Below are 57,781 nucleotides of genomic sequence, written 5' to 3'. Positions count from 1 at the left end.
ACTGATTTGATTGCTAAGGAACATCAAATAGTGAGCCCTGCATCCTTTAAGCTGTTTCCATTTGGCATGTGAAAAATGATGCTAAAGTTGTTTTGGCTAAATGGGGCAGAAACAAGCCAGGTTCAAACATGCGAAGCATAGCGCAAGCTCGGTATTTGAATTTAAGCCATTTTGAGCTGCTCTTGAACAGCTGATGATCTATGAAATTCAAGCAAAACTAAAATCCTTAAAAATCTTTACATTCATACCTTGAGCTAAAAATACTCTTTATATTGTGATGATAATTTATGATATAAAATAATTTTATTCATAAATAATAATTAAATTATATATGATATATATTAATATATATCAAATATCTAGTCTCTTTTGTTCCAAGTTTAATCTAATTGAGCACAAGCAAGTCTATCTTATCCTAGGTTGCCTTGTTTAGCAATTAAACGAGCCATATTTGAGCCAAATTTCTAACTGAAACACAACTTGCTCATTAAAAAGATGGTTGGTTCGACGACCCTAATAGCCTACTAGCCAGTTGGACCATTTTATTTGCCATCATATCTTTAACTACTCATTAATTAAATACAACACACGCATAGGAATCATTTTTATGATATGACCTATCTCTAATTGGGATATTAAGAAACGAATAATACCCGCTCTATCTCAAGAAGTTGTATATAGTTTCATCCATATGAAAGGCCAAAACCTTTCCAAATTTATAAAATTAAAACTGTGTTCCGATTTTCAAAAAGAGCTAATTTTCACATGTTGGAGATAGCCATCATTTGGACCAAGTAAGTACTCCAAACAAGTGCATTAAGTGACAAAAAATACTTCATAAAGAATTAATTGCCATATATTTATTCTTGTAGATAAGCATCTAGCATACAGTTTTTATGCAATCCATTTGTTGTTCGTTCATTGAAATTAAACATACGACCTTGTTCCTTTAAAATGTCTTTCTTGCTGCATCTTTTTTTTTTTTCTTTTTTTTTGTTCCTTTAAGTCTACGTAGTGCACAACTAATATGGGGCTAAAAAATATTCCTGCATGAGTCATTGCGAACTAGGTAATTATTGTGAAATTAGGTAATTCTCGCTCCCTTAACTCTCAAAAGAAAAAAACACCTTAACACTGGCACTTAAATTTAATTAAATGATGCTACTATAATCATTAAACAACCATAGCAGGGGTCTATTATGAGTACCATAAAATTATAATGGATTGTTATTAATGATATCAGTCTTTAGGCACCTTGTCAACAAAAGAAAAACAAAAACTGTTCAAGCAATGGTTACGTATTCTTGACTTTGTGAAAAAGGCTGTCAAAAATCCTCAGCTTGACTGGTGATGGAAAGTTTCGTTTAAGCATGCTTGTTTAGCCGCAAAAGGTCCGATACGGCTAATGGTTTTTCGTAAATTCCCTGGTTTATATGTTTCCGGCCCAAGCAAAAGTTGCAATTGATTTCAGGAGGCGTGAAATAGAAGCACTCTGACCGCAAGCGCGCGTCGAAAGTAGGACTTGACTAAGAGCAACCACTTCAGTACAGAGGAGAAATGTTCGTTGCTGTGGCAGCGATTTAATTTAGGATCTTACATTAAGATCTCCCACTGAACTAATTCTTCATTTTTTTTTTTTTCACTTTGAGTAAACACTTCAGTAATTCTTGAGGAAAGATACACTTTCTAATTGAGTATTGCACTCTACCGGGCTTTTTATTCAATCATTTATTCATTGCATATCTCTTGTATAATCTTTGAAAATATCGTCAATTTGGTCGAAGACTGCTTGAACTGAAGCACCGAGAAAAAAATGTAGCAACCTAGGTAATTATTATGAAATTAGGTAATTCTTGCTCCCTTAACTATCAAAAGAAAAGGAAATACCTTAACACTAACACTTAAATTTAATTAAATGATGCTACTATAATCATAAAACAACCATAGCCGGGGTCTGTTATGACTACCATAAAATTGTAATGGATTGTTATTAATCAGCCTTCAGGCACCTTCTCAACAAAAGAAAAACAAAAACTGTTCAAGCAATGGTTACGTATTCTTGACTTTCTGAAAAAGGAAGTCAACAATCCTCAGCTTGACTGGTGAGGGAAAGTTTCCTTTAAGTCCGATACGGCTAATGGTTTTTCCGTAAATTCCCTGGTTTATACGTTTCCGGCCCAAGCAAAAGTTGCAATTGATTTCGGGAGACGTGAAATAGAAGAACTCTGACCGCAAGCGCGCGTCCAAAGTAGGAATTGACTATAAGAGGAAGAGCAAGTTCACTACAAAGAAGAAATGTTCGTTGCTGGGGCAGCGATTTAACTTAGGATCTTACATTAAGATTTCCCACTGAACTAATTCTTCTTCTCTTTTTTTATACTTTGAGTAAACACTTCGGTATTCTTGAAGAAAGATACACTTGCTGATTGAGTATTTCACTCTACCAGGCTTTTTATTCAATCATTTATTTATTGCATATCTCATATATAATCTTTTAAAATATTGTTTGGTCGACGACTGCTTGGACTGAACCAACGATAAAAAAATGTAGCAATGGAACCATGGTGGAGTCTAAAACCCTAGATAGCGACACTTTGGAGGACGACGGTCTCCATGGTGAGGCCTGGTCCGAATCCATAGAGCACTCCCCAGTCGAGCCCCTCTCCGGTGGTCCCTTTCCCTTCCTTCGCCGACCGCTTCCTCATCTCGTCCAGTATGAAGAACACGCAAGCGCTGGACATGTTCCCGTACTCGCTAAGCACGTGCCGCGTCGCCCGGAGCTTCTCCGGCTTCAGCTTCAGTTTGGACTCGAAGGCGTCAAGTATGGCCGGGCCACCAGGGTGCGCAATCCAGAACAAGGAATTCCAGTCAGAGATACCCAGCGGCTCGAACGCCTCCTCCAGGCTCTTCTCGATGTTCTTGGAGATAATGGTGGGGACCTGGTTGAGGAGGTGGAAGGTGAGGCCCACTTCCCTGAGGTGGCCTTCGATGGCCCCCTCGCTGTCCGGCAGTACCAGCTGAGCCGCCGAAGCCATTCGAAAGAGCGGCCTCTCGACACCTTGGATCGGATCCGCTCCGACGATGAGTGCCGCTGCACCGTCGGCGAAGAGGGCCTGGCCCACGAGGTTGTCGAAGTGGACGTCGTCGGTGCCTCGGAAGGTGACGACGGTGATCTCGGAGCACACGACAAGCACGCGAGCACCCTTGTTGTTCTCGGCGAGGTCCTTGGCGATGCGGAGCACGGTCCCGCCGGCGAAGCAGCCCTGGTGGTAGAGCATGACTCGCTTGACGGACGGGTTGAGGCCGAGGAGCCTGATGAGCTGGTAGTCGGCCCCGGGCATGTCGACGCCGCTGGTGGAGCAGACGACGAGGTGAGTGATGTTTGACTTGGGGCGGCCCCACTCCTTGATGGCCTTGACGGCTGCTTCCTTCCCCAGCTTCGGCACCTCCTCCACCAGGATGTCCTGCCGGGCATCCAGAGAGGGCGCCATGTAGGCGCACATGTTCGGGTTCTGCTTCAGGACATCCTCGGTGAGGTACATGTACCGCTTCTTGATCATGGATTTCTCACCTGCAACGCGACGCAGCAAACTAACGTCAAAAAAAAAACGAGCGACTTGCATGTGTATCTCTCATTCATGAGTTTGGATGATAATATCGATCATCTAATTGTCGCATGCCTGAGAGAGTTTGGATACGTATGCATGCATGATCTGGATAAAAATGTGTTGCGGACAGCTCCCTCCATATTCTTTGTTTTTTTATAATTGGAAGAAAGATGGGAACACGATCGGATATCATGATTCATGCATGCATGCTCACTAGGTGTCATGAGATAGAGCGAACGTGCCAAAGTGGTTTCTAAGTACTATACCAAAAAAGTATACGAGGAACCAAGGAATGCAACAATTAATTAAGCTCTTACATATGCGCTTGAACTTCTCTTTGAGCTCGTGCTTGTGCTCATTGTTGGTGATTCGGAAGTAGAAGTCCGCGTAGGTGCTCTGGTCGACGGCATGAGGAGGGTTGGCGGTTCCAATTGCCATGATCGTGGCCGGGCCGTCAGCCCTCTGTGCCTTGCGAATGGACTCGATGCTGGCCATTCTAAGTGGAAGGGAGATGGAGAGATGGGCAGCGGCTGCTGAAGGTTTAATTGTTTAGGGTAGAGCGCCGGGGTGTGTGGAGGAGCATGCTCTTCGCTCCCATATATATAGCCCCTCTGGGCTCTGGGTGGAATTATAAAATGAGGGCCGGAACCCCCTCTTTTCTGGGCGTTGATCTCGCCACGGCACGTCCTGTCCCACCTACCCAAAAGGTGGCCCGTGCTATTCACCAACCTCTGCCTCCTTTTGCTCTGTGTACGTCGGATGACGGGGCCACCTTTTTGGTAGCTGGCACAGGAGGGCGGCGTATGGGCTAGGGATGCGGGGTTTGCTGGCTGTAACGCTCGTTGACTACTACTAGGTTGGTTAGAAGAGCTTGAATGATAAAATTAAATGAGTACTTGTTTCTTTAATTGTTTAGCACTAACACGTAAGCAACGCTGCTGGGTAAAATTTAATTAACTAATTTAACATAGTATAAATTATGATGGTATGCAAAAGCAATAGATGCATTGACAATTAAATTCTGCACAAAATTCTGTTATGCTGGTCCGAAATAACTGTTTCATAAAAAAACTGCTATTATAACTACAAAAGTTATTTTTCTTTGTAAAAATATATCTACGGTTATCTTTTAACCGGATCTTGCCGTCAGCAAGGCTTGTCAGCAAGCTTGCTGCACTTACTTTTCCATAGAGAGTGATATAGAATAATATGAGATGCATAGCTTCTTTTTTTATAGGCGTAAAATTTTTATTCTACTTTAGTTGGACTCTTCAAAGTCCTAAATTAAGTGGAGAACTATCTTTAAATTTTGTTTTGTCTCGATCAGCTCAAAAATATGAATACAATTGAAATTAGTCTTATGACATGCCACGTGTGAGCTCATGCTTGAAAGATGAGGTTTAATTAGCTACATCACATGCCCTTCCACTTCTGTGTCAAAGTCATTTTTCTCATCTCGGTCTAGGAAAAAATGGTCCACCTCATCTCGCTCATTTTTTTAGATCATAGCTCACGTATTTAGTTCATCAAGATTTTAGGTGATAGCCCTAACATTTTGATAGGCAATTTGGGCGGATTTATTTAGAATCCAAAATGGTTGATAGTTTGTACGATGAAATATTTTGCATCTCGTCAAGTCAGAAATGTGATCAAGCATATAGATCTTCGGTTGATCTGAGCCATTAAAATCTTTTTGTTCTAAGAACTATTGGGGTCCACTTCTTGTATCGAGAGCCGTTAAGGTCGGCCCTTTGCCTTAAAGGCCATTGTAATCGGATTTTGGACCTAAGAGCAGTTGAGGTTGACTCTTTGACCTGAGAGCCATTTATGTCGGCTCTTTCACCTAAGAGCTATTATTTAGGTCGGCTCTTGGATCTTTGTCCTTGGGTCCAGCATTTCGAGCCTTAAGCTTGGGGGTCGGCTTTTTGTAAGCTGTTATTGTCCTCCTGGAGTTTAACTTGTTAGGTTGCTCCTTTAAGTCACCTTGCAGGAGTTCTTGTCGAATGAAATCGACTTATTCTTGCCTTTATCCCCTAGTCAGCTAGAGCAGCTATTAAGTCTAGATGGATCTAGAACTTTCTGCACAACCGAAGTCGTCTTCATGCTTGGATATATCCAAATTTTTCAACACATAAAAATTAAATTAAATTTTCTTTGATACTTACTGTCGAGTAAACTGTCCAAATGCTTGTAAAATATCTGTCCAAATGCTTGAAGTTGTGTTGCTGAGGTTGTGATCCTATTGAGGTTGGCTTGAGAGTTGTTTTGGCTCAAGGTTGAGGTCCTCATGGTGTGCCAAATTTGATCCAACCTAGTCTAGGCCAAGATATCCTCCTCGTCTAGCTTTGCTCGCGAATAGTTAGGTTGAGTGTGCCACTTTCGATCCAAATTAGCATGGGCTAGGATTTTCATTTAGGCAGTCATTGGGTTGGATCCCATGGGTGTCGCCTCGGCCTATCCCGAGCTAGGTTTTTTCTTCTCAGCTCGCTTTGCTCGTGACCGATCCAGTTGGGCATGCCACTTTGATCCGACCTACCTGACTAGGATTTCCTCCTTAGGGTGACTTTTTCGAGGATTTATGAGGATGGACATGCCACTTTGATCTAACCTTTCCTGGGCTAGGATTTCTTCCTTCGACTGGGTTTCCTCGCGACTAGTTAACTTGGGCATGCCACTTTGATCCAATCTAGCTTGGCTAAGATTTCCTCTCTTAGCTAGTTTTATGCTCGGTTAGCTAGGCCGGGTAGTACCTTCGAGCCAAGTTGAAGCTAGGATTTTTTTTATCTCAGCTGGTATTATGTCATCACTTGCGATCCAAGTCTCGTCTAAGCTAGGATTTTTCATCCCTGGTGGTCCTTGGGATGGATCCCATAGGTGCCATCTCCGCCTAATCTGAGCTGGGATTATTCATCCCAGCGATCCGTGGGACGAATTCCATGGCAGCACTATGAGCTGCGAAAACTAGATAACTTGCATTTAAAACTATATAAAACATTTAGATCAATGAATATTTAATTCATACATGGCATATGTGCAAATACTTATTTGAGGCTTGCAGGATATATTGTGGTTCAATTCGACTGCCATCACCTTGTTGTCCCTGCTTGGGTTTCAAACCTAAGTCATCGAGCTCGACAGATTTGGCCGTTTTGCACACCAATGGAACTAGTTGATGTGTTGGATCTATCCAAAGTGATAAAAATAGGCAAAGAGGCATCAAATTTATTCATAATTGCAAGTCTGCAATGATGAACAAAGAAAGTAGATGCAAAACATCAATTATAGAGACAAAATTAGTAGGACAACCATTGGTCAAAAATGGAAAGAGTACAACTGAGAGCATAAGGAACTAGTCTGAACTAGTCCAAAATCAGTTCAAAAGTAGGTGAACTAGGCCGTCAAAGAAATTAAACCAATTCAGACCGATCTGGTGAGGAGGGAGCAACGGATGAAGATGCCACTATCAGCCAAGTTGGTGACTTGGACGGCAAGAAGCAGTGCTAAAGGAAACGACGATCCTTAGGAACGGGCGTAGACGAGAAATAGGCTGCAGGGGAATCCTCTTGATCGAACTTGCATGTTCAGTTGTCATTATGATAATGGGACCTCTTGCCAGGGATGAGCATATGGCGGCACAGAAACTCTCAGTGAAGAAGGACGATGACACAGGATCTCTCAACGGAGAGAGACAAGTGTGGGATCTCCCGGCAAGGAAGGACAGTGGAATGAGATCTCTCAATAGAGAGGTATGATGGGGCAACAACGGTAATGGTGATAGCTTTCCAATGGTAGTGATTACACTTGAACTTAGGGATGAGGAAGGGCTTTAACTTGGCTAACATGGGCATGAGCTTTTATTTCTCAGACGCTGCGATCATAAGGGTGAGGACCTTAGGATCGACGGCGAGGTGCTGGATAGGGACGATGGAATAGAGGCAATGATGCGGCTCATTGGAATAGAGGCAATGCGGGAGAGATGTTGCGGAAGAGAGAGTTTTAAAGTACCAAGGAGCATTGAAATCGAGACTCATAGTCATGAGCCTTGTGCGCACGATGCTCGCATCATGGGCAATATGGAGGGGCGACCCGTGAGCCAGGAATTTGCCATATCTTCTAGTCTGGTCGAGATCAAATTTACTTGTTTCAGATGAGATCCACATCCAAAATATTTTAAAAGCCTACATCATAAGCCCGAGTCATATATGTATAGTCTGGTTGTCTGGGTCATCTGTGGCTCTCTAAGTGCCAGCGCCAAGTCCGAGTACTAGTTTGCTGTCTTTGGCCGTAAGATGGTAGTCGGATGGGTCAAGCCTAGGGTCGGCAAACTGAGCCAGACTTAAAGGGGTGGAGGACTAATGGACTGAACTCGATATTATGAGAAGGAGAATGGGAATGTGCATACGAACTTATCCTACAGAATATGTAATTTATATTATAGCTTTGGACCCAAATAAAGGTAAAGGGCAATACCAATATTGGCACGTCTAATGGAGATGGAGAGCCGGCTCTGCGCGCCCAACCCTAGCCGATGGTTTTCTTGATTCTTGATTTAGATTTAAGGCCCTTCGCTACGAAAGCCAAAATCCAGACAAAGAAACGGCATCCAATCCTTCTTGCTGCTGCTGCTCCTCCAACACGCTCCTCGCGGTGGATTTAGTATCTGTTGCATTACGATTGGATGTTTGTAAATGACGTCCGCGTCCCAGTCAGAAAACCCCCAACAGCAGCAGCAGCAGCTGCTCGATCACCAGCTGCATCCGGGCGGAAGCGCCACCGCGTCGCCCGTCTCTGCTCCGCCGCCGCCCAGCGGGAAGCTCTCCTTTGAGGAGATCTCCAAGTACTTCTCCCTCCCCATCGCGGAGGCCGCGTCTAACCTCGGTACTTCTTTCTTCCTATTTTCCATCATGATTTCCGTTGCAAGAATTCAATTTTGGGGTGGTGTTTTTTGGTTTGATATGTTCGAGCAAAGATCTCTTCTTTTGACGTTGCGAGGCTTGGATTCTTCTCGTATTGACATGTAATGTTCTGATCATGTCTTTTTTTTGTCTTCGTGAAGTTCTGGAATTGGTTTCCTTGATTCTTTGGCATATGGAAGATCTCATCTTCTGAGGTGGAGAAACTTGGATTTTTCTTCTATTGGCATGTAATGGCTTGCTTATGTCCTTTTTTGTCTTCAAGAAATTCTCGGATCGGTTTTCTTGATTCTTTGGCGGATCATTAGCTTCAAATTTCCTTCTTTTTGTGGGTGATGGCTTGAGGCATTTCTTGAACTAAAAATTGAAGGTGTACAACTTGATTTCGCCCCCAATTTTTTGTTCCCTCTTTTTTTGCTTTCATTATCATTGTTGTGAGAGTGCTTCATTGTTCTTTTGCCGGAGGAAAGCGGAAAATTTGTCCTTGGCAATGTTAAAGAAGGATTCTTGTTTTTATTAGACCCAATTAAATATATGAGAGTTCTATTTAAATCATAGGAAAGATTGTTCATGATGATAACTGATTGTGGTGTTCAAAAGCATGTTCTTTAATCAGAGTAGTGAGATGCCAATTTTGTAAAGAGAACATCGTGAAAGGCTGAAAGCATCCCGGTATTCATTGGATGACATGTTAAGGTGCAAATATGATTCAGATCCTAACTGTTACTAAGATCCATTGGCCTATTTAGCTTAGTCCTAAGAGTTAAACTTAAGAGGTTGTTTTTCACCATAGGGATACAATCTCATATATTTCCCCATTACTTAAGAGGTTGTTTCAGGGCATAGGATGATTCGTGCATTCTTTAAGTCTTGTTTGTTCTTTTTATATGATATGGTTTTTCAGTTGGATGAGTTATAGAAAGGAATGAAACATATTAAACAAATGAAAATTTATTCTCATTGCTTCTAGGTTAATGCCCAGAAATGAATTGGAAAGGAAAAGCAGGAATACTAGGCACAGCCATGTCAGAGCTAAGAAGATTTCAGATTAATCTTTTGCTTCCTTCTTTGAGTGCCCGATTTGATCTACATCATTTTTCTTTTGTTTAAAAACTGCTATTTTTAGGTTTCCTTATTTTTAATATGTACGTTCCTAATTTTTTTAATGCTCCTTAGTCTTGCTTCGTATCATTTTCTAGGATCACAATTCGTTCCTGCTCCTGCATTGTGCAACTCTAATTGAGACAAGCTTTCATTAGATTTGTGGGTTTTTGAAGCTTTGCTATCCAATCTTTTTTCAGAACAAACCTGACCACAAATCAATAACTGAAGAAGAAAGGAGGCAATCTTTGGGCATTGTGGTTTTCATATATTTTGGAAATCAGTTTGAGTCTTTTGACATATTGAGGAATGATTTGAATGCATATACAAGTTGAAAATAGGATATTTAGTAAGTTTTAAATCAGACTAGCTTCATAACTTATATAAATTAACTCAAACTATTAAAAAGGGAGCAGAAGTTGAAGAGGAGATGCATTTCTTGCTTGATGTTTGCATAGGAACTGAGGCTTTATTTATTCCCCAATAGTAGCACACCACAAATTTGCAATTTGCCTTATATGTATGTAAATAAGTGCAAAAATAAGCCTCAACCCAACTCCCAAAACCTGTAAAACCTAATTGACGGTGATATGGATCGTCAGATGACTGATGGAGATATGCAATTGAAAGAAGACATGGGAATGCAAATTGTACCTCTGGGGTCTGGACAACAAGTTTGAACCACTCAAAATCCCTTTCTGTTGGTGGAAGATTGATGTTAAATATCTTACATGAGGGAGTGGTCATCTTAGTAGGAATACTACCACGCACAAGAACTCAGTAGGAGGAGAAAAGGAATCCTCATTCTATGGTCAATCAGGTGGATTCTCAAGTCATATGGTAGTGCGGAGCCTCAGTTTGATTTTCTAAGCTGCCTCAGTTTGACTTTCTAAGCTACCTCACTTACAGCACCCATTATGGTAGTTATATAATTGAAATAACTAGTCATAGTTATATTCGAAACCTTCTGGCATTGAAGCCAAGGAAGCAATCCTTCAATTACAATTCAGAATTGTAGAACACTGCCAATTGTTAGTGCATGTTTAAAACCTTAGTGGCATATCATGCCGAATGTAGAAACATCCACATAGTCATGAAAAGATGTAAAAAAGAGATAATTTATAATAAATTACATAGAGACTTTTTATATGATTTAAATTGCTATTTATTGCAGTTCCAATAATCACAGTTATCGTTGTCTTGATCAATAATGATATCCACGTTAGATGCTGGTTTTTAGATAGGAAAGTATACTCAGGGTTAGGTGTCTATGATGTGGTACTATTGTATGCCCTTTGAGAAATATGCTGAATTCAAAATACAAGGACAGATGTTATAAAAAAAAAAAGGGTTCTTAAGGTTACTGCATATCACATTGACTGTAGGTAGAAGAAGCAGAAGTGGATGGGAGAAGGAGAATGAGGTGGTGTTGTAGAGGACGGAGTGAAGAGGCAGGGAGGGATAGGAGGAAGGTTGGGGTGGAGGGGAAGGAGATGTGGAAGGCAAGACATTGACTGGAAACCGATAGGATGCTCCTAGATAGAGCCAAAGGTGTAGAAGGCCAAACAAAATGATCTCTACAAGTTTTTGGCAGAGGAAGGATCCAATTTAAAGTCAGATGGAATTCAAAGGGGGTGCCATTTGTTGGACAATAAAATAAAATAGAGAATAGAAGGAATTGTCTCTACTTTGTGACTGAAACTTGATATGGTCAAAATGTGTCTTCCACTCAAATATTGCTTGTGAATATCGTAATTTAGAAGAGCGAAAAAATATTCATAAGTTTCTAGTGCCAAATTGAAACCACTGAAATTTGTTGTCGCTGGATCAAAAATTTAAATATGCTATTCTGTTAATTGGCAATTTTCCTTGCGTCTCTTGAAGCTTGCTGGACTTGTTTAGTAAGTAATTATCAATAAGATGTTGAATTTCGATCATATTCCAAGTAGTTTCTCATCAAGAGAATGAAACACTAAATTGACTCAATTGCTTTTTTGAATTTTTTTACTCTTAGTTCTTAAAATGTGTGAAGATGGATAGCACATGATGTAGCCCAGACCCACCAAGTCACTGATTGAATTTTAATTTGATTCATTTCGAAATTTGCAGCAAAAAGACAGGCATTATATTAATAACAAATTAGTGTGTAGAACAACTTTCTCCACCTCAATACAACACCCCCCCCCCCCAACCCCCAAAACAAAATCTCTTGTTTTCCCTGTCTCATCCTCTTTGTACTAACTCTTTTTATTTATATCGAAAACATATCCATTTTAATCAATTTATCCTCATTAACATTAGGTGCTTGCCTAGTCTACTAGGCCTGCCATTGAGCCACTGCATTTTTGAGGTTGTATAGGCAACATTACAAGTATAATAGAATATTCATATATATATTTGTTTACTAGCTTGTAAAATGGATGCTGATTTAACTTTATGAGGGAAGCCTAATTTGATATATATAGTGCAATTAGAGTTTGTAGAAGGTTGGATTTACTTTGCTGTCTGAAAGAAGATAGTTGATGGAACAGGAGTACTTTTTTTGTTTCTGTTGATTTATTCCATAATTCTGTTGTTGTTCCATCCCAACCTCGAGTAGTTGGGACAATTGCTTTCTGGTTATGTTTATGTTTATTTGTCCATAAACAAACTTAGTGTCTATCTGAAAATATTGGCATGAAGTTGTGCATTGTTTCAAGGTTCATCTACTATTCAACTGCGGATTTTTTTTGTGAGAGTTTCTCTTTCCAAAATGTTGTAATTCAACTGTAGATCCCAAAATGATGGGAAGGAAGCTTGTTGTGTTATGTTAAATGATATCTCTGTGTTATATATTATGCAGTTTGAATAATTCGCTTTTTGCAGGTGTTTGTACTAGTGCATTGAAGAGGATATGTCGTGAAAATGGTATTATAAGGTGGCCATATCGTAAGGTGTGTCAATACATAAGATGTATTTTATTTGTATCCAGTACTGCACTATTTCTTGTTTAGGAACATCATCCCATGCCGATTGTGGGTTACAAATGCATAGAAATTTTTTAAGTATTTTCCATCTTCTATGGCCATAATTGTAAAATGGACTTCTTTTAAAATGCTATGTTTTTGTAAATAACATGAAAATAAACTTTCTTAGTTATTTTATATTACTTACTAGCTGGAATGTTTACCTAAGATGCCCCCTCTCTGGAGTCTTGCTTTCTAAGAACTTTCTCTGTTCCTTTCTTTTTCCTTTTCGGAATGCTTTTCTTTCCCTATCCCATACCCGTATGCCCTCATGGTTTAGTAGCTAAGAGGTATGTCATATGTGTGCATCATACAAAATTACATATGTAGACACATGCACATGTACATAACTTGATAGACAACAGTGAGAGAGAGATGTGCTTTAGGTAGAACTTCTATTTATGATGCGATATTCTCGGGCAAGCTTGACAATTGAATTCTTTTCTATTCAACCAATGCTGATTTATCTAACTTTTCCTAGAAGATTCATCGTACTTTCTACATAAATTAGAGACATTTTGATGCTTAACAAAGTCTAATCGGTCCTGGATGAACCCTGATTCTGATGCAAGACATATATTGCTTAGAAGTAAACGATACATCGTCTAGAAACTTAGAATACTTGATACAAATAATTTCTTCATACATTCCATCTATAATTTTTATTTCCTTTGATTCCTTTTAACCATTTCAACACCCTATATAATTTATAAGGATACACACATAAACTTTTGTGTATACATTTGGTCATAACGAAATTGGTAAATATTTGAGATCATTGTTAATATCTTGAATGAAATCAGAATCAAAGTGGGAGTCAGATCAAGATTAGAGGTAAGATCAAAAACCTTGTATAATTCAGTTCATGATCATATGAGTGGGTCTCATCATGCTAAAGAGGGACAGATCACCTTTCTCATTATGTTCTTTTGATTTTGTTCCACTTCTTTGAAAAAAGTGATCATTCAAACTGATAAAATAAAAGGAACACTAGGGTTACGCATATACCATCTGTTCCAACAATAGGACTCTATTTGCTGTTAGATCAGCTAAAAGGCACATAAGATGCGACAAAGATTTTAATGAAATTGATCCACTTAATCTGAAATTTTAGCTGCTACTGATGAGCATCTTCAGCATGATCTCAAACCAAATTTCAGTTAGACCAAATGAGCATCGACTTGCTTATTAACATAATAGTAGAGAAAAGCTTTCTAGAAAAAGATTCTCGATGATTTCTTGCTCTTTCCTTTATGGTAAATCTTTTTATAGCTCCCACTCCTAAAGCTCTCTTTGGCATATGACAGTCATGTCATCAGCTGTTGCAGCTCTATTGGTTCTTGAGAGCCATGTTTGATGGTGTACAATGTTCCTTTTTAAAAAAAACTTTTTTATGGTATTGCAACTTATAAACTTCATGTTCTTTAGTTTCTTGCTGGGAAGACTGTGGAAGATATCAGAAAGGATGCTGAAAGAGAGAGAACTAAAGAGCTAGCTGAGTTGCCAAAGATAGCAAACCAAAGAACTGATGTTTCAAAAGTGATGCCTTCAATGTCGGTTGGTTCATCATCAACAACCTTGTGAGCAAAGTTGCCTTACTGTTTTAGTGCAAAAAAATCCTTCATTTTTATTTGTATCTGATGATGCTTTACATAGTGCAACATATTTTTGTCTGTACATGGCTGCTTTGTCAAGTTAGTATCTTTTATTCATTTCGTGCTCGTCCCGACAGTTCTTAGAATGATACACATTACAATGTAGCACACTGGTTCATTATTGAAAATTTTCCTATCTATTAAAAATATATTTTTCTGAAAATATATGAATCACGAGGAGATCTTTCTTCCGAAACAATAAAGAGAACTAAAAGAATGCTGTTTCTTTTCTTTGTCATATTGATGCTAAAAAGTTTTGCACCAATCATGGATAACTAAATATGCTCTACTAGTAGGGGCTAAATTTATCTCCCACCATTTTATTTTATTTCCCTAAGTTCTTATGCTTAGTACTTTATCCCCCTAATTAAATTATATTGAAGGGTAGCAACATTGTTTAACAACCTTTTAGAATTATATTAACTGATCCCATATCAACTGTTATGATCAAGAGTTTAGATAAATGGACAATCTCTCATTTTAATAATTTGTTTGGTCAAGTCATTAAAGATGGCCAGAAGGATTAGAAAAGAATATTTAGAGAGAGTAAGAAAAGTATTTCCTTTTGTTCTAAGAAAACTAAAATAGGCAAACAAAGGGCAAATTTTCAATTAGTTTAAGTGCTTCATATTACTTCTCCAATTTCTTGTGTACTAACCATCATAGAACTCATTTTTTCTAAAACTAGGTGCTTTCAAACTATTAGATGTTATTCTTATTTTACTGCAGTGAAACCCACTTTCTGTATACTCAATATGTATTAGCTACATGTGACTGTAACTTGTAATAATAAATCTGACAATATAGCTATGTGATGAAAGTGTTGTAGCAAGCAACTGCAGTATGTAGATGGTCAGAGGACTGCATACAATTAGTAGAGTGTTGGTACCTAGATGAATTATATTGAAAAAATATATTAAAATAGGATTATATGTACATATGACTAAAAAATTTGCAATATGTTAGAAAAATCAAAGGAAATAAAAGGTAAATTAAAGAAACAGTTAACTTTATTTTGTGGATTTACTTTAATCTACAAAATGACATGTTAGCCAGTAAAATTATATTTTTCGAAACAAATTATATAAATGATCATCCAAAAAGTATTCTCAATTATTTCAAGTAATTTAATGCAACAAATAACTTTATAAATGGTGAATATGATGTTGGAAATAAACAGCTAAATCAGAACCTATTGAAACTTGTAGCTTGGAATTTGGGCACCAGTGAGAAAGACAAGGGTGTTCCAACTTGCCCATTTGACATGAAACTTTGATCCATTTTAAGGTATAGTCTAATAGGCATACCGAAAATCATGTGATTTGGAAACTGTTAGCCTATTAATTAAGTGGTCAAATAATAGGTATTGTTTCATATGAATTTTTTTAGTTTTTGACCACTTGATATATAGGATAGGGATCTTCAAATTATATGATTTTTAGTGTGTAAGCAGTTTAGAGGTAGTAGACCAAATTTTATCACAGTTTGCTATATCAGTTGGTATCGTACCATACCGGACGTACCATACGGTACCAATACCGAACTGGTATGCAATTTTGTACCGTACCGATACTTGGTCTGCTTTGCCTATGCGGATCGTACCTACACCGATACCGAGATGGCAAACCTTGAATCCAATGGCTTGACTTAGTGAGGTCGGACCCCTATCATCCAATTCAAAAAAAGATGTAAATCTATAAGAGTTACACTAGATGTGACTAGAACTTAACCCATTATATTTTATATTATATAAATTTATCATGATAATGCATTTGCTACTATTATGATTTTATAATATTAATAGTAGTATACATACTAACATGTACTTATACCTTAAAATATTGGTTATAAATGTATATAGCATATTTTTTAATATTGTTATTATTATATTACTAATATAATTTTCTGTTATAACAATTTTCTCCATTGCAATGATAAAATATAATATGTGAAGTAATATATCAAATAATACCCTTATTAATAGTAATGGTAAAATTAATAAGGGTATTATGGTAAAATAATACCCTTATTAATAGTAATGGTAAAATATAATATATATTAAGATCCGTATATCATTATATAAAATTATGAAACTGTATGGTACTAATCCTTATTGCTTTGGTGTAACAACCGTCACTTGAAAACTTTTGTAGTTCAACCTACAATCTCTTTTGCTGTATAGGCCAAAATGCTGTAGTTGAGTCAGTAGTTATGGTTACATGTTGGATGTTGAACTATGTCAAATTACATGATAGATCAGTAAATTAAATTGCAACAAATTCAGTTATATGAAACCAAGAAGGATCTTAGTTGAGAGCAATGAAATGAAAAGAAATAAAGATTGTAAAAAAGAAACACTTTCTAGGATAACAGCTAGAAAAGCTGGATCATTAAGAGAATCCATTAAGAAGTCAGTTGGTCCATTTGGTTCGCAGCTCGTTAGCTGATATGCTTCTGCAGATGAATACACCAGATCACTCGTCTGCATCAAGAAATTGATATGTTTTAGCTTGGCAATCCTTATGCTTCACCTTATCATTTGCCTTTTCTCTTTTTTTTTATTACAATAACATCTAAAGTATCATACCTCTGTGGGTTCATGGTGGACCGTGGTGCTTTCTTGTTGGTGCACTGCAATGTACAGATTGATGTGAGCCACTTCTGTTAGTTGAAGATGTACAGGTTTTTTTTTCTTCTTTTGTTGAAAAATGTGTGGTTGTTTGTTGCTGTTGATTTATTTGTGAAGATTAGATGGCTCAGATGATGTGTGGTTCTTTCCTCTTGCCTAATCCTGTCTTGTTTTAAATTTAGTGGCAATCAAGTTCAGAACAGAGCACCAAGTGTCACACAAGGAGCATTAAAATTGCAGCAAGGAGTTCCCATGCCAGGACATGTTCTGCAATCACAAGGAAATAAGTTTTCACAAACTACTTGGCCCAATATGATCCAGTATAGAGGCATTCCTACCTTCATGGATGAATTCAAATATGGATTTCCAGCAAATGGCTTGTCATCTGTTTGTGTCAGATGGTGGGGAAGTGGCAGCAAGGAAGATACTGAAAGGACGTTGCCAGAAGAATCCGGAACCATAGAGGAGGAGAATAAAGAACCCCATGGGTTGTCAATTGAAACCTCCAGGCAGATATTGAAAGATGATCACCCTGACCATAGTACAGAGGACATTGCTGCTATAACCGAGGCATCTGCTTCCTTGTGTTCTCTGAGAAGAAAAGCTGTAGAATGTGGCTGTGAAACACTGAAGGGTGGAATTTCTAAGGGCTACACAAGTTGCAAGTTGGGCAAGAGACAGAGATTAGCATTACTCCAAGTATTCAAATCATCATTACCAGATCAATGGATATCTTCTTGATCTAAGGGCTGTCCCCTAATTCATTATTCCCGACTTCCTAAGGTAAGGCCTTTACTCTTAATTCATTATTGGCATGTTTTTGTTAATGTGGGATCAAAGACACTCCTTAAGTACTCACGCTTGATATGGGATCCGTCGCATGCTCTTCTCCTTTAAGCTTTGACATCCTTACCAAGGAAGGGTGGTCCAATGAGAAATAGAAACACTATAACAGGCTGGAGGTCAATCCTAGAAAAGTTTATGTTGCAGTGTCCCCTAGACCACATGGATCATGGGTTGGTTCAGCTTTAATATCATTTATAATGACTTGGGACCTTACCCAAGAAGGCTAGTCATAAAGGTACTTGTTGGGTCCTTCACCTTGCTTAACTACCCAAGACCACCCTAACACACCAATGTGGGAACCCATGCCTATACGAGTCCCCGCACATGCAACATCCCTCAAATGGGGTCTTAGACTTTAGGTCATCTTCATCAAAAGAATACCTAACAAAAGAAGCATTTATTTTCTTCACACCTTTTAATGAATGGTTAGCTTTTTCGTTTCATTATCACAGTGAATCTTAAGTACATGCCATGCACTTAGTCTGTCATGCTTCTCCTTAACCTAGGACACCACATGACCTTGTTCTAGATCTAAAATCTGGTATAACCGGTGAGTCCTTATAGTCCCCAGTAAATTTAGAAGAAACTAGAAATTATGAAAGCCTAGGAGTTACTACATCGTGACCCAGCAAGATTTAGTAGGCTAACCATCACCCTGGGACGCAACAAAACTAGTGCTTAAGTGCGCATAGGATCTCTATTACCCAACAAGATCTAGCAGGCTAACCACAACCTGGAGACAGAAGAAAACTAGAAAATTAGTCTGAAGTGCCAATGTGATCAACAAAACTCCTTTTTGAGTATGACACTGTGGCATGATGCTAAGCAAGAAATTCCAAAATTTCCTAGCCAGTCCATCATGTGATTAATGGGCATTCCATTGCATAATGGGAGTTTAACTTTGATAAATATTCGCTAATTAACAAATCCATAGATATGCCCCCCCCCCCCCCCCCCCCCCCCCCCCCCCCCCCCCCCCCGCCGGGTGGAAAAAAAGCTTGCACTCACACACATTTCAGTAAAATTTTAAAGGGTTAACTATTTTCACTTGAAAACAAACTCTCACACATGTTTCAGATGTTAAGGCTAAAGTTGCATCAGGCCATCAACTATGCCATCTCCCTAACTTCCTTCTTCTCAAGCTAGTCTGAGTGTTACTTGAATTTAAATACATAGATATGGTATTCGAACTCACAAAGGATTGTCACATCTTCTGCGCTATAAATTAAGACTTGGGGTTCAAAGAAAAGTTTATCTGTCTCCATCTTGCTATAAATATTCTGATGCTTCATTTTCCTGATCTGTGTAAACTAATCCTTTTGTGCAGAGAAAGAAAAACTTTCATGTATCTCTCATCAATTTGGCATTATCGACCTTGATTTAGTTTTTGTTACATCATGGCACAGTCTTGCTAATCATCCTAGTTAACTAACTTGTTTCTGAAGTTTCTTTTAGTTGCCAGTACTGGATTTTTCTGATTAAAGGTTGTCCTGAATATAACTTGTGTCTGCAGGCTTATTTGTCCTACTCATGCCATAAGAATAGAAGCTTCATCTGTGTGAGCAAGTAATATAATGGGTTTGACTGCTCAGGCACCAAAAGGACCTGATACATGCTATTATTGCATCCTCACTTAGCTATCATAACAAGCATATGACCTCATTTTCATGCTTCTGGTTGATCAGTTTTGTCATATCTGAGCTGTTTACGCCCCATATCCTGGCTAAGGAATGACAAACGATATTCATTCTGCCAGCTGAGTGCCTTGTCTTCTGCTTAAGAACTTCTCAAGCCAATATGTGTAGTATTACTCCCATGGAAGTGTGGGTTATGTGGAAATTCATGAGCTTCAAATCAAGACCCGATAATCATAGGAAAAATCACATTATGATCTGCCATGTGGTGCTGCATTATTTTGTTGTGTAAATGATGAGAGAAACAGCATTGCCTTAAAACCAGAATTCACTTTATCCAGTCTATTAAGACCTTTCCATGCTTTGATGGCTTTAGCATATGGTATATCGATCCGTGTCTGAAAGTTTTATAAACTAGCATTATACTACCTTGATTCTGGAGTCTGACCCCTATCTAGTTGTCATTTTGATATGACGCCATTGATTAAAGTTAGGATTTATCGTATCAAGATAATATAATAATCCATAAATTGATTTTTCTCTTATTTTCTGAATATATGTTTACTATTTAGTTGATGAAGTTATTGTTAAAATGCCTTTAACTACCATGCCGGATATTAAAAGAAGCAGAGAAAAATAGCATGACATACATTTTCCAGGAGGAGAAAGGCACATTTGGTTTTAATATATTGTTTCATAAATTACCCTTGCAAACAATTTTCTAATTTATAATGCATCAACCATCACTCAGATTGGACTTATGATCATCTTTAATTAGCAGTAAAATAGAAAGAGGTTTGCTGTTAGTATTTTCTGAACATTTGTAGCACTCTCTGGAGAGAGTGTTCAGAAATTTGTAGATTAAATTCACTCATTCACATAAAAATATGCATATAATCAGATAAACTGCTAATTCATACATCTTTACTATAAACATATTAGAAAGAGCTATAGTCAAAATACGCATGGACGTTAGCGCCATTTTCTCTTGCTAAAGATTGGCATGTACTGACTCTTATAGTTCTGGAATTTTTTATTCGGTTGTTACCTCATTGACTTGGGTAGGAGGCAAGCTCAAGAAAGACTTCTAGGGCAAATCCTTTCTGCAGAAGAGGTTTTGCTAGGGTGGTTCTGCTCGCCTCCAATGTAAAAAGCATTTCCTTCTGTGATTTTTAATGGTCTTTGGATGTTGTTGTGTACGATATTTTTGAAAGCTGAGATTGTTTTACAATATTTCTTTCATTTCATATTACAAGTAGTTTTACTGTATTACTTTCTAGTTTTAGTTTCATCTCCAATTTATCTGTTTTAATGTTTTTGGTTGGTTTGAGAGATATGAGCAAATCATATCATCTGTCTCCTATTTAACATCAAGTAACTCCTATAAAGGATCCATCTTCTTTTTCATTTATCGGATGTGTCACAAGGCATTTGTCGCGAGTTTGTTCAATTACATTTTGCCATCAGTTGACTTCTTAAACTCATGATGGCTAGTGATCAAAGATATTTCTATGACGCATACTAACTTCAACCATTGTGTAGGAGAATATCAGGTTAGGTTTTAAATAATGGATAGGATCCTACCATAGAACAAGCAGTTCATATCATTTGGAAGCTCGTGCTTGTATGTAGCATTCCAACCACTTATTAAGTGTTTACTTGCAAGTACATGATAGTTCATAGAAGATTGTTCACCGTTTAACTCAGTTATGCTTACGTTGTTGATATTAAACTTCTCATATTGGGAGTAACGTTGTTGTGGGTGCTGTACATAAGTATTTTATGATATCTAGGGATGAACGTACCTCTTCTATAGTTGTTGGCGTGGGTTGATCTAGAGTAGTGACTGTGAACGTCTACAAGATTTATAATGAACATAATTAACAGTTGAAAGAAAATGAAACTAGATCTCACATAAGATTTGCTGGGCAATCATTTTGGTTTCTACTGGAAGTTACTGTTAGAACATTGCTGTAGTAACATGTTCTAGGGATGTGATGTTCTGCATCTTTAAAGGCATATTTGGTTGGAGGGATTTAGACTTTGGGATAAGAATAGAAATGTGTGACTCTCATTCCAGCCGTTTCGTTTAGAGCGGGGAGGGGTGATATGTTTTAAATTATCTATTCCATTTCGATTCCGGTTATGGGCCAAATACGTCAGGGATATATCTATTCTGATTTCCATTTCGGTTACGAACCAAACATGCCTGTAGTTCAAATGGCAATCTTAGTTCTGACATCGAGTTTCATCGATGAACTTCTTTGTCTTAAATCACCTGTTTTCTCTGAGCTGAGCAGAGGTCATACAAGAATGACTGGTTCAAGAGCCCTACAGTTTACTCCGCACAGCTGCCCCCATATCACTTTGTAATGATGCAGCAGAGATCTCATCCTGATCCATATGCTCGAAACAGAGGCCTATAGTTCCCCACTGCTTAATATAATTGGCCGGTAACCTTACTTGAATTATCTAGAGGACAATCTGCTGACATGGTCTCGGCATTTAAATCGAGAGTTTGTGTACCATATACTGATATTATCATATTAAAAAAAGATATGATAAGATGATAATAAAGTAAGGAGTCATTCAGTAAAAATATTAAAATAGATGAATCAAGCTGCACTGAACGTGAGCTCGGCTCGAGTCCTCTGTGCCAGTTCTCAATCCTCATCAGGCCAAGAACATGGCTAGCTAGAGCATGGACAGCACTGTCCACGGATCCAGTCAAATTAGTGGAATCATGGGTGCAATTTTATTCCACTTGCCATCTGAACACTGCCAGGCAATTGTCAGATTTAAAATTTGTCGAGACAAAATCAACGTTCTGGTAAAGAAAAGGCGATGACATGTCCATGCATTCTATTAAGCATGGTTGTGGGCATGCTAATCAATCAACGACATCCCCATGGCTTTCATGAACATTTGACATCATTGCCACATTCACTGGCCAATTTCGGAGAGAAACTGTATCCCAGGAAGCATATGCTCTCTTTAGTCCATTATTACGTGAATAAACTATAATTCGTGAATGAAAATAAGGCATGCAAAAGTAAACGAGCAAAGGAGAAAATGCCAGAAGAGATGATCACAATGTGCAATATTCATTGATCCGATTATATATTTCTCTGATAGCAAGACAGCAACAACTTCTTCTTCGATCATTAGAAACAATCGATACAAATGAATGACACTGCTGCTGGAATGTACTGGTTTAAGGGGGCTGCTGTCATCTTGGTTTTGCGTTAGTCATAAGCACAGCTACCAAAACCTGCAAGAGGTGACATGAAGACAAGATTAAATTTGATTTATTTTGCTGGAAGTCAGTTTGAGTGGTCAGCTGGTGTGCAAGTAAAAAAGGACTCTGCCAGAGAAATCCGATATAGTCGGTCTGGTAATTTACTTGGATCAGTCGTTGTGACAAGCCCTGAATTCTTAAAGTGACAATTCCAGTTGTTCCTGCCCCTGCATTGGTAGTACAGGTTCATGGCTATGGAAGCATGGGACATGAGGTTATCTGGGTAGAAGCATGGGCAGCCTCTTTGCAGTATACTGCAGTCCACCTGAGAGCACGCATAATTGATGTTTGCTAGCAGAGTGGCATCATCGGATGAAGGCTTTGCAACGCACCAAGTTGTCTGCAAGAGGATGAAAGCTTACAAATCAATCTTGTCACTTTTTGTTCCTCCTCTTCTGTTTACGGGTAGAATGCTTGCATGATAACAATATCAGAGCATGTATGTAAGCTTTTATATGATAATTATAATTACCTGTCCTTGCACCAACTGTACTGTTTCCCCTGTTAAAGAATGTCAGAGGCAGAGAATTACGAAGATGCTTAACAGATTGAAAGCTTGAAGGAACTAGATTTTTGAAAAGAAGGAAACGAAAAGAAAAAAAATGATGGATTATAAGATCAACAAGAATATAACTTTGTTTCCTGAATATAAGAACAGCGAATAATCTAATTAGCATCCTGTAGAAACCCAAAAGTATCTACATCAGAAGAAAGCCTAAAGATGGGCGTTCAACAAAAGAAGAGTAAGTGAGCAGCCAGCCATTTGCGAGCCCAGTCATAAGAATCAAAAGGCAATCAATTTCAGTTATATATTTACGCGAGAGCCAATTTACTTCCTCACACCAATCTTCCACATTGATGTTTGCTCAAAGAAAGAAAAAAGGAAGAAAGAAAAAATCACACCAATGGCGCCATGTTTTTGCATGCTAGATTTCTAGGGAGAATAAGAATTCCAACAGTAAAGTAATTACCTGCAAGCAGGAGCAGTGGAAGAGAGAAAAGTAGGAGAGAGGGAGATGCTTCAACTTTTCTTGCCATTGCTCTGCGTTCAAGAGGAGGACTAAAGATTGTGGCGCTCAGTACTGAAGTGAGAGCAAAGGGGCCCTTTTAAGGTAAGGGGGAGGAGGGCAGCCGCGAGCGCAACGGCTATATTCTCGGCCGCGCCTTGGCTTTGACAAATTGTGGGTCACTGGAAAGAGCCCGCGCTTGATGGAAAAAGGAAGCCACCACGTGGCTGACGTCGTGGAGTGCCGACTTTTTCTTATGCATCCTTGCGTGTGAGTCTTGTATACACGAGGTAAATGTGCATACGAGAAAATTGATCCGGGCCTGTGACGTGTGCTTAGTCTAACATTATTTATTTGTCGGGAAGATTTTGGATGCTTATATAGGAAGCTAAAAAAAATCTTCTGATTAATTTTTTTAAACAAGGTCCTAAATTGTAACAAATAGTATCAGAACGAACTCGGCCCTAGCCTAGATGAACTAAAGAACACTACGAGCTGATTATGGTGCTTGTGATTAGATTTAAATAAATTTGAATCCTTAGCTTGATAAGAAAGTCACAGTTTGAATGGAGGGAGTATGTGAGGACTTGTGAGGGTGTGTGTTTAGTCCCATATCGGTTATTCGCCGAGAAGATTTGGATACTTATATAAGAGTAACAAGCCTAAAAAATATCTTCAACTAGCTATTTTGGGTGAGGTCCTAAATTGTTATGGTAGATATATTGGACCCACCTTTTTGGATCAATATAAGGATTGTTTAGGGCTCTTCCCATTCCCATGTCATTCGGGAGCCAGGTATCAACTCTAAGGAGCATATCAGTTGATCATGAAGAAAGCTCTTATGAGGAGCTTTTTAGCAGCAGCGGACGATGGCAATGATCATGAAGGAAGAGGGAATGATCTTTTTAATAGCTTGATAATTATGTTCTTTTTTTTGTTAAATATTTTTTGATAAGACCATTTGTTTACGCATCTCTAATACAGCACATAGAATCAAGGTTTGTTTAGGCATTCCTACAAAATTGAACTGAAAATCTCGTAGGATTTATTGTTTGGACCATTCATGTAAGCATGACTCGGTATAAACCAAAGACCATCCAACCCAAATCGTGCAAGAAAAAAGATATTATAAAAAAAATATGGGTTAGGTTTGGACAGACTCGTAGAAAGTGCAAGATGGATGGACCAATAAGTCCAATTTCTACGGAATTTTCAACCCAATCCTATAATAATATCCAAACAAGTCCTCAATAAGCACAATATTCCGAAACGTTGTATAAATGGAGGAACTAGAACCCAGATCACCGTGCCTACATGGTTTGCAACATAATTTTGTTGTTTTTAACTAGCCAGTGGAAAAATAAAGAAAATTCCTTGGCCCAACAACCCCCTACCCACAACGGCAACTAGCGTCACTATTAATTCTGTGCAGAGCTTACACACCAAGAGTGGATGAGATAATACAAACTAGAAAATACTTCATTGCACCACTCCATTTCCTACTTAAATCTCCACATTTTAATATTGAACAGCACAGGATCTCATTCAAAAAGACTAGTCGAAAGGTATGACTCAAATTCCTTGGCTTTGTATAAGTATCCAAGATCTACTTAGGTGCATATATGGTCCTCACATACTTTTTTCGTTTAAACTCTTAGTGTTCTCGCTAGTCTAAAGGTCCAAATCTAATCACAAGCATCACAATCGGCCTGTGGTCAATCCCAATAGCCTGCGCTACAATATTTTTTAGTCTACATAGGTCATGGGTCGAGTCTGCTTTAATATCATTTGTAATAATTCAAAATCTCATCTAAAAAGACGAACTGAAACGTGTTATTTGAGTTCCTTGGCCCTTTATAAGTATCCAAGATTTACTCAGTGCATAGCTAATATAAAATTAAAGACAAACCTGCATGGTCCTCATACATGTCATTCATGAGACCAATATGTATGGCGCCAATCTCGGTCTGCCATTAGGAATTGGTGCTTGCAGCAGGGAATAGACTGGTAGACGGAAGTAGCACTCTCGGAACCATGTAAGACAAATAAGGAAGGATGAAAAAAAAAAAAAACCCAGACACTAGGAAACATGGTTGATTCAATTTAAGTAGAACCTTTTTAATCAACCAATACGGCAATGGGTACACCTCACTCCTAGAATGTACAAGGCATATATAATGTGTGTCACCCTGCTTCCTTCTCTCGATCTAGTGTTCACATCACATGAGCTGTAAGTCCACCCTCATTCTTTGTTGTCCACTGCAGGAGATTACACCAGAGATGCCTGGGTTGGCCTGAATCATTGTCCTTAACTAGAACTAAACATTTTTCACGTTACATAGGGTACCCTTTTCTTTCATCCTCCGAGAAAGAAAAAAGCTGACAAAATTTGCTAGCCAAAGTAGAATCCATCTTAATCTTTTCTCGTTACTTTGCATAAAGAAAGATTCGTCTCTTTTTTCAGCACCACCTGAACTCCTTTTTATCTTTTTACAGCATCTCTTTTTACACCTGAAACATCGACGACCTTCTTATCAAAAATAATATATATATATCGACGTACCCGGGATGCGCACAAAAATGAACGTGCCATGCTGATAAAGGGAGCAACAGTTGCTATGATGGTTGAAGATTTTTCACTGTTTTATATAACTTGAGATTAATATAACTTCACTTTTGACACTTCTTTGCAGAGAACAAAAAATTTAGCAAAAAGGTCATACAGAAATATCATCATTCATGTGGTTGAGGAAACCGTGTCCCTTGTTGGAAGTAGCACAAGTTCAGCAGGAAATTAATTTAACCAGGCTAAAGGAATTAGACTTGGCTTAGCTAAGCTGGTCCAAACACTACTCGGCCATAATTCGATAATGGCCTTCCTGATACAAGATCAGCTTGATCACATGGCATCGGGGGCACCGCAGGTTAGCTCGATGGTCTCGAAGAGGCCGCACAAAAACTAGGCGCCAATTATCATAATGCCTCGGATCAAAATCCATAACTTTTCAAAATAACAAGAACAAAAGGGATGATGAGGGGGTAGTCAATGTCCTGCCAACTGAAACAACTCAATTTGAGAGAAATTAAGCTGTTCAAATAACCAACTATTGGTTCAGCCAGTTAAAAGAACTCTTCCTTCCAATGCATGACTAAACTAACACCACCATTCAGGGGCGGGGACATAATAAAAAGAGTCTAACTGAACAAGGACAAAATATAGTTCAAGGAACATGCAAAATAAACATACATGTACAGGTTTCTGCTAGAATTATACTCACCAAGCACAAATATATTTGTTCATGCGACCAAGTAATTTCAGGAAAATTTGCTTATTCAAACATTACATCCATGTACCTGCACACGGGAAGATGACAGAATTTTAAATGGTCTACTTCACCTCCTTCTGATCTGGTTTTGCACCACAAGGACGCTGCTTTAAACAAAGTAGAATGTCTTGACAGCATGGTGAACATGCCTTGAATAAACTGGGAAATTCTAATCCCCAAATCTTTCTCTATCATGAGGAGAAGAAAAATCAATATTAGGACCTAATGGGATGATCCCGTATGTATTTATGGTAGGATGGCTTCCATAGTAGTGCTTCTTTATGTGTTCCATGTTGACCGTGCTGCTCATGCCTGGGATTTGGTATATGTCTTTGGTGTAATTGAACAGATTTGGATATTCACGCAAGAGCTGTTTGTTGCACTTGAAATGAACAGCATAAACCTGCACGCAAATGGTTTAAAACTCAAGACCAGATAATCTAGCAAAGAGAAGTTTTCGATTGTTCTTACAAATTTTCCATGGTATTACCTAGATATAATCAAGTATCTATTGTACAACAGTTCATAGCTCAGATCAAGTATTGCATGTTGCATCTAACAGAATGATTTTGTTTTTTCTATTCCAGATATCAATAACTGAAAGGTAGTGAAGAGGAATTGTGCGAGTTTCAGTCAATTCATACAAACAACATTCAGATCATCTCATGAACCATAAAACGAAAAATGTAAGACATTAGAGAATCTGACTGGAGTTTACATTGATCTTGAGTCAAGTTGATCAAGTGGTGATATACCGGAAAGTTTTTATCAGCAGAAAGAACACTAATGGAAGTGAAAAGCAGGTTTGCAGAAGTTAAATGTAAAAATTGTATATGTTATATATCATGTATGTATGTAGATTATGTGTCTTAACTAAAGACTTCACTTGCTGTAGTAGAAAGGCTGAAGAGGCTCTCAGAAGATACACCTGGGAGAAAAATGTCTTCAGTGTTCTGCATATTAGGTACCTGATGCAAGAGCCTAATTCAAACTAGTTGGAACATTATCTGAATCATGAATTATGAGTCAATAATAGAGAAGACTAGCCACAAGACAAGCCAATAGTTTAATATAGGTATGCTTTATATTTAAGAGTTGTAAGAGGACTTGCTAGCCATGAAACCACCAGGGCCTAACGATAATTATTCTGTCCATGAGATGCGGGCTATTTTGTGATGTTGTCTATGCAACGACTAGAACATCCCATATGTAAGAGGGAAATGTAAGCTGAAGTTCCTATTCGAGTGAATGTAAAAAGGCAGAGCAAGAGAAAAGAACAAGGAATCAGAATAAGACATACACATATTGGTCATATTACAATCTGTACTTGTATCTGTCAGTTATTTCTCATGTATCAGGATATCCTTAATGCTAGTAATACCACATGTATGCCTTGTATTGTACTTGACTATTGGCCCAATTTCTAAATTCCTGGATTTCATGTTTCTTGCTATTGATTGTCCCCATTCTTCATTGCACATACAAGTTAATTTTACATCGTTTGATCAAATTATCTTTACAGTTGAGAACTGTTCATGCGTGGGTCCGAACTTTGTGTTATCACCTACTTCCAACACATTGCGTTGAGCAGTCCATTTAGTTACATCAAGATAACTCAACAAATGTCACAATTCAACTAGATCAGCAAAGTACATGCTCATCTCATCTAGGGATTTGTTCTGGTTAAACTGTGATCAAGAGTGATCCCTCAAAAGCAAACCAACCGAAAAATGCTTTGTAATGGGGGTTAGCCAGCAGGACTGACTAAATAAGCTTGTCATATAATCTTCCTAATTCAGATTCTTAGTCCACAGAAATTACGTGCTACTTGGATATGAATTTCTCTCTAGCTACAAAATCGACATACTAGCATAGCCCCATGTTTTGACAAATATTTAGTCTATGATAATTGATAGGATAATATTTTCAGGATTCATACCTCATCAAACCTTATGAGAGTGACAAACAGGCGAATATCGGCTTCAGTCAATGCATTCCCACAAATATAGCGTTGCTTACTCAGAATCTCCTCACATTTGTCCAAGGCTTGATACAACTTTGCCGCCGCCTACATGAAATGGAAAGCAGCAATAGAGTCCTATTGAGATGACAAACGTTTATACTTGCAAACACTTTTAAAGTGGGTTCGATTAAAACTTTCATGAAATAGATAAATGCAATCACCTCATCATAAGGACCTTGTTTCATAGCAAAACCACATTTATAAACGCCATTGTTTATCATGTCATATACCCATTCGTTGACCTCATCTATCTTTGCTTGCATGTGAGAGGGGTACAAGTCCAAATCAGCATTCTCTGCTATATCATTAAATTCGGAGTTCAACATGCGGATTATATCCGAACTCTCATTGCTCACAATTGTTTTGAGTTCTTTATCCCATAAAACCTGCCACATAGTGTTAAAAGAATCACACTTGGGTGAAAAGAAACTGAAAAATAAAGTACAGGAAGGTAAATGATTAATAGCACACTCACAGGAACAGTATATTTTCCAGCATAATTAGAGCTAGCTATCTCGTAAAGTTCCCTAATACTTCCAGCTCCATTCAGAGAGTCAGGCTCAGCGCCTGATTCTTCAGTGCTAGAAATGGGAAAGACCCATCCAAAATGCTGATCGCTTTCCTTTGTTCTTTCCCATATTGGTTTGACTACCTATCAAACACATCAGGTAAACATTTAATATAAACTAACATTGAGTAAATCCTGTCACAAGCATAAAGAGAGTCACCGTGTAACTGATCGCCTTGTCAAGCCCTTTGAGCTTCACAACTGAAAGGCATCTGGATGCCCAAGGGCATGCATAAGATATGTATAGATGATATCTTCCATATTCTGCAGGAAAACGGGATGACTTGTCTTTTGAAATAAAGTTGCGGAAGGTTGATGCGGTGCGGTTGAATGCACCAGATTCTGTAACTTCATCCAATGCTGATCGAGCCATCTGCAGAATGTTCTGATGATAGTTCAATTTGCTGTTCTAGCAATAAAACGCCCAATGAAGAAGGTGCAAGATGGAACATAACGAGAGAGAGAGAGAGAGTCATGAATATGCATAGAAGGTGATTGCAGCAGGATGACAACATTACAGATGTTATCTATATCTATAATTTCTCTATACATTTTTGGTGCAGAATGCCATGATAGCATCATACCCGTCCTTGCACCAACTTCCAATTCTAGCAAGCAACAACTAAGTGGAGCACATGTTTAGAAATATAAGAATTTGACAGGCACAAGGAACACCTATAAACATGGTATATAGACACTGAATAATAAATTTAGATCAGACACAATGGTCCATGAATAGGTTTAGTCTAAACTTAATTTAAAGTTGATGTCATGCTTATATATTATCACATTGTAATACTTATAACTTGATGTTTGAACAATATCATAATATACAATTTCTTATTGGGGATATGTTATTTTACCAATTTTATGCTTATTAAAACAACACCATCAACGGTAGTTATATTCTTATTGCAAGGAGAAAAAGTTTATGAAATTTTAAAATTTGGATCGATCAAGTGCTTGCATTAGAAATGTTGGAATTAATTCTTCAACGACTTAAATGAAGATTGATAAAATTTCTAGTCAGATTATTGATTATAAATAAATGATATTCTAATGCATAGCTTTATTAGTTTCTTGTAATCTTCTTAATTCATATCAACCACTTCAAGGGAGTAATCCTTGTTCTACTACTCAATGAAATTCATGTCTCTTAATGTAAACTAATATCGATTGGCAGAAGGGCGTTCATATGTCAAATCCCGATTTGCAAGGCTTATAAGTTTCTAAGCAAAAGTCAGGCAAACATTGGACTAAAACAGTTGGGCTTCTGTTTCATTTCAAAGAGTTCAGGTTGGGACAGAGACATACAGGTTCAGAATTTCATCTTTGAAGTTATATATATATATATATATATATATATTATGAATAAAATAGAGAAAATTTTATAAAAAGAGGAAACACAATTATAAAATATAATGAATTTGAAAACACTTTTAAAGTGTAATTTTACGTATGCGATTATAACTTATTCTACCCCAAGCTGGTGAACATATTAAACAGTATACGTAGACATGATTGCCACATAAAATTTCTTAGCCAATGGCTTAATGACAAGGAATAATTAGGATTGCTTGATAGAAAATAATTATTAATACATTATACATCAGAAGCTATAGATTAGGCCGTGTTATATTGGTTTCTGACTTCTGTCAACTAAAGCAAAGCGTTCAAAACTCATCATTATGGGGCTGAATCAAACCGAAAATTTCTTGAACAAAAAGAGATCTTTTGGGTTGAATTAAACCGTAATTAGTGACAAAATAGTATGATAAGATGTTGATGAAGCAGATCAATTCTCATCCATATGCATGATAAAATGGAAGGATGTTTTCATTTATTCCTCCCATTACCCCCCCCCCCCCCCCCCCCAAACCTCAACCCCAAATCTTAAGTCATCAACATCACAAGATGCAAGCGAACAGTCTTCTATTGAAATTCATGGAAACTTAAAAACAGAATAGGCAATAACATAATTTGATTATTTTTATGTTTATTAGACCAGAGTCTTAGTTTTGCCATCCCGCAAGGAGGAGAGATAAAGATCGGGCATGCATGACCGGTCTAACATAACTAGGTTTTTCCAGCCAAAAGGCCCAAAACCAAACTGGCCGCTCCTTAGAATACAAGAGAAAAAACGAAGAACGCTCCAAATCGAAGTCCAAGACAACAAAGAAAGAGAGAAAAAAGAGGGGTAACATGCGTACCTTGAAGATGGATAAAGATCGAACAAGGTTGAATCGCGAGGCGGAGGGGAACGAGATCATGCAATTTTTTCTTTCAAGCTTCAAAATTTGTTATAAAGCGGTGTCGAATGACATCCCACTTCCCAAACTGGGAAAGGAAAAATGCCTACCAACCGGTAGTGCTCATCAGCAGCAGCAACTCCCCGAATAAATAAAAAAAACGTTAACATTTTAATCTGAATGCCATAAAATACCCCAAAACATGATGCCCCAGTGACGCACCCAAATCAGTCACCCGCAGCTCGCGTCAACGGCACCATTTTTCAGTGACCGGAATGTCTCCTGGGCTCTTTGTGGGGGTCCAAAGTGTTTCTATTAATTTTTTTTAATTAAAGTTAGGAGGTCAAAGTACGCGATGGCCGGGGCTTTGCCGCTTTGGTGGAAGATCGGAAACGGTCCAGTCGTCATCATGAGCTTATGCGCACGCCAGCTCAGAAAAATTTTTAGATTATAGCTGGTCTTGGTCGGGCATATGCCCAAAAATATCAAATTTTAAATAAATCCAACTTAAGGCATAATTAAACAGAAATATAGTTTAAGCCTAAGGCACCATCATGATCAGCCCTATTTAAAATGCAGCTATAGAGACAATAAATCGATCAGTTTCAATATAATCCAGACTAGATCTTGTATCTTGATATTAGGGTTGGGGGCAAGGTCAGGTGTCTATGCTTATATTCCAAATATTGGAGCCTACGGATAAATAGCATCCGGATTCGATTGGAGAATAACTTGAGACTAATCCATTCCATAAAATACTGCTAGATCCAGACTTGCATTATGATGAGTAATTAAAAGATTTTGTTCAACTAAAAGCTATATACAAGGTTGGAAATGGATACTCAATTCAATTAACTAATATGAATTCTCTGTAGTTGAAGGTTCGGATTTGGAAGTAGAAGTTAGACAAAAATGTCGGTCGGTCGTAGTTTTATGAATTTGGGTTAGCCTTGAATTTTAAAAAAACCCAAGCTAACTCCAAGTAAGATTGAATTATGATGGGGCTTAAACCTAATTAGAATACAACTCTAATTTACTCCAACCTAACCTTCCATAGAAAAGTAAATTTACGCATGTGGTTCACTTGAAATACCTGTATGTTTCATTTGACCACATACGGGTGCATCTAATCAAAATTCCAACCATTTCACTGCTAATATTTTTTAGAAAATATTTCAAAATCTTTCTCTAATCATAATAAACACCTATGCGATTCAGCTTAACCTAGTTATTTTGATCCGAACCACTCCAACTAGCAGTCCATATCTAGCTTGAGATGGGAAAGGTTGAAATGCCCCCACTTAATATTAGGTTATGGGTTTGGAGATAGAAACACTGTTGGACTAGGGTTAGCTAGTTTGAGGTGGCGAGTCTATTTGACACCTCAAAAAAAAAAAAAGGAGATGTAGTCCGTTTGAACGTAGGGAAGGACAGATAAGGGGATAGTTTTTTCTATCTTCAACATTTTTTTTTTCTCTCAACGCACTCTGTCCTTATGCTCCTTCCAGATCGACGCACCCTTTAATTTGCTACGCTGTGGAGGTTGAGTAGAGAATCCTATGTACTCGTTAGGTGATTGGTTGTGCACAATATGATGAGGTTGTTTTCTAAGATTTTTTTTTAATTTTTGTTTTAATATTTCAAGGGGTTAAAGAAGACCAAAACTCTTGATAACGACTTCAACTGAAATTGAAACCCCCAAGTGGCAAAAGATGGTGCGTAGGACAACATGTGGATTAGGTTGATCCATTTCCAATTTGGAACCGATTTGAAATTAATTTGGTCCAACCCTTACCAAAATTATACGAATTAGGCTTGGATTCTGAAACATGACCAATTCTAGGTATGGATTGGATTTTTGGAACTTTAAATTCTCAGTTCGAGCTTGAGTTGATTCAAAACTAGTATACTATATATTTCAAAATCCTTATTGAGTATAATAAATTAGTCTTCTTCCCCATTAATAATTTATGTTGCTGATCATAATTATACATGGTTATCAATCAAATCTTATGTAAAATATATTTTTGATAATATTTATATGCTGCTTATTATTATTTTGTTACAAAATGGATTTATGACATAATTGCATAATCAATTTATATATGCTTATTTTGATTTACTTAATTGTGATGATAAAATTTGACCCGAAAAATCTGATAGATTGATAAAATTAATATTATAACATGATTAGATCCAATCAGAAGCAAATCAGATTAAATTGGGGTTAAAATTGTGACATGATTAAAATATGGATTAAGTTTGGGATATGGATCATCAATCCAACCTTGCTTGCAATCCTAGTGATTCTATCTAAACTAAAACTTGGTGAATTTTTTCTTCTTAAGAGGATGGTTGTATGCTTTTCTAAAGAATTGAGTGCTTGCATTAAGCAATTGTACAACTTAAAATCAGATGCTAAGAACTAAGATAAATGCCAAGTCTTCAACTATAGGTCAGGTTCACTTCTGTGTAGGTTCTAGTGGTGTGCATAGATTGGATCATGTCAGTTTGAAGCTAAACATAAAGATAAACTGATTTAAACTGATTTTCTAAAACTAAAATCAGAACCGAATCGATCATCTATCAAAACCACTTACAACCGACCCGAAAAATTTGATTCGGTTTGGTTCTGTTTAGTTTATTAGATTGATATTCAAGCTAAATGGGTCGGGCTAAGTCTAAATATAAAAATTTGATTTTAAATATAGTTAATTTTCAATAGACTATACAGGTTAGACTAAATCTAAATATATACATCTTATTTTATAAATAAATAATATAAAAAATAAAAATATTAAAATTTATATATAGAGATATATACATGAGTTAGGTTGGATTAGATTTGGTCGAAATGGTTTGCTAAAAATTCAAATAAAATTGAGATGAATTTTTTTGGTTCAAAACTTGTTCGAATCAAAATCAAATTAAATTTTAACAAATTAATATAAATCAAGCTGTAAAGATCGATTTGGATTGGATTTACGTTCAGCTGGTTTTTTTGCACCGAGACGGTATGACACTGGAATAGCCTGCATCTCACGCATCAGCGTCTAGACTCTAGAGTTCCAGGCGATTGTAGAAGCTGACCGTCACATGCCCTGTGGCCTCGTGGGCGCGCCTCTCGCCACGGAGCGACCGGATGGATTCTGATCACGATCCACGAGGCCAACCCACGCGGACGCGTCTGAAACCACGCATAAAACTCCAGTGCCATGTGCCAACCCGTGTCTTGAGATGGCCCGGGCGCTCGGCTCCTGGTCGCGAGTCACAGGAAAAATTAGAGCAAGAAATGGCCACGCCCACGCGTGCCGCTCTTCTTTCATCGCCTGCAGGGAGGTTGCGCTCCCAACCCCTTTCTCTCCTCTTCACCTCTCGAGCTCTGAAGACGAACAAGAAAAGCGGAGGGAACTCCTGGAGGTGGAAGCGATCCCCCGTCCGTGCTATGGGCTCCTCGCCCTCCTCTCAGAGGCCGGATCAAGTTCAAGGTCACCGCTCACCAACACACCCTCCTTTCCTTGTTCCTTTTCTTTTAACTAATTCTCTCCATTTGGTTTACCAGTAACACTTATGCGATGCGTCTATAGCGGTCTGTTGGTTTCCTTTTGTTAATTCTTGTAACTTTTACTGGTAAATTTTGAACTGGATCGGTCTGACAAAAATAAGGGAGGGCCAAAAAAAAAAAAGATGGAAAAAAGGGTTATATATATGTATGTTTGTTATGCTATCAGGTCTTGTAACTTGTATCTAAGAATTAGGACTTCTCTAGTCCACATAAGCTATCGGCCGAGTTCGATACCATTTGCAACAACCCAGTATCTTACCCAAAAAAGACTAGCCGAAAGATATTTTTTAGGTTCCTTAGTTCTGTATAAATACCTAAGCTCCTCGGCAAATAATTGATGTGGGACTAAACATATGCTCACATAGGTCCTCACACTGCCATTCTCAATATTGGATTCATCTCAAGCAGTGGCATGTACTCTTAATTATCTTTATGTTTCTTGTTCAAATATCAAATCAGGCAGATGAGATATGCTTGTTATTTGCTTCAATTATCTTTATACATGCACTGTATTGCAAATTAGGTTAAAAAAATATGATGCTTTTCTATCTTACCTGTCTTGTTTTTCTCATGAATCTTTTCGATGCTTTTGAGCCTGATTGGCATTTAATTGATCCCTTCGAACTCTTGTTCCGATGGTTGAAGCTTCCACTTTAGAAGACCTTTGCTTTTCGTTTGATTGCCTAACAACTTGAATTTATGGGATTGGCTACTTCTATTGGACTTGGTTACAAAAAATATTTAATGTAAGACAATTAGATCCATTAATGATTTTCTGTGGCACTGAACATTGGTGGAGGCGAAACAAAGGGATTGAATCACAACTACTTCATTTATCATGTATTGTACACCAAAAATATATAATTTCTAAAAAAATATCAGTACAATAGTTTTTTTTTAATGGATTAAGTGCAATATTTCTCTGGAGATAGTTTGACCTATGTTCGACAAAGATGTTGCTTCAACTCGAATTTCCAAAATGTACCCTCTTATGTAGTATTTAGTAATGGTAAATGCCTTCTTTGATGGAGTGTTGAGTGAGGTTTTAATAGAGTTCCACTGCCAAGATGATTGGGGCACTTTGGAATTTTGATCAAGATAATGGATTCTCATAAGTCTTCTAGGAAAATTTTCATTTAGCCTTTTTGCATTTTTATATTTGCTTAAAGTTTTATTTGCATTGAAGCAATAAAAGAGAGCAGCCTTGGCTATTGATCATGAAATTAAACAACAGGTCAACCATATGTAAACTACTCTTATAACCAAACCTCATACAGAAATAGTATCTGACATATTAGGGAGGCAGATGTTTGATTTTAGTTGATTTCAGATCTAACTTCAGCAGAACTGCTGCCTGGACAACCATCAATCAATTATTTTCTAGTTTCTTACTATTATTTTCCATATTATGGACCTTCGAACCACCACGTCAACGATCCATATACTAGATTAAAACTGGATTTTGTGGAAATTTGTAGTGATTACCCAAATAAATGCTATTTTATCTGATTCTACCTGGATCCTGACTGCCTTGCACTGTATGGTAGCTGAAGTCCTGGTACAAAATCCTGAAGCCCTGTTAATTGAATCCCTGATTTTTTGACATCTTCCAAAACCCATGATATGCTTTCCTGATTCATCCCTATGTAGTCCTGTAACAACAGTTCTACCATTTACGAAATAGGTCATCTGACTTTTTGGAAATATAGGCCAACTACAAAATATGTACCCTGTGAGAGAAATAAATCTACCAATCTTGATGGTCTGATAACTCCCTTCTACTGAAGCTATTTGGAATAACAAGTTGCAACTGCTTCATTTATTTTCTGTGTCCTCTCTAAATAACATCATAATTTAAGACTTTTACCCTTTCCCAATGCAATTATGGAGGTGGTCCCACCATAGATGCATTTGAGAAAATGTGGTTGGCTGATGACCCCTTAATCATTTTATATGTTTCTACCACAGGAAATTCAACACTCTAGTGGGAGCATTCTTTCTGCTTTATATAGTCATTAGTCGCTAGATATTAAGTTCTTTCATTCTAATTGCTTTGGTGATAGCGGCTTAAAAGATTATCCACGTGCTCCTTTGATTGATTGCTTCATTCTTGTTATTCTATAGGCAATAGTTGGTTATTTTCATTAAAAGTCTTTGCTAATGTAAGCTTTTCCGAGCTTCTTGATATGTCTTGATCCCTTGTATGCAATTGTTTTATCCTATATCCTGTCTTTTTTCTTGGAGAAATATATTTTGTCTAATTAAACAATCAGCAAATAAAACAAAAACTTTCAGCTTATTTCTCATAGCTTCTAAAACTTACACTTCAAATGTAATAGAATATCTAATTATGATCTTTTTGTTTTGTACTTTTTTGAAAAAGAAAAAAAATTCTCATACTGTAAGATGTGTGCCTTAACAAAGCAGCTTGCTCACTACTTTACAGTTGAAGTGATATCTTTTGCATTTACCAAAGAGAGAAATGATATCTTTTGTAAACATTTAAAAGAATTTATTCAAGCTAGAAAAGTTCTAAGCTTTGGTTGGAGAATGTGTAGCCTTGACCAGCCTTAAATTAGTCAAGGTATGCCCATCCTCCTCATGCATGGCTAAAAGAATTAGTTCAAAGACTCATCATCACCTTGATCAAGTTGCAGAGGCCAGTCCTGCCTTGGTATCTTAGATCTTACGTGTGGCTTGGCCGTACCGGCGTAAATGAGGCTTGACTTGATGGTCTTAAGGTCATTATAGGCCAGCTGGTTTTCATCATTTGTCATGAAGATAAAATCAATACTAGACAGTCGAACTTGCATCTACATTTACTAGTTATATGTTGGTTGTACCTCTGTCAGTATTGTTTTGCAGTTGAAACATTGTTTCTTTGAACTTATTCTTTATGTTTATTTCATAAAGAGCCAGGTCAAGTTAATTATGCCTCCTTGAGTGATGAGGAGTGGAAGAAGCGTCTTACACAGGAACAATATTACATAACTCGACAAAAGGGTACTGAGAGGGCTTTTACTGGGTATGGTCCCTTATGTTCTAATGCTTTCCCAATGCGGTCTTTTTTATAAACCTACTTTTTTTATGTTAACAGCTCATGTTTACTGTTTTCTGGTTGGCAGCATAATTTAGCTTTTGAATAGATTTGTAGTCCAATTCTGTGATATTCTGGTGCTTACTCTGCTATGTTTGACAATCAGGGAATATTGGAACACCAAGACCCCTGGGACATACCATTGTGTATGTTGTGACACACCTCTATTCGAGTAAGTTTCGCTTGTAAACTTTATAGCGGGGAAGATGCTTTATATTCTATTTTGCAGACTTAAAAATCCAGTATTTGAGGGGTTTTGCTTACTCATGACGATTTGAAGAAATAAATCTGTATTCTTATTTAGCCTTCTCTATTTTCAGATCGCGCACTAAATTTGACAGTGGAACTGGTTGGCCATCCTACTATGAACCAATTGGAAACAATGTGAAATCCAAGCTAGACATGTCAATCATTTTCATGCCCCGAACTGAGGTCATCTGTGCAGTTTGTGATGCACATCTTGGTCATGTCTTTGACGATGGGCCACCACCTACAGGAAAACGATATTGTATCAATAGGTAAGATTTCCCCTTTTGTTGTGAATCTTTGAAATAACTGAGTGGGGTTGAACTTACATGCATATTTTTTGTCCTATCTGCAGTGCATCCCTAAAACTGAAGCCACAGTAGCTGACATGCTCAAGATGAATTTAAGGAGTTGTGTTTGAGCACTGTAGTTACATCATTTTCTCAAGGAATTCTAGGTTCTGTACTAATCAGATCTGTTCTGAATCGTTCAATGGACGATTCTTAATGCTTTTCAGAATAGCTAAAACAAAAGGTTAACTGTGGATATATAATGTATGTGATGTTTATTCTCTATCTTGTTTCTTGTATAAGTACTTCTAAGGTGGGAAAGCTGTGTGTAGGCTGGTGGAGTTTTGAAATTCTGAACACCATCCAGCGCATTTGCATGGCATTCATCGAGAAAAGAAAGGCTTGGAGCCAATGAAAATAAAATTTGCGGAGAGATGTCACTCTGGTGGTAGTTCATGAGAACTTGTATCTGAACCAGTAATCATTATGGTGGTAGGAGATGGAGCCTGAGGGTGGAAGGACGAGAATTTTCTGGTTCTCCCCAGGCAGATACAGGGCTTTCTAGTTCTTGGGATTTCAGAGTAGAATCTCAGAAAAGATGAGAACTTTGTCATGTGTGTGCATCTTTGCTCTTGCATTGCAGGCTCTTGCCTGCTTTGAGAAAGTAGCAAAATGTCAGTGCGTGTAGCCCAGCCACAATATTTTAAACATCTGAAGACTCTTGAGCTTTTAGGATGCCCTTGGGGATATCAAGATCCTAAGTCCGTCATTGAACTCTACGATGATTAAGACTGAGTTTATAGTCATGAAAACCTGATAACAGCGATCACATTATTACTGACTCTTTATAGGATAAACATAACTTGACCTGGCTCTTTATAGTATAAACATAAAGAATAAGTTCAATGAAACAATGCTTCAACTGCAAAACAATACAGGCAGAGGTACAGCCAACATATAACCAGTAAATGGAGATACAGGTTCGACTGTCCAGTATTGATTTTGTCTTCCTGACAAGTGATGAAAACCAGCTGGCCTATAATGACCTTAAGACCATTAAGTCAAGCCTCATTTACGCCAGTATGGCCAAGCCACACGTAAGATCTTAGAGACCAAGGCAGCTGTATATGTGTGTATATTCATACATGCATCTACAAAAGTTTAGTTTAATACACCTTTTAAGAGGAGAAAGAATGTTGCATCCTTTAAGTTTTGAGCCTTAAAATTCAAAGAAAATATTCCTTTTGTTGGCCAAGTCCCACCTTATGTGAGGTGGGACCCAGCAATTTAAATAAAGAAAAAAAAAAAAGGGGAAACAAAAAGAGGGAAAAGAGGGGTTAGGGTTAATTATTCTATTAGAGGGTGGATGAGAAGAAAACAAAAGAAGGTGGCCGTCTTGGGAGAAGTGCTTGTGGAATCCATCTCAAGGAGGAGGTGAAGATCTTATTCAAGGCATTTCAAGAGGAAGAAGAACCTTGTGCAAACCTACACTCGGTGAGATTATTCTCATTTTATTATTGGAGCCTAAACTCTTTTTCATATAAACTCTTTGTTTGTGATCCAAGGAAGAGATCCTTGATGTATGTGATCCTCTAGCTTAGCCTAGAGAAGATACTTTGTAAGCCCATTATTGTTGATAGTGGAGGTTTGTGGTGGACTTAGGTCCGGTGGTTTTTTCCCCTCATATTGGAGGGTTTTCCACCTAAAAATTCTTGTCTCTTTCTTGTGGTTTGTTTTTTTTGGTGGTTCTTACATTGATTAATTATTGTGGTATTCTCATTCTACTCACACAAAGATAGGAAAGTTTTCATCTAGTGAAGGGGTCTTTCCTAACAAGTGGTATCAGAGCAAGGTTTTGTGCCTACAAGGTGTTTGATAAAATTCTTGTGTGACTCGAATGGAGGATTCTATGGGAGGCATGATTAAATTGACATCTTCCAACTATGCCATTTGGAAACCTAGGATGGAGGATATCCTTTATTGTAAGGATTTGTATGAACCTATCCATGGAGATGAGGCTAGGCCAAAAGAGAAGACTGACAAGGAATGGGAGATAATGAATAGAAAGACAGTTGCACAAATTAGACAATGGGTTGATCAGACTGTGTTTCATCATGTTGCTCAAGAAACCAATGCCTTCTCTTTGTGGAAGAAATTAGAGGCCATGTATGAGAGAAAGACTGCACAGAATAAAGCCTCTTTGATTAGGAGGCTTGTCAACTTGAAGTATAAAGATGGGAAAAGTTTGACAGAACACTTGAATGACTTCCAAGGCTTGGTGAATCAGTTGACTACTATGAAGCTTGTCCTAGATGAGGAGTTGCAGGCTTTGTTACTTCTTAGTTCTTTGCCAGACAGTTGGGAGACTCTTGTGGTGTCTCTAAGCAATTCTGCACCTGACGGCAAGGTCACTTTGGATATGGTAAAGGATAGCATGCTAAATGAAGAGGTTAGAAGAAAAGAACAGGGAATATCTCCTGAAGCTGAGGCTCTTGTGACAGAAAGAAGAGGTAGAAGCAAAAGCAAGTATCCTTACAATAGAGATAAATCCAGGGGCAGGTCAAAGTCAAGGAAAGGCATAAAATGCTATCATTGTGGCAAACTAGGACACATGAAAAGAGAGTGCAGAGCATTGAAAAGAGAGCAGAACACAGAAAAAGGTGAAGCAAAGACAGAGGAAAAGGATGTTACAGCAGTTGCAGCTGATGCAGATGTCATTGTTGTTAGTGATGGTTGTGTCAACCTTGCATATGAAGATAGTAACTGGGTGATTGATTCTGGTGCTTCTTTTCATATCACTCCACATGGTGGTTTCTTCACATCCTATACTTCTGGTGATTTTGGTTGTGTTAGGATGGGAAATGATGGTTTATCCAAAATTGTTGGCATGGGGAGTGTATGTTTAGAGACCAATACAGGGTGCAAGTTGCTACTCAAAGATGTTAGACATGTTCCGGATATCCGCCTCAATTTAATCTCCACCGGCAAGCTTGATGATGAAGGTTATAGCAATCATTTTGGTGAAGGAAAATGGAAGCTCACAAAAGGCTCTTTGTTGATAGCAAGAGGAAAGAAAAATAATACTCTCTACATGATGCAAGCAAAGCTAAAGAAAGGAGAGGTGAATACAATTGATGATGATTTCTCTACAAAGCTTTGGCACAAAAGGCTTGGGCACATGAGTGAGAAAGGACTTCAAATTCTAGCCAAGAAGGAGTTGCTACCAAATACCAAAGGTGTGTCTTTGAAAACTTGTGTTGATTGTTTAGCCGGAAAACAACATAGAGTTGCATTTCATAGAACACCTATATCTAGAAAAATTAACATTCTAGATTTGATACATAGTGATGTATGCATGATGGATAGTAGAACTCTTGGTGGTGCACTTTATTTTGTTACCTTTATTGATGATCATTCTAGAAAGGTATGGGCTTTTGCTTTGAAATCCAAGGATCAAGTCTTGGATATATTTAAACACTTTCATGTCATGGTTGAAAGAGAGACAGGCAAGAAGCTAAAGTGCATCAGGGCAGATAATGGAGGTGAGTACAGAGGGCCATTTGAAAAATATTGCAAAGACTATGGCATTAAGCTCCAAAAGACAGTTCCTAAAACACCGCAAGAAAATGGAGTTGCAGAGAGAATGAATAGAACAATTGTAGAGAGAATCAGATGTATGCTCTCTCATGCAAAGTTGCCAAAACCATTTTGGGGTGAAGCTATGAGGACTGCAGTGGATTTGATCAACCTTTCTCCATCGGCTCCTTTGGATGGTGATGTGCCAGAAAGAGTTTGGACAGGAAAAGATGTATCCTACAGTCATTTGAAGGTGTTTGGATGCAAGACATTTGTTCACATTCCAAAAGATGAAAGGTCTAAGCTTGATGGAAAGTCTAAAGAATGTATTTTCTTAGGTTATGGCCATGAAGAATTTGGATACAGGTTGTGGGATCCAAAAGACAAAAAGGTGATCAGGAGTAGAGATGTTGTCTTCTTTGAAGATCAGTTTATTGAAGACTTTGGAAAGCAAGAGAAGCCGAAGTATTTGAACAGTTCTCCAATTAATCTTGATCCAGTTCCTCCACCTATGGTCCATGATGATGATAGGGGAGATGTGCAGGATGACAGTGAGCATAGTGATACAGGTGCTAGTGAGGGTTCTACAGGTGATAATGGTCACAGTGAAGCTTCAGAATATGGTGAACTATCAAGTCAGTCTGAAATGACAGAACCAGAGGTCAGAAGGTCTACTAGACAGCACAGAGCATCATCTAGATATCCTGCTTCAGAGTATATTTTTCTTACAGATGAGGGGGAGCCAGAATGCATCCAAGAAGTGCAGAATCATAAGGACAAGGATAAATGGTTTCAAGCTATGCAAGAAGAAATAAAATCCTTATATGAAAATCATACTTTTGATTTGGTAAAGCTTCCTAAGGGTAAGAGACTACTCAAGAACAAATGGGTATACAGATTAAAGGAGGATGAGAGCGGCTTAAAACCTAAGTACAAAGCAAGATTAGTTGTGAAGGGCTTTGGTCAGAAGAAAGGTATAGATTTTGATGAAATTTTTGCTCCGGTTGTGAAAATGTCATCTCTTCGGATTATATTGGGTTTGGCAGCTAGTATGGACCTTGAGATTGAACAACTTGATGTGAAGACAGCCTTCTTGCATGGAGACCTTGAGGAAGAAATTTATATGGAGCAACCTGAGGGGTTTAAAACTAAGGGCAAAGAACATCTTGTTTGCAAGTTGAAGAAAAGCTTATATGGGCTTAAACAAGCACCAAGGCAATGGTATAAAAAGTTCGATTCTTTCATGATGGGCCACGACTACAAGAGGACAAAATCCGATCATTGCGTCTATGTGCAAAGGTTTAGTGATGGTGATTTTATCATTCTATTGCTTTATGTAGATGATATGTTGATTATTGGCCGTGATACTAACAAAATTGATAGGTTGAAGAAAGACTTAAGCAAGTCGTTTGCCATGAAAGATATGGGGCCCGTAAAGCAAATGCTTGGCATGAGAATTTCTCGTGATAGAAAGATCAAGAAGCTTTGGCTATCACAAGAAAAGTATATTGAAAGGATGCTCGAGCGGTTTAATATGGAAAAGGCTAAACCGATTTCCTCTCCACTTGCAAATCATTTCAAACTCACAAACAAGCAATGTCCTACAAATGAAAGGGAGAAAGAGGAGATGCAAAAGGTACCCTATGCTTCAGCAGTAGGAAGTTTGATGTATGCCATGGTGTGTACAAGACCAGACATAGCATATGCAGTTGGTGTTGTGAGCAGATTTCTCTCGAATCCTGGCAAAGAACATTGGGCTGCAGTTAAATGGATATTTAGATACCTTAGAGGTACTTCCAAAGCTTGCTTATGCTTTGGAAATGGAAAAACTATGCTAGAAGGATTCACAGATGCAGATATGGCTGGTGATATTGATACTCGAAAGTCTACATCGGGATACATGATGACTTTTGCAGGGGGAGCTGTTTCATGGCAGTCCAAATTGCAGAAATGTGTTGCTTTGTCCACTACAGAGGCCGAATATATTGCGGTGACAGAGGCATGTAAGGAAATGTTGTGGATGAAAAGATTCCTCCAAGAATTGGGCTTGAAACAAGACAAGTATACTCTTTTTTGTGATAATCAGAGTGCCATTCATCTTAGCAAGAATTCCAGCTTTCATTCAAGGTCGAAGCACATTGATGTGAGGTATCATTGGATTCGGGATGTGTTGGAAGAAAAGCTTTTGCATCTAGAGAAAATCCATACCGATGAGAATGGGTCGGATATGATGACTAAAATTTTGCTTAAGAAGAAGCATGATATTTGTATGCTTAAGGCAAGCTTGGTGGAGCCTCTCACATAAGATGGGAGGGGGAGAATTGTTGGCCAAGTCCCACCTTATGTGAGGTGGGACCCAGCAATTTAAATAAAGAAAAAAAAAAAGGGGAAACAAAAAGAGGGAAAAGAGGGGTTAGGGTTAATTATTCTATTAGAGGGTGGATGAGAAGAAAACAAAAGAAGGTGGCCGTCTTGGGAGAAGTGCTTGTGGAATCCATCTCAAGGAGGAGGTGAAGATCTTATTCAAGGCATTTCAAGAGGAAAAAGAACCTTGTGCAAACCTACACTCGGTGAGATTATTCTCATTTTATTATTGGAGCCTAAACTCTTTTTCATATAAACTCTTTGTTTGTGATCCAAGGAAGAGATCCTTGATGTATGTGATCCTCTAGCTTAGCCTAGAGAAGATACTTTGTAAGCCCATTATTGTTGATAGTGGAGGTTTGTGGTGGACTTAGGTCCGGTGGTTTTTTCCCCTCATATTGGAGGGTTTTCCACCTAAAAATTCTTGTCTCTTTCTTGTGGTTTGTTTTTTTTGGTGGTTCTTACATTGATTAATTATTGTGGTATTCTCATTCTACTCACACAAAGATAGGAAAGTTTTCATCTAGTGAAGGGGTCTTTCCTAACACCTTTCACATGCATCAAATAATTCAACAAAAAAAAGATATTCTGTTTTGAAGATGCAGAACAAATTAAGTTGATCGTGAATTCCTCATTTTCTTAAAAAGTTGCTCCATATATGTTATCTCATTCATTTATCAGCGAACATCATCAAGTAATTAAAGAGTCGAGAAACCACTAAGTATGTTGATAAGAAATGGATTATAATGAGGTCCTAAAAGTTAGAGAATTACTGATAATCAGATGTTATCATATAAACTCTTTTTGCTTCAGCTTCCTCAAATCATTTCTCCTTCCTTCCCATTCCAAGCTAATTAAAGGCCTTAATGTTTAATTCGGTGCGTCAAATCTTATATCCGACGTTTGCACTCTTATGCATGTGTTCGATAAGAGAGTTTAGGCGGTGTTCCTTCTTTTTCATTTGGTGAATGATAGGTAGTTTATTTCTTCTTCATTTTTTTTCCTTTTTGTGGGGTAAGGAGGCAATACTCTTTCAGTCATGCAAACTAGATATCGATAAACTCTGGAAGATTTCCGCTCTCTAAGGCGTTGTATCCATCTTTCTTATTGGCTTACATACGACCACGTTATCCAATTCCAGATTTTCTAATGATAATTCGATACGGAAAAAATGCCTCTCAAGAATCTAGACAAAATGGAAACACTCAGACCACCACTCATGAACTTGGTTAATATCTCACCGAGGTGGTGGCTCATAATGCGCCAACTGTTCGACCAAATCTAAACCTCAAAACCCATCAACCAATGAAAAGAAAGGCAAAGATTTCCCTGGATAAGGACTGCTACCTCTTTCCCTCCCTCTCCACCGCCTTCCTCTTTTATTAATATCCCCGGCCATCCTCCCCTTCTCTCTCAGAAATCTTCTCTTGCACCTTCTCCTCCTCCTACCGATAACTAACTACACGAGCCTCCCTTTCTCTATCCAACCATGGCTGCCACCATGGCCCTCTCCTCCCCCTCACTCGCCGGCAAGGCTGTGAAGCTCGCTCCCTCGGCCTCCGAGATACTTGGCGAAGGCAGGATCACCATGCGCAAGACCTTCTCCAGGCCCAAGCCCGTCGCCTCCGGCAGCCCCTGGTACGGCCCCGACCGCGTCAAGTACTTAGGTCCCTTCTCCGGCGAGCCCCCGTCCTACCTCACCGGCGAATTCCCCGGCGACTACGGGTGGGACACGGCCGGCCTCTCCGCCGACCCCGAGACCTTCGCCAAGAACCGTGAGCTCGAGGTCATCCACTGCCGGTGGGCCATGCTTGGCGCCCTCGGCTGCGTCTTCCCGGAGCTTCTTGCTCGCAATGGCGTCAAGTTCGGCGAGGCCGTCTGGTTCAAGGCCGGTGCCCAGATCTTCAGTGAGGGCGGTCTGGACTACCTGGGCAACCCCAGCCTGATCCACGCCCAGAGCATTCTGGCCATCTGGGCCTGCCAAGTTATCCTGATGGGCGCCGTGGAGGGCTACCGGATTGCCGGCGGGCCGCTCGGCGAGGTGACCGACCCTCTGTACCCTGGGGGTAGCTTCGACCCTCTCGGCCTGGCCGACGACCCCGAGGCCTTTGCAGAGCTCAAGGTGAAGGAGATCAAGAACGGCAGGCTGGCCATGTTCTCGATGTTCGGTTTCTTCGTGCAGGCCATCGTCACCGGCAAGGGTCCGTTGGAGAACTTGGCCGACCACTTGGCTGATCCCGTCAACAACAACGCTTGGGCCTACGCCACCAACTTTGTCCCCGGCAAGTGAGCTAGAGTTTACTGCCCAGTTCCTCCTAAGGAGTTTCTTCTGCCTTTAAGATTGTTGGTAATTAATGTCCATTAATCTCGGGCAATAGCGATATTTGCCTTCCACTGTTGACGTTTAATCATGGTTCAAGTTGTCCAAGCATTCATCCGTCCTCAACAAAACCGTGTAAGTTGAATATCGATTTGCTGAAATCAGCCCAAACTATCAGTTGGGATGTGTTGTGTTTGGTCCCGCTTCCCATTGGATGACTTCGGTCAAGTTGCATCAAGAACAATCCTAACGGTAACACAACTAGCGCCACGAGTTTCCAAATATTATAATTTTATGAAATAACAAAGTAGAGAACAATGTGCCATTCTAATGGTGGGCGTGTATTACAGCTTTATTACGGAGAGGCTGTATTCGTAGTTCGAATCTATGATCTCTATATCATAATGGAGAAATGTAACTTACCATTGCGCCAAGCATGCATATCAAAAGACCAGATCTCCAAAAACAAAACTTAGGTTTGACTCCAAAAAATGGCTATGGCAAGCATAGGATAATTGAGACCGAACTCCTAGATTGTTGGCTGGTCATTTTATATTTATCTTTATTTAATGCAAAAAACAGTGAAGAAAATGAAAATTTTCTTTGGTGAAAAAGAAAAGAAACAAAAAAGATGTTGGGGATTTTTTATTGTTTGAGGTTTTGATGATCATTTTATGTTTAATTCAAAAATTATTTATGAATGTATACAAAGAAGGGATAATTGTAGATAGAAACAAGCCTAACTCTATCCAAGATATAGACTTAATTATGCACGGAGATTAAATGTAAATTTTTGCAGCATGTTACCTAAATATAAAACGGTAGTCAAATGTAGGACAGCTATTAAGTTCCGAGATGTGGAAATTTGCCGTGAGCCTTTGACAAAATCTTTCATTCTCAAGTTTCTATTGGTGTTCATGCTGCATGGCTTCAACAATTTCTGCTTTTGATAAGGAACTTGATCAATTTGTGCCTAATTTGTTGGGTTCTTTTAATATGCATTATCTAAAAATAATCACTTATTACTATCTAATCATGACCGTGACCATCAACTTCTTCCAACCATTTTGACTAGTAGTTATAATCTAATCATAAGAACTCAAGCCTCAACTCTATTGTGATAATGGTATAACTATAGCGTTGTTGATTGGTTAGACGTAAGCCTAAACTCTATTCTTAGTCAGATTTTGGTTCAAGTCTATATTAAATTTGATATTTTTTTATCCAAGTCCAGTCCATAAACAGCTTTAGTTGGACAATGATACAGCCCAAAATTTTATGCTTGTACTCTTAAATCAAAGTCAGCATGCCAATCCCCGGTTTCAAACTTCAAGCCATCGTTAGACCGGCATGACAGCATGAGGTTTCAAATTCCAAGCGAAGAAATAATTACTAAGTATCATTTAATTGTAATCAGCAGCAGCTTCTTTTTTTCGCGTTTGCGCATCGCCAAACACGTCTATGAAAAGGTCTGTAAGATTCCGAGACATGGATCAAATTAAGGAACTATTTGCTTAATTTAAATTCCTGGTCACGTTAACTCTTCGCGAGTTGGCGCCCTGGTCCCCATGCATAAGCCTCCGTCGCCACGCTAGCAGAGGCCACCACTCCCGTCGGCACGCCGTACAAGTTGGCCATCTCAACATGCTCCCGGCGATGGCGTTGATACTGATCGCAGGCAGCCTTATCTTCATCTTCCGAAAGCGGCAGCCGGTCGAAGGTGGCGGTCGCGAAAGACGCCGCCATCACCACCACCGGCCCGGCCGCGATCAGAGCTCCCGCCACTCCCCCGCCCACCACCTGCCCCTGTGGTCCCGCCAAGTAGACCGTCAGGCCGGCCGCCGCAGCCGGCGGCACCGGGGGCGGGAAGAAGCACCCCAGCAGCGACAGGATCTCGAACCGCCCGTGGAACGTCAAGAAGGCGCCCGGCGGGCCGGAGGTAGCAGCAGGCTGGCGGAGCGCGACGTTGGTCACGCACCCGCTCCCGCCAAGCACGCACACCCCGCGCCGCCTCCTCCGCGCGAAGCCGGCGATGCACTCGGAGATGTCGCACCCTGGGGCTACCTCCATTGCATGGGCTCGGAGCGCGGTCGGTATCTCCCTAGTAATAATGATCGGCGGCTTTGGCTTATTCTTCGAGCCAGCCGGCCGGCCGCGAGGCCGCCGGACTGGCTGCCTTGACTTGCCGACAGGCACTTGGGTGGTGGGGAGGCTTGGAACCAGGGCTGACTTGGGGTCCGGGCACTCCATCTCGCGGTGACTGCCTCTGTTCAGGGTCTTGTAAGCGGTAGTGTGAGTACTGGGACAAGTAGTAGTAGGAGCTACTTGATTTGCACCGGCCATTACTTCGTCTTAGAAACAGGACGATGCAGGGGATTATAAATAGGAGATACCAAGCGTGGAGAGACTTCTTTTTTAAAGGAAAAAAAAGAAAAGGATGTTTAGGATTTATTGGTAAGCGGTAGGACAGACCTTGTCATTATATTAGAGTAAATTTCGTAGCTGCCTAACTTTCAACTGACCCAGCCCTCATGTTAATTAGCTTCTCCAATAGTTAACTGCATGTTCTTTGAAAAATTAGACCGGGAATCTATTAATATAGCTGCTGTTGAACCCTATGGTTGTGGAATTCATTATCATGGATATGACATGAGATTGGGTTGGTGACAATTAACCACCGAGTTCAAATAAATAAATTGAGTACGCCATGAAGATCTTTGGGCATCCAAGCATCCCCTTCATGAACATGTACTTGCAGATGCATATACCCCATCAACCTTCTGTCATGCACGAATTTAAAATTTACCCTGACAATTAAACTACGTAATCGATCGAGTCCATCTGTTGTTAAATATCCAATGCGATGAAACAAAAAACAGGCGCATGGGGCATATCTAGATTAGCAGATATTTTCCATTCAACTCGTCCATTTCCATGCAACAAAAACTAACAATTCCCCTTCAGATTGCCGGCACCAGAAATATCATACCAAATTGAATGAAAGGGATATGTAATGGGCTCGCCCATCTGATATCTAGGATTTAAGAACCAATGTGCATATCCCTCAGAATTTCTTCTACAAAATTTAAGATAACTTGTATGCATTTATGCGAAGAATATCTAAGAGATAATCTTGTATGCATATCCTTGGGAGTCGAGTCCTCGTTTCCTTCGCAAACTGCTCTACTGCTGGCAAATTGTGAATTTCAACGACCCAAGCCTAAACCAGTTTACTTGGAGGATGTTATAATCGACAAAATTATGAAATTTTGGCATCATAAAAGCAAATTTTATGCATCAAGAATGCTTCTCAAGTAGCATCACAATTCTAAAGCATATGCTAATATAATGTTTTCATACACACTAGGTGACACTTGGAAAATTTTACCCATACATGCACTTGGTTAAACCAAAGATGAACCTAACAATTGACATCACCAGTAAACTATGTGATCTTATATCCAGGATCTATTGATTGGTTCACATTGGTTTTGCACTGTAAGAAGTTGATTCCAAAACCAATGGCAAAACATACACGCAGTTGTAACAAGTTTTAAAAATTTTACACGGCTTACCGAACTAGGCAGTGCTTTCCTTGTAATAATTGAGACCATTGATCTTGGTAGCAAGTGTGAAGTCATTTTCGGTCAATCGTCCTGCACCAAATAATGCGAAGACAATACTAATGAATGCAAAATATGCAAGGCAATTATATCAGGAAGGCATTCATACTTCAATTTATACCCTTTGTGCAAGCAATTCCTAGCATAGAGTTGATTTATTAATCCTCAGATAATCATATTAATCACGATAGAATGTCTTGATGCTACAAGCATGTTATAAAAAGTTTGAGCTGATCTTGGTGCTGCATACCTAGTATAGTTCGAACTGATCTCGAGTGTCTGGACTAGTTCAAAGCAGAGGAAATCAAGGAGCAGCAGCAATATGAGAAGCCAGTGATTGATATAAGAGAGCAAACATCTTCCAACATGGCAATATGGCATAAGATGGCACAACAAGGATTAGTTAAAATATGCTCCAAAAATCAAAAGGATTAATAAGGACTGCATAGAATTGCTAACTATTGAGCACATAAATGCATAAAGAACAAGTTTTGAGAACATTGTGCATCAGACGTATAAAAGAATTTTTAGGTTATCTTTTTATGATGAATATCTATTCTAGGAAGAGACACTTTAGTTATTAGCACAAATCTACACAAAATTGCTAAATAATCATGTTGAGAGCTGCAAGAAGATATAATGATATTTGTGCATATAAAATGAAAAAAATTAATAAGTACAATTTTAAAGAAAATAAGTTATTTGATTTTTTGTTTTCGGGTTGGGATTAACAAATATATTCAAGTCAATTGAGCTCTTAGGACTCACTATTGATGAAATTGGCACACACAAGCTATGTGTTGACGGCCTTCTGCTATATCAAAGTTAGCAACTATATGTTTTCAAATACATGCAGTACTTTGATCTCAAGGAACAAATGATTACAATTAAATATAGAAAACCATGGGATTTCCTTTTTTATTGCGAAATGTTCAGGAGAACTAATAGCTTCATCCTGTCTCTAATTAAGTATGGAGCAATTGTGCTGTCGATCTCTCAAACATGTCTTCGAAGCAAGAAACCAAAGAAATCCATCTAATAAAATGAAAGCATTTCTAATCAGTTCCTCCCCGTTAAGGTCGACAACGCAGTTGGAAAGGAAAACAAAAGAACTTCCTATCATGGAGTTGGGGAGTCAAAATACAGAAGTTAAATAGCAGTATTGCATTTATAAGTTTATTTGATAAATTTCGGATAAAATAAGAACTATCTACAGAAAAGAACATATAAAATTTTGATAACATAAATATGAAATAGGAAAAATGTCCTTCACAAAAATCATTACTGATTCAACAGAGCATGAACAGTTTGAGTTAATAACAATTCCCACTAAATCATAGCATTGAGACCTTTCGTCCCCTAAAAGAAGGCATAGGTCGGAGAAGCATGGACGATGGTTGGACCATAAGAGATACTTCAGGATGCTAATAAAACCTTCTGCCTCTGCAATATCAGTAAAAGTTGAAAAAAAAAAAAAACTCCAATCCTTTAGTGAAATTCTTCACTTTCCATCACCGATGTAGCCTCAAGGTAGCATTTTCACTTGAAATTCCATCCTTCAACCTGGATTCATATGAACATTTAGAATTGTACGATGCAACTAAGTGCGACCAAAAAGCCTTGCAATTCATCAGCTAACTTGGGCAATTAGTGTGAGACCCTAGACTGGGCTCGGTCCACTAGACCGGCCCAATCCCCTAATTGGGCCCCACGTGCGTCACACGTGAGGGCACTGGAAAGAAGGCTTTGGTTGAAGTCTTCTTCCTTCTCGATCGCAATGAGCAAGAAAGTACATTGCGATCTGGAAACTGGCCGGATAAGGTCAGTGATCAGCTATTTAAGATCTCCTTTCCTTTCCTTTTGAATTCACCTGAGATCGAGCCATCGATCCTGAGCTCCTTCTCCGATCCTCTTCCTTGCCCTGTTGCCGGAAGGAGCCATCGAGCCCTCTCCTCCCTTTTTCTTCTTCTTCTCCGGTGGCCGGCATGCCACCCCAGCCGAGCACTGCCGCCCAAAGCTCCCTTTTCTCTTTCTATTTTGTCCGAGTGCTCTGTTTCGAGACTCTTACCTATTTCGAGTGCTGCCGCCACTAGTCGCCATCGGTTGAGTAATTCGCGGCCAAGATCCTCCATCTCTGTCGACGCAGCAATAAGCCCCTTCCCTATTTCTCCGGTCGAAGCTAACGGAGATGTTTTCCTTCCCGTGTTTTGGGCCAAATTGAGAATTATCTTGGTTTTCTCTTTCTTGTCGACTGCCACCTATTGTCGATGGATGGCTGTCGACCACCCAGACCTATCCGCTGTCAGACCTTCTTCCCTGGCTTCTTCCTTCTCCTCTTCCCTCTCTTCCTCCTCTTCGTTTTTCTTCTTCTTCTTATTTCTTCTATTTTTCTTCCTATTTTTCTCTATTTGTAATTAACTTAAAAAAAGGGAGAAAATTTTGCCTTCTCTCTGCTTTGACTCATTGACCAGATACATTGATGATCCTGGATAGCTCGTGCTGTCGACAGACCAAACCCAGGCCCCTGATTGAACCTGAGCTGAGATTCTTTGTCCTCTCCTTCTTTCTCTCTCTAGACTAGATCAAGAATTCTAGTGTAAGCCTTGCTTTTCTTGTTGCTCGGATCTAAGTTGACCCAGTTTGGAGACTTTGAACTACCTCAGTGCCTAGGTGGCGGACCGGCCTATTACTTCAGTCTCAGCTAGATTTGGCTACTTTTGATCTTCACCTGATCTATTGAATCCTCTTTGCTCGAACCGACCTGGGCAGTTGAGCACTATTACTTGACCGACCTAATTTGGAGGCATAAAGCCGTTCCCCAGTGATGCTTAAATTTTGACTTCGCTTGACTTTTGGAATGATGATGCAATTTGTGATATTTTATTGTATTAAAACAGGTGCACCTGACCCGTCTAATTAGAGTGAGATTTTGAAATGATAAGTGATAAGTAACCTAATGCTTCAAAGTATGTTTTTCGAAGGTAAAATAATAATTAGTTGACTAAATTTAATTATGATATCTATTTTATACTTAGTTAAATGTGTCGGGCATGTTAATGTTATGATTAACTTAAAATATATTATGCGCTATATTATGAAATATAAAAAATGTGACTAGGCAAATCATGAAAAATCTGTTTTATAAGTATGCATTCTCATTGCGACTATGATCTGATCTGGCCCCGTTAATGAGGATTATTCATTGGCTTTGTAATTAGCTTAAAAAAGGGGAGAAAACTCTTCTCTCTACTTTGACTCATTGACCAGATACATTGATGATCCTGAATAGCCCGTGCTGTTGATAGACCAAACCCAGGCCCCTAATTGAACTTAAGCCGAGATTCTTTGTCCTCTCTTTCTTTTTCTCTCAAGACTAGATCAAGAATCCTAGTGTAAGCGTTGCTTTTCTTGTTGCTCGGATCTAAGTTGACCCAGTTTGGAGACTTTGAACAAACTCAGTGCCCAGGCGGTGGACCGGCCCACTACTTCAGTTTCAGCTAAATTTGGCTACTTTTGATCTTCACTTGATCTATTGAATCCTCTTTGCTCGGACCGACCTGGGCAGTTGAGCACTATTACCTGACTGACCTAATTTGGAGGCATAAGGCTGTTCCCCAGTGATGTTTAAATTTTGACTTCGCTTGACTTTTGGAATGATGATGCAATTTGTGATATTTTATTGTATTAAAACAGGTACACCTAACCCGTCTAACTAGAGTGAGATGCTGAAATGATAAGAGATAAGTGACCTAATGCTTCAAAATATATTTTTGGAAGGTAAAATAATAATTAGTTGATTAAATTTAATTATGATATATAATTTATACTTAGTTAAATGGGTCAGGCATGTTAATGTTATGATTAATTTAAAATATATTATGCGTTATATTATGACATATAAAAAATGTGACTAGGCAAATCATGAAAAATCTGTTTTATAAGTATGCATTCTCATTGCGACTATGATCTGATTTGGCTCCGTCAATGAGGATTATTCGTTGGCCCTGTCGACTTGTAATATGTGAGAAATTAATTTCGATATCGCACCACTAGTGACTATAATAGTGGTATTTGCGACACCATGCCACCGATAGTTAATAATAGTAGTTTTTGGCACTTTGTGCATTCTGACCCATACCATTGGGTTACCTGATATCTGGTTTTTGGTATTTTTGGAAAAACTATAGTATGCTTCATAAAGAAATATGCCTTATTCAAGAAATGATTTATTTTTTAATCAATATTTTGTACTTTTAACAATTATTTGACATGCTTTGACCCTACTTTGGGATATTATGTTGTTTACTGGGCTAATGTAGCTTATTATTATATTTTTTCTATTTTTTAGATCCAGATACATAATTGCTCGGAACTTGGAGAATGCGCTAGATCTTTTAAAGATTCTTTCGGGCATTGGAGTTTTAGTAAGTCTATTTAGAATATTTTATTTGATTTATGTTAGTAGTTTATAATTGTTGACTTATGTCACTTTGAAACTATTGCAAAAATTGTATAAGTTCTTAATTAAATAAATATTTAAAATTATTATTGTTTTGATATGATCTGTAACTTTATATGTTTGTATAGTCTACTATATAAATATGTGGCGTATGTTACATTTTGGGTTCGAGGCATGGTAATTAGTTTATTAGCGTATTCTTCAGGTTGAAGGTCTTTCGAGTCACATGACACACATTTCTCCACCGCCGTAGCTGATATTATATGAGAAAATTATTAGAAAGTGGAATTTGAACTGTGTATTACCTTACAAAAGCATCAGGTTGAAAGGTCAATTCTAAAACAATACACAGAAGAAGACAATGGATTAGATGACGTTCACTTGGTGACAGGTAGGTTACTGCACATTTTGGCAGAACCTTTCACTTGTTTCATTAAGCAAATAAAACTAAGATTAGCTTACAGACATAACAGGGAATCTTTGGCAGCCTTGCAAGTGCTGCGAAATGAAACTATGCAGACTAAAAAGCACCATTCTTGCACCAGCCACCCGACCTACCTATAAGTGCTCACGTAATTTGCTCTCTAGAAGGATACGGAACACTAGATAGGCCTTTACAAAGAGGCTACCTTGTCCACCAACCTTCAAGGTTTTTTCCCGACAATCCAAAAGATATTTCATTAGTCGGACAAGCAGGAATGGCAAATCATCCAAGTATTGATGTTGGACAAGTAAGCACAGGTTCACAACTTTCTACCAAGTCATTTTCCGTAACTTCATAGAAGTCGCTCTCAATTGCCGACTGATCTTGAGGAGAAGAGACTTCGAGGCTAGCGTGGCCATGCTTCTTCGAGAAAGAAAATTCTCGTCTCAACCACATAAATTCTGAGATAATAAAAAGCATGACCTCTTCAAAAAAAAATTTCACTCATTACTCACCTCAAGTTGAGTCCTGGGGAGGTCCAAACTCCAAAGAATCGTCCTTGTACCATGGCAGTGGACCACCGGCAAGTTTGGGAAGGACCATCCTTCCGTAACAACATAGAACCTCACCCAAAATAACTAGCCAAAAGGTATTATTTGGATTCCTTGATCCTGTATAAGTACCCAAGATCTACCCAGCGAATAACCGATGTGGGACTAAACACACGCCCAGAGGTCTCGAGTTCGAACCTCAGGCATCGCGCTGGGAGGGAGGATTATTGGCGAAGGCCTGAGAGGCCGAGTCAACATTGGCGGAGGCCTGAAAGGCCGAGTCAGTCGTACCGCCTGCCAGCATGGATGGCCTCGAGGAGTAGGGTGGAACGCAGGGGCCTATTGGCGAGACCCAGTCGGAGTCCCGGTTGGGCGGGGCTTGGTCGAAATCGACTCGAGGCACTGCTCGGTGCGGTTTAAGAAAATAAAGTTGCGCTTTCACTATCAGCAATTGCTTTTGGTGTAATGGTAGCGCTTGATCCTGACAAATAGTATCAGAGCCGACCTGGCCCATAACCTATGTGGATTAGGGGACACTGCAGCACAGATCTATTGGGACTGACCGCGGGCCAATCGTGGTGTTTGTGATTAGATTTGAATTGATTTGAACCCTTAGCCTGACGAGAACGTCAGAGCTTGAACGGGGGGAGTATGTGAGGATCCGTGCGGGCGTGTGTAGTCCCACATCGGTTATTCGCTGGATAGATCTTGAGTACTTATACAGGATCAAGGAACCCAAATAATAACTTCCGGCTAGCCATTTTGGATGAGGTTCTGGATTGTTACACCTTCTCACAAACATATTTTTTACTAAGCCGAGTTATTCTAATATGGTTCGAGACATAATAAAAAAGAAAGGGTGAATCACTGTAATCTTTTAGGCCAGAAGGCTCGGATATATATTCTAAGCATGTATCTGAGCATGTTCCATGCATGATTAAACTGTAAAATGCATGCTTGACAAAGTAATGGTAAAAATCATATCTTGTTTGTGCTACTGGATTTATGTTTTTATTTTTTTTATCATAGATATAGATAGGATAGAAATTAATTGAAATTTTAGCATTGGCTCGTGAAGAAACTTATATATATATATATATATATATATATATATATATATATATATATATATATATATATATATATATATATATATATATATATATATATATATATATTCGGTAAGAGAAGGAGCCAAAATGTATTACTTACCATCCACGAGAGTCTTGGAAAGGGGGCAGGGCAAGCTGCAAGCAGCTAAAATTTCCGCACCGTTTAGGTTCCACGTCTCTATCACTTTCACAATTCACACCAAGCATGGTCGAGTCCCTTCGTAAGCCGGGAAGACAAATTAACAGCCAGGTCCAACTGGGAGTTGGGCCCGGCGAGATTAACCCCAACTAG

The 57,781-nt window shown here is 38.7% G+C and overlaps 7 protein-coding genes across 8 annotated transcripts; 3 read left to right on the top strand and 4 right to left on the bottom strand.

Moving 5' to 3' along the window:
* Positions 1–2,377: 2,377 nt before the first annotated feature.
* LOC120111590 (chalcone synthase-like) lies at positions 2,378–4,203 on the bottom strand. The gene is made up of 2 exons (XM_039129010.1): positions 3,926–4,203; positions 2,378–3,571 (listed from the first exon to the last, which is right to left on the bottom strand). Exons 1-2 carry the CDS (start codon positions 4,101–4,103, stop codon positions 2,580–2,582), a joined length of 1,170 nt encoding a protein of 389 aa, XP_038984938.1. The 5' UTR covers positions 4,104–4,203; the 3' UTR covers positions 2,378–2,579.
* Positions 4,204–8,070: 3,867 nt separating this feature from the next.
* On the top strand, positions 8,071–19,766 carry LOC103703346. The gene is made up of 5 exons (XM_008786171.4): positions 8,071–8,486; positions 12,488–12,555; positions 14,056–14,207; positions 17,094–17,694; positions 19,271–19,766. Exons 1-4 carry the CDS (start codon positions 8,297–8,299, stop codon positions 17,650–17,652), a joined length of 969 nt encoding a protein of 322 aa, XP_008784393.2. The 5' UTR covers positions 8,071–8,296; the 3' UTR covers positions 17,653–17,694; positions 19,271–19,766.
* A 2,710-nt stretch (positions 19,767–22,476) lies between these two features.
* On the bottom strand, positions 22,477–23,794 carry LOC103703345 (major pollen allergen Ole e 10-like). The gene is made up of 4 exons (XM_008786170.2): positions 23,661–23,794; positions 23,162–23,190; positions 22,795–23,029; positions 22,477–22,662 (listed from the first exon to the last, which is right to left on the bottom strand). The coding sequence occupies exons 1-4, from the start codon at positions 23,725–23,727 to the stop codon at positions 22,637–22,639; spliced, it is 357 nt and encodes a 118-aa protein (XP_008784392.2). The 5' UTR covers positions 23,728–23,794; the 3' UTR covers positions 22,477–22,636.
* Positions 23,795–26,878: 3,084 nt separating this feature from the next.
* Positions 26,879–32,151, bottom strand: LOC103703343 (glutathionyl-hydroquinone reductase YqjG-like). The gene is made up of 7 exons (XM_039129009.1): positions 32,057–32,151; positions 31,824–31,968; positions 29,774–29,986; positions 29,521–29,697; positions 29,207–29,431; positions 28,962–29,090; positions 26,879–27,425 (listed from the first exon to the last, which is right to left on the bottom strand). Exons 2-7 carry the CDS (start codon positions 31,881–31,883, stop codon positions 27,192–27,194), a joined length of 1,038 nt encoding a protein of 345 aa, XP_038984937.1. The 5' UTR covers positions 31,884–31,968; positions 32,057–32,151; the 3' UTR covers positions 26,879–27,191.
* A 2,848-nt stretch (positions 32,152–34,999) lies between these two features.
* Positions 35,000–39,345, top strand: LOC103703342 (peptide methionine sulfoxide reductase B1, chloroplastic). 2 transcript variants are annotated; one of them, XM_008786166.3, is made up of 5 exons: positions 35,000–35,350; positions 38,341–38,452; positions 38,631–38,696; positions 38,845–39,042; positions 39,126–39,345. In XM_008786166.3, the coding sequence occupies exons 1-5, from the start codon at positions 35,005–35,007 to the stop codon at positions 39,151–39,153; spliced, it is 750 nt and encodes a 249-aa protein (XP_008784388.2). In that variant the 5' UTR covers positions 35,000–35,004; the 3' UTR covers positions 39,154–39,345. The 2 variants fall into 2 exon arrangements, with proteins under 2 accessions (XP_008784388.2, XP_008784389.2); XM_008786167.4 differs by having other exon boundaries at positions 35,087–35,350; positions 38,347–38,452.
* Positions 39,346–46,401: 7,056 nt separating this feature from the next.
* LOC103703341 (chlorophyll a-b binding protein of LHCII type 1-like) lies at positions 46,402–47,515 on the top strand. The gene has a single exon (XM_008786165.4). It carries the CDS (start codon positions 46,490–46,492, stop codon positions 47,288–47,290), a length of 801 nt encoding a protein of 266 aa, XP_008784387.2. The 5' UTR covers positions 46,402–46,489; the 3' UTR covers positions 47,291–47,515.
* On the bottom strand, positions 47,215–50,589 carry LOC103703340 (AT-hook motif nuclear-localized protein 16). Its single transcript, XM_026803086.2, has one exon. It carries the CDS (start codon positions 49,661–49,663, stop codon positions 48,857–48,859), a length of 807 nt encoding a protein of 268 aa, XP_026658887.2. The 5' UTR covers positions 49,664–50,589; the 3' UTR covers positions 47,215–48,856.
* Positions 50,590–57,781: the final 7,192 nt, after the last annotated feature.

The sequence above is a fragment of the Phoenix dactylifera genome, chromosome 8, assembly GCF_009389715.1.
Source record: "Phoenix dactylifera cultivar Barhee BC4 chromosome 8, palm_55x_up_171113_PBpolish2nd_filt_p, whole genome shotgun sequence".
In the NCBI taxonomy this organism is placed as follows: Eukaryota; Viridiplantae; Streptophyta; class Magnoliopsida; order Arecales; family Arecaceae; genus Phoenix; species Phoenix dactylifera.
The sequence above is the reverse complement of the archived record's forward strand: the minus strand, read 5'-3'. Positions and strand labels throughout refer to the sequence as shown.

Coding starts and splice junctions, on each gene's coding strand:
- LOC120111590 (XM_039129010.1), bottom strand. CDS start 4,103: ATGGCCAGCATCGAGTCCATTCGCAAGGCACAGAGGGCTGACGGCCCG. Junction 3,572..3,925: donor AGAGAAGTTCAAGCGCATAT/GTAAGAGCTTAA, acceptor GTCGCGTTGCAG/GTGAGAAATCCATGATCAAG.
- LOC103703346 (XM_008786171.4), top strand. CDS start 8,297: ATGACGTCCGCGTCCCAGTCAGAAAACCCCCAACAGCAGCAGCAGCAG. Junction 8,487..12,487: donor GGAGGCCGCGTCTAACCTCG/GTACTTCTTTCT, acceptor CGCTTTTTGCAG/GTGTTTGTACTAGTGCATTG. Junction 12,556..14,055: donor TAAGGTGGCCATATCGTAAG/GTGTGTCAATAC, acceptor CATGTTCTTTAG/TTTCTTGCTGGGAAGACTGT.
- LOC103703345 (XM_008786170.2), bottom strand. CDS start 23,727: ATGGCAAGAAAAGTTGAAGCATCTCCCTCTCTCCTACTTTTCTCTCTT. Junction 23,191..23,660: donor TCCACTGCTCCTGCTTGCAG/GTAATTACTTTA, acceptor ATTCTTTAACAG/GGGAAACAGTACAGTTGGTG. Junction 22,663..22,794: donor TGTCACAACGACTGATCCAA/GTAAATTACCAG, acceptor CACCTCTTGCAG/GTTTTGGTAGCTGTGCTTAT.
- LOC103703343 (XM_039129009.1), bottom strand. CDS start 31,883: ATGATCTCGTTCCCCTCCGCCTCGCGATTCAACCTTGTTCGATCTTTA. Junction 29,987..31,823: donor GATCTTTATCCATCTTCAAG/GTACGCATGTTA, acceptor AACATTCTGCAG/ATGGCTCGATCAGCATTGGA. Junction 27,426..28,961: donor CTCTCATAAGGTTTGATGAG/GTATGAATCCTG, acceptor ATTTGCGTGCAG/GTTTATGCTGTTCATTTCAA.
- LOC103703342 (XM_008786166.3), top strand. CDS start 35,005: ATGGATTCTGATCACGATCCACGAGGCCAACCCACGCGGACGCGTCTG. Junction 38,453..38,630: donor ACTGAGAGGGCTTTTACTGG/GTATGGTCCCTT, acceptor TTTGACAATCAG/GGAATATTGGAACACCAAGA. Junction 39,043..39,125: donor AAACGATATTGTATCAATAG/GTAAGATTTCCC, acceptor TCCTATCTGCAG/TGCATCCCTAAAACTGAAGC.
- LOC103703341 (XM_008786165.4), top strand. CDS start 46,490: ATGGCTGCCACCATGGCCCTCTCCTCCCCCTCACTCGCCGGCAAGGCT.
- LOC103703340 (XM_026803086.2), bottom strand. CDS start 49,663: ATGGCCGGTGCAAATCAAGTAGCTCCTACTACTACTTGTCCCAGTACT.